Source organism: Chiloscyllium punctatum, chromosome 31 (genome assembly GCF_047496795.1).
Source record: "Chiloscyllium punctatum isolate Juve2018m chromosome 31, sChiPun1.3, whole genome shotgun sequence".
Classification (NCBI taxonomy): Eukaryota; Metazoa; Chordata; class Chondrichthyes; order Orectolobiformes; family Hemiscylliidae; genus Chiloscyllium; species Chiloscyllium punctatum.
This window is the reverse complement of record NC_092769.1, coordinates 50,078,475-50,145,603: the sequence shown is the minus strand read 5'-3', so window position 1 is coordinate 50,145,603 and position 67,129 is coordinate 50,078,475. Positions and strand designations below refer to the sequence as shown.

Sequence of the window (67,129 nt, the reverse complement as noted above, 5' to 3'; positions counted from 1 at the left end):
TTCTTTCTCTCTTTTCAGCATTGTCTGGGAAGTGTTGGTGCACTAAGGCTGCAGTATGTTTGAAAGAGTAGTTTGGAATTGCCCTGTTGTTAGTTGTGAGATTACTTTATGACTCATGCCCTCGGACTGTCTCACATTTAGCTTTCATGCATCTCTGTGTCTGAAAATGCATTAGGCATGCCAGTTTTGTTTGTGTTCCGTGTTAAATGCTTACTGTTTTGCGATTCGCTCAGTACATTACGAGTTAACAGGGTTTCTGAGGTAACTTCCAGCAGCAAAAATCCTCAACTGAGGGTCTGGGAAAATTTCACGGAGTATGCTCAGTCGGAGCAAAAGTAAGGAAGTCGCTCGTTTCTGCAGTGTTTCACAATACTACCTTTCCCGTGAGCAGTCGAACAGACGAAACGATTGTGCCACAGACTGCGACGGCAAGCTCTGCTAAAAAGTAATCCTTTAAAGCCGGTGTAAGCAACACGACGGTATTGGGGTACACCGCGTGGAATCAGATACTTCGGTGTATCTCGTCCATGCTCACCACCTAGCCAAAGTTAAACAAGTCCCGTTCCCCAGCATTTGGCCCCAATCCCGCTAAACCCATCCTATCCAGAAACTCATCCGATTACCTTTGCAATTTTCTGAGTGTAATCGCCTCCTCCACTTCCTCTGGTAGCTCATTCCAAACACGCACAACCTTCTGTGTGGGAAATGTGCCGCAGGTCCTTTGTCAATTTCAGCCCACTCACCTTAAACCGATGCTCTCGATTTTTCAACTCACCCCAACATGGGTAAAACACATAAATACTCAGTTTACAACCCTTCCATAAGATCATGTCGCAGCCGTTATGCTGCGGGGAAAGTCGTCCCAGCTTATTCCACCTCGCCCTACGGTCCAAACATTGACGACATCCTTGTCTATATTTTGTCATCAATTTCACGTGGTTTCTTTCACGTTTTCAAGATGTTAATTTCGCTGGACAATAACAAGCTATTGGAAACAGAAAGGTGAAACGTAGAATTGCTTCAACTTTCAGTGCTGGATGCCACTGAGCTGCAGTGCGGGAGCCTCGGCTGGTTTCTGTAGTGTAGTGGTCATCACGTTCGCCTAACACGCGGAAGGTCCCCAGTTCGAAACTGGGCAGAAACTGCTTTCTTTTTCAAGAGCAGCCTTTCACATGCACAAGAACGGAGCTTCCTTGCTTGCTTTCCCATCTGCAAACCTGCCTTCGAATTTGCTTGAACGAATCTGCTCTCGTAGTGAAATGCAAGGCAACTCCATTTCATTACTGTGCAAAGCGTTATAAAGTTTTTCTCCAACCTGGTTCTGATCATATGCCATTCTGTTTGAGAGTGTAGTTGCCGCGTTCTGATCCTTCCACGAATAGCAGTACCGCATTTGCATTCCTTGCGCAGGCGGCCCGGTTCAAAGGCAGGGAAGAAGCTGATGCGCTGGTGTCACAGCGCACCACGAATTCCTGAACTTGTCTGTCTGTCAAACGTACCCCAAAGTCGTCTCTGAAAGGCTTCATTTGGAAGCTGTCTGTCGTTATTCAACGCGCGAGAGTTGGCACCGGAGGTCCTGAATCATGTTTTGGAGCAGTTCGCACGTTAGTGGCTCATTCAATCAGCAACAGCAATGAAATAATTTACACTCTCAGAGCTGCAACTGCCTCACTTCTCCACTCGCCCTCCCCGTGAACATTTTCCTGCTCGTCAGTGATTTATAGAAAATTAAATGGATGCGATGTCATTCTGTAGCCTCTCTGTCGCTTCCTCCGTTTCAGTTCCAACATGGCTTAGATCTCGGGGCGCACCTTAATACTAGCGACGCTATGAAACACAGCGTGGTAACAGGCCATTTGTTTGAAAAAAATGACCCTCTAAAGAGTAACCCACCCAAACACTTTTCCCGATCATATTTCTTCACATTTATTTCTGACTAATACACATATCCCTGAACACAACGTGCGGTTTAGCATGGCCAGCTCACCTAACCTGCATATGTTCGGATTGTGGGAGGACACCACAGCAAAGTCACATGCACTTGGGGAGAACGTGCAAAGTCCCCACAGTCACCCGAGGAGGGAATCAAACCAATGTCCCTGGCGCTGTGAGGCAGCATTGTTAAACACTGAGGTACCATGTAATCTTATGCAATAAGTAAAATCAGTGAAAGATACGAAAAAATAAGTTTCAAATGAACACTCTCCGATAATGTCAAAGTTTGTCAATCTTACATTCAATACGAATAGGTGTATGGAAATAAAAAAAAAATCCCGGCAATTCATGTATAAACAATAATTAAAAGTTTAATTTGATCAAAGGTCATAACAATATTTAGATGAATTGCAATTTTTAATAACAAATGTCGGTAATTAGCTGACTAATGAACACTTGAAAGTGGCATATATTTACTTAACGCTGAAGAAAGCGACTTGTTTTCCCCCTTGTTACACAGCAGAATAACAATGTGTGTGTGTGTTCGAAATGTTTGAATCAAGCTCTTTCTAACAAAATGACTGATGACTTACGATCACTTAGACTTGTCACCTTTAAAACCACAACATTCTCAAATATTTTCCAGGAATTTACAATCAGAAGAACTAGCTAATTCCTTTTCATAGGAACCCAAAGAGAATAAGTAGCGGATATTGTGAATTAGTGAGTCAACGCAAGAATTCAACTGAAGACAATATCCCTTCTTTCCAAAAATGTTCAAAATTTAAAAAAATCAAAATTCATTGCCATTGTTGAATGAAAGAATAAAGAGATGCTAATTCTTTTTCATTTGATTTTGTTGCATGAAACATCCGTAAATCGTACTATAATTACAAACACAATAAATGTGAGCATTGAAGTCAAATATAATTAATTGAATTCAACTATGTTTCAACAGGTAAAATAAAAATTGATACTTACAATGATTGACAGATTGTGCACTGCAATCTCTTTACAGTGGTTCATGTACTGTGCCGTAAATCCACATTTGCGCAACCTACTAGATTGAATAATTATTATTTTTTATTATAAATCAGCAACGATTGAATTATCAAAGTCTGTCAATGCATTAATGAATAATGAAAAATCTCTTTTTGCAAGTGATTGAGCAATGTCTGGAAATGAACTGGAATTAATTCAGTGAAAAGTAATTACATTTTCCTGAATTTTAAGGCTGAGATTACCGTGATCATTCAAATGAGCAAACATCAGATATTTGCAATAACGTTGGATGGGAAGTCATTGGTTCCTTTGTGGGGTAGGTGACCTGAAAAATAAAGGTATTTTCATACTGTACTATTAGCACTAAGACATAATGAATTAAATCTAAATGTGAATCTCACTATACTTGTTCAAAAGACTTTTTTTTATAAATAATTGTGCCATTATTGTAATGGCAATGACTTGATAATGAATGCTGTCTTTTGAAGAATTAAAATGAATCAATATTTCAAAAGCACTTTGCTGTGATGTTGATTGGATATTTATTAAGATCAGTAAACTGAGGAATAAAACATTGTACCTAGCTTTATGGATTGAAGAAAAATGTGCCATTCAGTGATTATGGAGCAAAAATATTTTTTTAAGTAAAAAATGTACGTAATACAAGAATTGTGAATTCCCATACACTGGATTCCTTGTAGAGATATGTTACATCAATTTATATGATCAATATTATGATCAATGTTTAAAGACTTGTGTCAGAATTAGGAAGAGAATTAGTAAGTCATGAAAGTGAGCTTGAAACTGAACAATGTAGTCAATGATATGTGCGATTTTAATAATATTGTCATTTTTGTACAATGATGAATAATGTTGGAATAGAAATGACAAAAAATCAACATGGTCAAAGCAGTTCTTTTCTTACAATGAAATGAAAACAATAATCATTTTGTAGCACGCATGATTTGAACTAGCAGTTTTTTTAATGTGACATATACAGTGAAGACTAACCCTTTTGCAAAAATGTGGGAAGTTCACAAATTTAAAATGCAGTATTTGTTCAATTTGTAATAAAAATGGTTATAATTTGAATTGTCTCTTGTACACACACAACAAAAAAGGAGCTTAAAGATTGTTATATTGACAAAGATTTGCTTCCCAACATTATTGTAGTATAGTCAATATCCGGGATAAAGTAGAATTATTGGTTTAAACAATACAAATCAACATTAACGACTGAGCTGAAATATAGCACATCAATTGCATTAACTGCATAGAATAGTAAATAAATGCTTACTGTTGTCATTTGTCCTAGAAACAATAAGATACTCACTCAGGTTATTCCACTGAATAGTAATCAGCTGATGATGAATATCTTTATGTCGCTTTATGTGCACTGTTTTGTGTGAACATTGATTTCAATAAATTTAGATATTTACATGAATTAGGAACAGACTGATAACTGGGTGTGAAAGATCTTATTTAAGATGAGACAATTTTTATGTATTCATGAGGTTTGCTGAACAAAACACTGTTAAGTCATCATGCAATAAACTGGATTAGAGAGAAATATGCAAATTCAATTTTCAAATGAATGCACTCGGATATTTTCACAACATTTCAATCTTACATTCAATATAAATAGATGAATGGAAAACTAAAAGCAAATTTCAGACAACTCATAAACAGATCAATAACTAAAAATTGATATATAGTAGGAAGTGGCATTTGTTTATTTAACTGAAGGAGAACTTAATTTTTTTTCTCATACTTATCCCTTTGAAGCATCAAGTTCTATGTGCAGTCTGAACTCAGTTCTTCAGAACAAAAGAAAATCAAGGAATATCTTTACTTTGTATATTTCATCTTTGTGAGTGCAACATTATCAAATATTTTGCAAAGAATATTGATTGAGTGGAATTTGATACATTCTGTTATTAGCGGACTGAAGAAAATATATAGCAGATACAGTGATTATTGGAATGAACAACAAATGAAAATATATCTAATGTTGAATTGAAAGGCAATTCATTCGATTCTTAGATATTTTCTTCTCGCATTCAGAGCTGCTCTGGCACAGCTCTGTGCAAGATGGGAATTGAAATTGTATCCTCTGGTCTGGTAACAGAGACACGACCAGAGTTGCACAAGATTCCTTCATAACATTCCCAACCAGGCTGGGCAGGGCTGAAAACTAATCAGATGTTTATTGTGATAACTGGATTGGAATTAAATGGTTGGATACTGTGTGCAATCTTCTGAAAATTCAGTAGTAATTTACAATAATGATGGGTGTTAACAAATGTCTTAATTTAACATGATTTTTATGATCACTTGTGGAACGACAACTTGACAGAATTGTGTGATTACTGTGCATTATAAATAAAAATGAATATAATTATTCTATATGTTCATAAGCTCCACATTTTCTGAAATGTAAATTACAATGTTTTTGATCTACACGTAAATTGGAACAAAATGATGAATTGGTCAATCAATGTGCCGATTCAACTTTCATTCTTTCTGAAATATACGATTTCTAAGAAGTCACCATTTCCTGTGGTTGTTTAATGAAAGAAGAGAGATACCAACCCTTTTTTGTGTGCTTCAAAAAATTCATGTGGATTTCAATGATTTTGCACGTGAAAAATTAATCAATTGTTATTGTGATTAAAAACACAATAAATGTTAACATTGAAATGATTTCCAATCAAATCAATTCAAAAGTGTTTCCAAGTTTAAAATGAAAAGCAATATTCAGAATGATTGAGTGATTGTGCATTGCAATGTCCTTGCATTAGTTATTATATGAAAACATAGTTCCACATGTACACCCCTTACTGAATTGAACAATTATTAGGTTTTGGCAACAAATCAATTTGAAATATTTTATTAATGAATTTAAGAATAATGAGGTATCTCCTCTTACTATTCCACTGAGTAATGTTAAGAAATGAAGAGAAATATTGCAGTGTAAATTAACTGGTGTTCTCTGAATTTCAATGGCTGAGAAGACTGTGATCTTTCAAATGAGCAAAAGTCAGATATTTACAAATGATGTTGCAATGGCAATTATTGGTCTTTTGTGGGTGTATTGGCCTTATCAAACAAGTTTTAATGTTGTGGCACTCACACTAAGAAATATGTAAGATATTAAAAGCACATTGTACTTGTTATAAAGCCTAAGTTAAAGTATTGCGTAATTATTGTAATTGACAATTGTTTCTAAAATCCTGATAGATAAATTGCTTAATATTTTGAATGCACTTTGCTCTGATGTCGATTGTATATTCATTAAGATTAATAAACTGAAAATTAAAATATAAAACGTGGTTTTAATAATTAAAAAATCTCAGCAACAATTGAACATCGTTCGACTTTTGTTTGGTTGGTTCATGTCTATTTTATTAATGTAACTTTTATCATGATAAATGTTTAGATAAATGTCAGAACTAGGAAGAAAATAATGAGGATGGGAAAGTGAGCATTATTATGAACTAAACATCGAGTTAATGACATTTGGTACAGGAAGTCATTTTGTAGCAAAAAACTAATAATTGTGATTATTGTTCATTGACAACTAATGTTGGAAGAAAATAAAACTACCTCAAAATGAAATTAAAATAAATATCATTTTGGAGGTCACATGATTTGAAAAACGGAAATTGTCACTTAATGTGACATTTGAGCTGAAGAATCGTTCTTCCCCCCCGCCACCCCCATGTGTAGTCCTTTCAATAATTTAAAATTTAGTATAAGTTGAACTAAATAACAAATGGATGTTCCTCCATTGTTTTCTTGAAAACAAAAATTAAAAAAATTAACATGAAAATGATATCGCTCTGCAAGGAATAATTTCACAGATAATAAGTGTTTGTATTGAATTTAAACGTCACCATAGCTGTAGGAGTGATTTCCCCTGACAGGGAATGAAGACTGAGGAGATAGGCCGAACTCAGGCAAGTGGAACTCATGCTGCAATCAGTTAATGCAGGGATCATCCCCCGAGGCCAATCTAGGAAGGGAGGTCCATGACACACTGTAACGTGTACAGGAAAAAACAGTATTTTTACACACCTTCTGTATTACAATGTCCACATGCAATGTGGTTACAGTCCTTCTCTCATGATACAGACACCCGATCCTGTAGAACACCTAATCTTGGATGAACATCGCTATGGATAGCCTGAGCTTCCTATTGCTTCATGGTGTTTTACAGTTGCTATAATCTCCAGGCCTTGGGATCTCTGTGCATTTTATTTCCTCACATTACAAAATTAATTGCTGCAGTCCTTTGGGCCTCTCACTATGCCTTATTCACGATTCTCAAGAATATGTAATTAGAAACTTTTTAAATGTTCTGAGCAACTTTAAAATAGTAACTATTTCTGACAATCAAACCCTGCCTGTTTCCCTTACAGCCGCTGTGGAAGTTAGCTGGGCTCTATCCTGCAGTTGGTGTTTATTCATTCACTGGGACAATTATTCTTTCATTAATGAAAGTCAGGGTTGGTCATTTTTCGGTGTGCCTGCATTCTCTTATCACTATCTGGAATATGACTGTCTGGAATGGCATACTTATGGACTTGGAGTAGGATTGTACAAAATGTTCTTTTTTCAACTTAAGACTGAAACAGACTGTTCGTCTTATTTACCTCCCCTCCACCATTTTGTGTTTTAATTCTAAGGCAGGCTGCTCGGGGCTTCCCTACAGCAGCAAATCAATAAGGATTTCAGCATTAAAATAAAAATCAACATTCGCAACCATTAGGAAACAGTACCATGCAATATGCTTACGTCACTGAGACTTAATTCCACACTTAAAGCCGACTATACTGATTTGATCAATGATTACATATTAGATATAAGTAACAATTAGTGTTAAACCTAGTCATTGTAATCTTAAAATGATTAGAAATGTCATATTACAATCCGCAACATGTAGAATTGGAGTCTAAAACAATCAGACGTATCTTCATTTATAAGGCTGAATATGAATCCAATGCTTTCTGTGAACATTCAAATGAGAAGATATCAGATACTTCCTGTCAGTGTTAGATGAGGAATCATTGCTTGGTTTGTGGTTGTGTTGACCTGGAATAAAAGATAACGTTTTCTTTGTGAAATTGGCACTACGAAACAATGATTTAAATTAAAATGTGAATCTCACAATATTTGTTACAAAACCTAAATTAAATTACTGTGTGATTGTTGGACTAACAATGAATTAGTAATCTATTTTAGAACACTGACACATTAAGTGATTCAATATTTCCAAACGGGTTTGCTGTGATATGGTACTAAGCACATATGCCCTTACTTAAAAATTAAAATCATGGCAATTGAAAGAAAGATAAATACACATACCATGCGCTTATTGTAAATTCATGCAAAATACAACTGTGGAATATGTTTAAAGCAGTTTTTCCTGAAATGAAAAGATAACTAGAATGATTAGCAGCAGGATGTAATCGCAAAAAAAAAATATTCAATGTGACTATTCAGCTGTAGGCAGCTCCCCTTCCTTACACACATGTATAACTTCCAACAATTCAAAATTTACTGATAAAGAAAACATACGCATGTAAGTTCTTTTTTCTTGTTGACAAAAAAGTCACAAATTTGAATTTATTTTAGCTTTAAAATATTTAACTATTACTTTGATCAGAAATACAATAAATCTTCATGTTGAAGAAAAATCAAATCAAATCAAATCAAAATACACATCGATATTCACAATAATTGGGAGAGTGAACACAACAATATCTTTCCATCAGTTAATGTACTGAGCCATAATTCCACTTTATATCCCTTACTGGATTGATCAATTATTAGATATTAACCATAACTAAATTATTAATATGCTATCATTGAACTGAATATTAATGAGAAATCTCATTAATGTTTGAACGAGCAATGTGTCAACATAAACAGTAATTATTAGTGAAATGTCTAAGATATCTCTTCATCGATGAGGCTGAGATTACTTTGATTGTTGAAACGAGTAGCATTCAGATATTTATAATGAGCATTGGCTGCAAATCAATGCTTTTTGGTGTAGACCTGAAAGATTTTGTTATTGTAGTATAGGCAGTAAGAAATTATGATGTGCATCTCACCTTGCTGAATATTTTCAAGTTTTCTAACAGGTTTCTGGTCCAATCTTCAGTTTAACAAGGGTAATTTTGGGTCAGAACATCAATAACTGCAAACATTTTAAACACATCTCCATCAAAGTTGCTAATCTGATAATTCAGAACAAATATCAAAAAATTACCTCTGTAAATTTAATTGACTATATTTTTAGTTTGTAGTCAAGTTCGTTATCTACTTATTTCCTTCCTATTTCTGACACCAGTGGCTAAATATTGATTAGATTAAATGTCATATGAGATAGACATGAGCTTTCTCTCAAAGATCTGTGCAGCACAGGAATGAGCCATTTGGCCCATAAGGTTGTGCTGAACATAATGTAAAATAAACTCATCCCTTCTGCCTCCCCTTGGTCCATATCCTTACAAATTATCGAAATGAACATTAAAGAGCCTTAATGTATCTGCTTCCATCACCAACCCTGGAAGTTCATTCCAGACACCAATCACTCCCTGTGTACAAAACAAATTGCCCCTAACATGCCCATGGAACTTTCCCTCCTAACCTTAAACACATGTCACATAGTTTTTGACGCTTCAACTCTGGGAAAAACTTTCTGACCATCAACCCTATCTACTATCTAATGATTGTACAGACTTCCATCAAGTCTTCCCCCAGTCTCTGCCACTTCACAAAAAAGCAATCTGAATTTTTCTCGCCTCTCCAAATCCAGGCAGCATCCTGGTAAACGCCCTCTGTACCCTCTCCAAAGCCTCCATACCCTTCATTGAACATGGCGAACAAAAGTGAATACAATACTTTAAGTATGCCTTAACCAAAGTGTTAAAATGTTACAACATGACTTCCTGACTCTTGTAACCAGTTCCCTGACCAATAAAGGCAAGCATGCCATTTGCCTTCCTAACCACCTAATTAGTTGCATGGTCACTTTCAGGGAGCCATGGTCTTAAACGCCAAGATCCCTTTGAATAATAAAGCTGTCAGGGTCCTGCCATTAACTATCTACTTTTTTTAAAACATTTGAGCTTCCAAAGTGAAACACCTCACACTTGTATGGATTAAACTTCACCTTTAATTACTCTGCACATATCTGCAATTTATCTTTTTCCTGCTGCATTATTTGACAACACTCGACATTGTCCCCAACTGCACTGAACGTTATATCATCTGCAAACTTATTAACTCACCCAATTAGATTTTAATCCATGTCACTTCTATATAATTGCATCGCAAACAGAAGGGTTCCAGTACAGATCCCTGAGGAAAAAAGACAGAAAATGAGGGAAATGCAGAATTCTTGAAGAAATGAGGTTTTTTCAATGACAGAATAATTCTGATGAATAATCTTCTAAAGTGCGATTTTTAAAAAAAATAAACCCAATATTTTAATTCTGAGTTTATTGATCTTAACGAATATCCAGTACAAACTGCTTTGAAAATATTGTATCATTTTTTTTTGAGTGGGAGCAGCGGTCGAGGAAAAACGAACCCGGGAGACTAAAGCTAAGGTAAGACAGTTTGTTTGAAAATTACTTACCTGTAGCGGGCAGCGGTTTTTTTTTCTCTTCACAAAAAGAGCGGTAGCAGCAGAGGAAGTGACGGTAAACAGAGGGGCAGCCGGGAAGGAGAACGGTGAGTATAAATACTCCCCCTTTAATCACCAACGGTCATTTGAGTGGGAGCAGCGGCCGAGGAAAAACGAACCCGGGAGACTAAAGCTAAGGTAAGACAGTTTGTTTCAAAATTACTTACCTTTAGCGGGCAGCGGAAGTGAGGTTGGAGCGCATAGCTGGGCGGGAAGGCAAGTGATTAGTATTTGAGTGGGTGTGCAGGAAATGCAGTCAGATCCTGATCCTCACCGAACGAGTTAGGGAACTGGAACTGGAACTGGATGAGCTGAGGATTATTCGAGAGGCTGAGAGGGTGATCGATAGAAGCTACAGGGACATAGTTACGCCAGAGAACAGAGGTAGCTGGGTAACAGTTAGAGGTGGGAAGGGGAAGAAGCAGGCAGTGCAGGGTTCCCCTGTAGTTGTTCCCCTAAAAAATAAGTATGCAGCTTTGGAAACTGTTGGGGGGGACAGCCTTGCAGGTGTAAGCTGCAGTGAAGGGGTCTGTGGCTCTGAGATTCAGAAGGGAAAGGGGGAGAAGAAGAGAGCGCTAGTTATAGGGGACTCTCTAGTTAGAGGGACGGACAGGCGGTTCTGTGGACATGGGAGAGACTCTCGGATGGTTTGTTGCCTCCCGGGTGCTAGGGTCCGAGACGTCTCGGACCGTGTCTTCAGAATCCTTAAGGGGGAGGGTGTGCAGCCAGAAGTCGTGGTACACATTGGCACCAACGACATAGGTAGGAAGAGGGGCGGGGAGGTCATTCAAGAGCTCAAGGAGTTAGGCTGGAAGCTAAAAGCTAGGACAGACAGAGTCGTCATCTCTGGGTTGTTGCCGGTGCCACGTGACAGAGAGGCAAAGAATAGGGAGAGAGTGCAGTTGAACACGTGGCTGCAAGGATGGTGTAGGAGGGAGGGCTTCAGATATTTGGACAATTGGACTGCATTCTGGGGAAGGTGGGACCTGTATAAACAGGACGGGTTGCACCTGAACCAGAAGGGCACCAATATCCTGGGGGGTAGGTTTGCTAGCACTTTTCGGGGGGGTTTAAACTAATTTGGCAGGGGGATGGGATCCGGACTTGTAGTCCAGCAAGTAAGCTAGCTGTGTGTCAGGATGTCCAAGACTGTAGGGAGGCTGTGGAGAAGGTAGCACTGACAGGGACTACTTACAGACACAGAGATGGGCTCAAGTGCGTATACTTCAATGCAAGGAGTATCAGAAATAAGGTGGGTGAACTTAAGGCATGGATCGGTACCTGGGACTACGATGTTGTAGCCATCACGGAAACATGGGTAGATGAGGGACAGGAATGGCTGTTGGAGGTTCCTGGGTACAGATGTTTCAGTAAGATTAGGGAGGGTGGTAAAAAAGGAGGGGGGGTGGCATTGCTAATTAGAAATGGTATAACGGCTGCAGAAAGGAAGTTTGAGGGGGATCTGCCTCTGGAGGTAGTATGGGCTGAAGTCAGAAATAGGAAAGCTGCAGTCACCTTGTTGGGTGTTTATTATAGGCCCCCCAATAGCAGCAGAGATGTGGAGAAACAGATTGGGAAACAGATTTTGGAAAGGTGCAGAAGCCACAGGGTCGTAGTCATGGGCGACTTCAACTTCCCAAATATTGATTGGAAGCTCTTTAGATCAAGTAGATTGGATGGGGCGGTGTTTGTGCAGTGTGTCCAGGAAGCTTTTCTAACGCAGTATGTAGATTGTCCAACCAGAGGGGAGGCCATATTGGATTTGGTACTCTGTAACGAACCGGGACAAGTGGTGGGCTTGTTAGTGGGTGAACATTTTGGTGATGGCGACCACAATTCTGTGACTTTCACCTTGGTTATGGAGAGAGATAGGTGCGCACAACAAGGAAGTTTCTACAATTGGGGGAAGGGAAATTACGATGCTGTAAGACAGGATTTGAGGAGCATACGTTGGGAGCATAGGCTGTCAGGGAAGGATGTGGTGGAAATGTGGGACTTTTTCAAGGAGCAGATACGACGTGTCCTTGATATGTATGTACCGATCAGGCAGGAAAGAAATGGTCGTGTGAGGGAGCCTTGGTTGACGAGGGAGGTTGAATGTCTAGTAAAGAGGAAGAAGGAGGCTTACATAAGGTTGAGGAAACAAGGTTCAGACAGAGCAGTGGAGGGATACAGGATAGCCAGAAGGGACCTGAAGAAAGGGATTAGGAGAGCTAAGAGAGGGCATGAAAAATCCCTGGCGAATAGGATCAAGGATAACCCCAAGGCATTCTATGCGTATGTGAGAAACCTGAGAATGACGAGAACGAGGGTAGGTCCGATCAAGGACAGTGGTGGAAGACTGTGTATTGAGTCGGAAGAGATAGGAGAGGTCTTGAACAAGTACTTCTCTTCAGTATTTACGAACGAGAGGGACTGTATTGTTGAAGAGGAGAGTGTGAAACGGACTGATAAGCTAGAAGAGATATCTGTTAGGAAGGAAGATGTGTTGGACATTTTGAACAACTTGAGGATAGACAAGTCCCCCGGGCCTGACGGGATATATCCTAGGATTATGTGGGAAGCAAGAGAGGAAATTGCAGTACCGTTGGCAATGATCTTCTCGTCTTCACTGGCAACGGGGGTGGTACCAGGGGACTGGAGAGTAGCGAATGTTGTGCCCCTGTTCAAAAAAGGGAATAGGGATAACCCCGGGAATTACAGGCCAGTTAGTCTTACTTCTGTGGTAGGCAAAGTAATGGAAAGGGTACTGAGGGATAGGATTTAAGAGTATCTGGAACGGCACTGCTTGATTAGGGACAGCCAGCACGGATTTGTGAAGGGTAGGTCTTGCCTTACAAGTCTTATTGAATTCTTCGAGGAGGTGACCAAGCATGTGGATGAGGGTAGAGCAGTGGATGTAGTGTACATGGATTTTAGTAAGGCATTTGATAAGGTTCCCCATGGTAGGCTTATACAGAAAGTCAGGAGGCATGGGATAGAGGGAAATTTGGCCAATTGGATAGAAAACTGGCTAACCGGTCGAAGTCAGAGAGTGGTAGTAGATGGTAAATATACAGCATGGAGTCCAGTTACAAGTGGAGTCCCGCAGGGATCAGTTCTGGGTCCTCTGCTGTTTGTAATTTTTATTAATGACTTAGATGAGGGAGTCGAAGGGTGGGTCAGTAAATTTGCAGATGATACAAAGATAGGTGGAGTTGTGGACAGTGAGGAGGGCTGTTGTCGGCTGCAGAGGGACTTAGATATGATGCAGAGCTGGGCTGAGGAGTGGCAGATGGAGTTCAACCCTGCCAAGTGTGAAGTTGTCCATTTTGGAAGAACAAATAAGAATGCGGAATACAGGGTTAATGGTAGGGTTCTTGGTCAGGTGGAGGAACAGAGGGATCTTGGGGTCTATGTACATAGATCTTTGAAGGTTGCCACTCAGGTGGATAGAGTTTGTAAGAAGGCCTATGGAGTATTATCGTTCATTAGTAGAGGGATTGAATTCAAGAGTCGTGAGGTGATGTTGCAGCTGTACAGGACTTTGGTTAGGCCACATTTGGAGTACTGTGTGCAGTTCTGGTCGCCTCACTTTAGGAAAGATGTGGAAGCTTTGGAGAGGGTGCAGAGAAGATTTACCAGGATGTTGCCTGGAATGGAGAGTAGGTCGTACGAGGATAGGTTGAGAGTTCTCGGCCTTTTCTCGTTGGAACGGCGAAGGATGAGGGGTGACTTGATAGAGGTTTATAAGATGATCAGAGGAATAGATAGAGTAGACAGTCAGAAACTTTTTCCCCGGCTACAACAGAGTGTTACAAGGGGACATAAATTTAAGGTGCAGGGTGGAAGGTATAGGGGAGATGTCAGGGGTGGGTTCTTCACCCAGAGAGTGGTGGGGGCATGGAATGCGCTGCCCGTGGGAGTGGTAGAGTCAGATTCATTGGCGACCTTTAAGCGGCATTTGGATAGGTACATGGATGGGTGCTTAATCTAGGATAGAAGTTCGGCACAACATCGTGGGCCGAAGGGCCTGTTCTGTGCTGTATTGTTCTATGTTCTATGTTCTATGTTCTATTTTAAGTGTCGCGTTCTCACATTAAATATTATTTAATTTTCATTTCAATTATCACACCATCATGAGATTTACATTTTCGTTCAATCCATTATTATTAGAGCCAGTATCATAATGAAATATTGACATTCTTTTCAGGTCAACACACCTGCAATCAATCAAAGTTCTCTCACCCAACACTCATTTTAACTCTCTCATTCTCTTTCATTTGAATTCTCGTATTAATGGAAGGATCATTAATCAGTCTTATCAATTAAGAGATTGCTAACTATTTTTCACATAAATATTTCATTTTTTTTCCAACATATTGCACAATTACATCGCAATAAGAGTTTTCTCATCATTCTTAAATTTGTTATCAGCCATTTTAAAACTAATTATTACCAAAATCTAACCGGTAATCATTGTTGAAATCCAAAATCTCTAGCTGTATATGTGGAACTATGTCTCAGTACATCAACTGATACAAACAATATTGCACTCTACAATCTCTTAATCTTAGCAAAAATAATTTTAAGTGTGGAATCTTAGCTGGATTGAATTGGTTGTAAGAAAGAGTGCAGTCTGAAGAAAGGTCACTGGGCCCAACTCTCTCCACAGATGCTGCCAGACCTGCTGAGTTATTTTCCAGCAATTACTGAGTTTGTTTGTGATTTCCAGCATCCACAGTTTTGTTTACATTCTTGTATTGATTGTATTTCACTTCAATTCTAACATTGCTACATTTCTGATTATTACAATAAGAGCTAAGTATTTTTCATGTTAAGCATTATTTAAATTTCACGTGTTCCTTGTGTAAATAAACCAGAATTAACAAATGTTTGTTCTATGCTTTTACAATAAATCTTGAATTCTTAGAAATCACATTTTTTTGAAAATGAGGGAAGTTGTTTTTCGCTGAGTAGTCACATTGAATGACTAATGCTTTATTTCCAATTCATGTGCATTAAAAAGCAGGTTAATTTTAATTTATGCAGATGAATAACTGCTTCAAACAAATTGACTTACTTGATTATCATGAGATTTGTGCTTATTTAAGAACATTGTTGCTTCGTTCCATCATTATTAGAAATTACTAATTCTTTTTATCGGTCCATTACACACTGGAACTGTCTAATACAATCCTAGTCCAATTATAACAATAAATATCTGAGCAGTTTTACTTGTGAATAAACACAGTAAGTATGTGATTATAGTCCTGCCCTTCCTGCATGGTAATATTATGGAGGGCTCTGGTAATGTGTGTACTAGTAGACCAGGAGCCATGGGTTCAATTCCCACCTTCAACAGAGATGTGTCAAAACACCTCAGAGTTGATTAGAAAATATCTAAGTGTCGACTGAATTGCTTTTCAACCAACATTGTCTCAACTTGTAACTGTTGTTCATTATAGTGATCACAACATCTTGAATTTATTTGCTTCACATCACTGATTAAAGACTGAATGTTATTACGCTGCTTCTAAATACTTCTCAACGTTTAATAACTTTGCAGTCTTAAAGATTCTACGGTGTAAATAATATTTAAGGTAAGGGGGAAAGATTTAAAAGGGGTCTGAGGGGCAACTTTTCCACACAGTGTGTTTCACATATTGGGATGAGCTGTGAGAGGAAGGGCAGTGGCTGGTACAATTACAACATCTGAAAGACTTTTGGACAGTTTATTGGATAGAAAATGTCCAAAGGGCTATGGGACAAACACAGGGAAATGGGCCTAGTTTAGTTTAGGAAACCTGGCCGGAATGCCAAGTTAGGCTGAATGGCCTGTTTCCGTGCTGTATCAGTCTAGCATTCTACAATTCAAACTTCACTGATTGGTCAAGGAAAGAACAAACGGGTGTTAATTCTATTTTGTATCCATAAAAAAGTGACATGAATTTTAAATAATTTTGCTCTTATTGTGATTAGAAATACAATGAATGTGAGCATTGAAGTGAAATATAATTTAATCAATTCAACTGTGTTTCCATGGTTAAAATAAAAATTGAACATTCACAATCATTGTGAGTTTGTACATTGCAATATCTTCACATTACTTCATGTACTGAGCCATTATTACACATTTATACCCCCTACTGAACTGAACATTAATTAGATATTAGCAACACTTGGATTTTCGAAAATCTATCAGTACACTTGTAAGAAGGAGAAATTTAATTTTGCTACATGACTGTGCAATGTGCAGACATGAACAGGAATTATTTGCATAATCTCGTGACTATTTAATGTTAATAAATAATTTACTTCTCAGGTACTGAAGCAGTCCAAGTCCAAGTACAACAAGATCAGGACAATATCCAGGCTTGGGCTTACAGGTGGCAAGTAACACACATGCCACACAAATGCAGGCTATCACATATAAGACATAACCTAACCACCATCCCTTGACACTCGATGGTGTTACCATGACTGAACACCCACTATCAACATTATCCTGTGGATAATCATTGATCAGGAACTGAATTGGTCTCACCACATAAACACAGTGGCTACAAGAGTAATTTAACTCCTGGCTCCTGAAATCCTGTCCAAATGCTACCAGGCACAAGTCAGGAGTGTGATGGAATACTCCCCACTTGCCTGGATGAGTGCAGCCCTAACAACACTCAAGAAACTTGATACCATCCGGAATAAAACAGCCCGCTTGATTGGCACTGCTGCTACTGAGCATCAGTGATGGTGAGGGTGGATGATTGTGGATGTCCTAGTTACAATCTCTGCCTCTTCTTATTAACAAAGATAAAAGAATCTTACATTGCTCAACATTCTCATCAAAACCGAGTACAGTATTCACCCCAGCCCTCTTTTATACCAACCAGCAGCATTTCCACCACCAATAGCAGCTTCTCTTAAAATATTTTGTCAGTAACTTGTAATTAACTGGTTACTACAATTACAACTGAAAATGTGTTGCTGGAAAAGCACAGGTCAGGCAGCATCAAAGGAGCAGGTGAATCGACGTTTCGGGCATAAGCCCTTCTTCAGGTGAATCACATTTTGAAATGATCTTTCTGAACATAATATAGATCAGGTTAAAACTGAAGGAGGTGTCTTACACAACTTGCTGCAAGAACACAGACAGTAGAATCTGAGGTGATCATGAGGATGTGGAGGTGAATGTGGGAGACAAGCTGGGACTGTATTGGATTAGTCACTGTGAGAGGGAACAAATGCTGGATGCAGGGTTTCAGCAGCTGATGGACTGACACTCAGGTGAGCCATCGGAAACTGAGCAAGTGACCACCATCTAATAGGACAGAGAAACTGATCCATCAGCCTGAAACTGACTGACCACGTGGCTGTCAGTGACTCCAACACAAGGGAATGGAAACATTGCTCAGAGCCTGTTTCTGTAACATTCAACACAACCAGGAAATGGAAAGTGAATAATGAGCTGAAAACAAGGCCACTGCTCTGTTAGAGTCAAAACCATTCAATGTTCAGTTATTGAACATTATTGACTCTCAGACTATTCTAACCTGCAGAATCACAGTAAAAGGGGAAAGTAAACAACATTCTTGGCAAAGACAGAATGAACCAACTGCTTGTATAAAAAACAGCTCAGAACAAAGGGGCTGAATCCTCCACAAACTGACAAACACAGGTACCATCAGATTTATAGATAGAGATTGGAATTCATGAGAAAAACCCTTCCCTGCTGATGGTGTGTGGTAGACACCATTCTCAGTGAAAACTGCCACTTACTTCCTTTGAAAGGAATCTCTATTTTCCCTCAGAAAAGCAGGTGTGTCTCTCACTTACAGACTGATTTGCAGACAAAGGAAACCTGATCAGGGTCTCGCAGGTTAATTAAGCTATTAGTGATAGTCCATTGCACACAACAAGAGCTTAGACCACAACAGATTCTAGTGAAACCAACAATGCAATGAAAAAGGTGAATTCGTCTTTATAATCATACAGCCTCTCTCAATCAAATAATCCCAGTCAACTTCCAAACATTTTAAAACTATTAATACCAATGTATACATATTTATTTACTTTCCTAATTTCCTCCAAAAAATATATCTGACTATTCTCTTCAAAATATATTTTAAATGGTCAATTCATAATCACAATTCATTTCCAATTATTCTTAGTGCAAAACAACCTGCAAACTAAAATAGTTTTCACGTCAATAATGACACTGGAAAGTTTGTTATGTAGTTTTCCCATATTTCCAAATATTGTTTTGGTCCATTATTGCAGTGAAGCTAAAATTAAAGTCTATTTATTTTCTCTGATATCCTTCCATTACTTTATTCCCTAATAAGAATGCTTATGGTGTAATGGGTGACAAGCATTAAAATAAAATTGAATTTTCAATGCAAGTACTGGAACAAATAATCACATATTATTCAGTTCATTCATTGTCGTTGATTATCAGGTTTATTTTCACGGTATGATCACATTAAATTCACTTAAATAATCACAGTACAATTCTCACCTCTATAGATATGTCGAGTGAATGTCAAACTATTGTTATTTTAAGTTAAACCAAATTTACATTTTGCTCTGTTTTATTCCAGGAATGATGGAATATGTTACATTATTATGGGAAACAGGAACAAGTGAAGGTGTTGGCTCTCAGACGTGAGGCCTTAAAGCCAAAGGGCCAGGTGGTAGTTACAGTGGGGGGGAGGTACCCAGTGCCCCGCTGTCCTCAGAAGGCAGTGAGGATGGGGACACTAACTGGAACGGGTTAGATGGTGACGTCCCCATGTATGGACAGAGGGACGGCAATGGGTGCGATCACCCACCACCCTGTAATGCCCAGAAGGCCAGGTCCATGGCACCACTGGGCATCAAAGGTCAACTTGGACAGACAGTAGGGAGCAACAAAGGGAACTGACAGAAACCAAACATGAACATTTCACCTACTGAATGACAGATGTTGGTGTGTTAACACCCAGCCTGATAGAGAAATGGTAGTAATGGACCTTATTGGGAGAATATGGATGAATTAGTTGAGGTACAGTCTCACCGATGATGGTGTTAGGCCAAAATCTCTGAGGCCAAGATACCCTGACATGTACAACAGAACCTGTCTCTGCAAAGTGAGGGTGAGGGTGTGAGCCGGTCCCCCCCAGTGCACAGCTGATCAGTGCCTCCAGGCATTTACAGATATTACAGGGATAAACTGGGGAGGGGACAGACTGAATGGGCTAAAATAACCTTGGTGACTCAGGGACCCAAGGGTAATATCGAGGATCATACAGAGAGGAAGCCTGAGGTGTGTAAGGACCATGGGGGATTACCAAACCCCAACCTGTGATGATGAAATCGGTTTGATGTATTTAAAAGATGACATGGGACCCTATTTAATTGTAATTATAAACATGGGACTCCCAGTGGGAGATCATTCTAACCACATTCTGAATTGGGACATGAGAGCTGAGACAAACTCAGAAACACAGGGAGGGTAGTATTGTATAGGGAAGGTACTGCAGTACAGGGAGGGTAACCAGACTCACAATGTTACAAGGGAAGCAGGAAAGGGCACATAGACAAGGAACGTAGGCAAAGAGAGGGAGATAGATCTTCACATTGTGTGTGTACCTGTGCTCACGTAGGCACATGACGCTGTGTTTGGGAACCAGCAGAACAAATATTAATAAAAGGAGCATCTATATCAGTTACCGACACGGATTTGCCCCTCACCCCTCAATTACTAAAATGAGGACAGTTGGAGAGGGAATCAAAGAAGCTGGATGAAATAAACCTGTCCCAATGCAGATCATGGATATGGCAAAATATATTCAAATATGGGAGTGTGAAACTGAGGAAGGGACCATTCTGGGAGTTCCCATTTTAGAACAGTTCAGGGCAACTATTGATGTAGAGGCACAAACTCTAATATGGGAACAATCTGGCCAGGCCCAGGACAGGAAGCAAAGGAGAGGCGACATCTCCAGAGTAGTTAGCTTGCAGGGAGACTGGAACAGTCAGGGAATCTGTGGAGTTATAGCTAGGACCCAAACAGCAGGGCGGGTAACTCAAACAGGAATGCGGGTTAATATCTGTAGATCCTGTAAAGATCGAGGGCCCTCTCACTCCCCACACAAACCGGATCCCATTAAAGCTGGGGCTGAGGAGGCAATAATTGTGACAGTAACAGATTGAGAGAAGCAGGGAATAGTCAGACCAACAGTATCCCAGACTAACTCACAGAAGCCAAACGGCTCATCCCACCTCACTATTGATTACACCTCCCTCAGTAAATCTGCCACTAAAGAGTATCCTACAGTAGTGAACCACACCACTTTATTTAATGGATTAAAATTGCAACAATATACGGTCTCAGCCTTTGATATTGTGAATGGGTTCCTGTAGACCTAGAACGGTCAGGAAAAGCTAGTATTTACTGTCTGAGGAAAGCAGTAGACCTGGATCCAGTTACCTCAGGGACCTCATAATATTCCAGTATATCCCACCGATACATGGCTGATGGAGTGCTTCGATTTAATCTTACTAACACCTCATTACCTCAGTTGGAGAGAAAGAACATATCCGGATATTACACAGAGTATTGGGTCAGGTCAGGCAGGCCAGGCTTAAAATTAACCCACAGAGCATGGGAAGGTAGGGAGAGATGTACCTGGGACATCACATCAGGAAGGTCAAATCAGGAAGGGAGGGGGACAATCCCAGTGGAACGAAAGACCATGATTTCAAAACTATTCACCCCCACACCAAGAAGGAGATAAGGCAAACTTTAGGATTGTTTAATTATTGGAGGACTTTTGTGGAGAATTACCCAGAAATGGCAGAACCATCACGAGCCCTGACAGAAGCATGGACATTAGCCAGGGGTCAGGCAGTCAGCATATACACAGACAGATAGCATACCTTTGGTAAAGTTCATGACAAAATGATAGCCTGGGCTCGGTGAGGGTACATCACCCTGTCTGTGGGCACGTAGAGCATGAAGGACAGGTCAGAGAGTTAGTGGAAGCAGCTAACTTTCCCAGTGAAGCAGCAATAATGAAGATTAGAGCTCACAGGGAAGTAGAAACCTCACACCAACGGGGCAGTAAGTTTGTGGGTAAGGCAGGTGAATAGACAATAGACAATAGGTGCAGGAGTAGGCCCTTCTGCCCTTCGAGACAGCACCACCATTCATTATGATGATGGTTGATCATCCTCAATCAGTATCCTGCTCCTGCCTTATCCCCATAACCCTTGATTCCACTATCCTTAATCACTCTATCCAATTCTTTCTTGAAAGCATCCAGAGACTTCGCCTCCACAGCCTTCTGGGGCAGAGCATTCCATACACCCACCACTCTCTGGGTGAAGACGTTTCTCCCCAACTCTGTTCTAAGTGGCCTACACCTTATTTTTAAACTGTGTCCTCTGGTTCAGGACTCACCCATCAGCAGAAACATGCTTCCTGCCTCCAGAGTGTCCAATCCTTTAATAATCTTAGATGTGAAATACTGACTGAAACAGGGCAGACATTTGAGGAGATGGCAATGGCTGTAGCTACAGAAGTGAGAGAGGAAGGTTTAAAGATATTCCCAGAAACAGTCCCACAACAGGAGAAACAGGAATGGGAAAAGGGTGGGGCAGTAATAGGACACAACAGAGTCTGGATGATCCAGCAGTGCCACTACACTGTATAAGACAAACATTATTAAAAACATATCATGGGCTGGCCCATATTGGGGAGGATAAAATGCAATATCAGATGATCCACTACAATCCTTGCCTGGAACAGGGAGAAATACAGCAAGGTTTTGTCGAAAGTGTGTAGTCTGTTCACAGTGTGAGCCAGGGAAAGCAATAAAATGGAGGCAGCAGCAGGGACCCAGGGGCCCATAGGAACAATTACAAATGGATTTTACACACACACATCCCAATCCCAGGGAAGGAAATCCTGCTGGGTTTCAATAAATAAGTTTACTCAGTGGGTGGAAGCATTCTCCTGCAGATTCTGAACAAGGGACAAATGTTACAGGGAACATAGCTAAAGAGCAATGTGCCCTGTTTGGTACTGAACAGAAATCCCATCCCCCATACCACCCCCAGAGCTCTGGGACAGTAGAAGGAATGACGCAGACACTGAAAGCTAGTCTGACTAAGGTTCTCTCAGAGACAGGACAGCGATGGGTTAGAGTACTCCCCACCAGCCTAATGAAACCGAGGACAACCGCAGCAATGCGGACGGGACTGTCCCCCTTTGAATTAGTGACTGGATGGACTATGCAGATGCCACAGGGTATGGTAGTGGGAGGGCCGGAGATGTGTGGTAGTGGGAGGGCCGGAGATGTGTGGTAGTGGGAGGGCTGGAGATGTGCAATGACAAGGATAGGGTTAAGCCATTTGTGAAAGAACTGGCAAAGCAGCTGCATGAGCTGAGAGAATCAGAGACTGGGAAAGGACACATGGAAATATCCGAGCTGACATTCCAAATCCTGGAGTTCAGGTCAGGGGGAAAATATTACTGGAACATATGAAGTAAACACATCAAAATGCTGGACTAACCTGGGGGAGACAGAGAGGGTCCTCTCCCATCATGTATTCGTAAGGAGCTCTGAATAAACGTTGGTCGTGCTGCTCAACACAGAACTCAACGCTCCTCTTTGATATTTCTCCCGACAACAGTTGTGCAGGGGTATGTTGCTGGCTGGAGCTCTATGGCTAGTGCTGTTCCACAAGGATCAGAACTGGAACATCTGTTGCTTGTAATGGAAATAAATGAAAAGTTTGAAAATGTAAACGTTTTAATGAGCAAGTTTGTAGATGGCACAAACTGTTGAAGTTGTGAATCGTGAAGAATGATGTCAAAGGATACAGCAAGAAAGAGATGAGTCAGAAAGTTTTGTGGAGAAATTGCAGATATGTTTTAATTCAGACAAGTGTGAGGTGATGCGTTTTGGAAGACACAAAGCAAGAGGAATGTATACAATAAACGGAAGGGCCCTGAGCAGCCCTGATATACAGAGGGATCTTCAGTTGCAAGCTGAAAGATCCCTGAAAGTGGTGAAGGAGGTGAATGGCAGGCTTGCCTTCTTCTGTCAGGGGAGTGAATATAAAACTATAATCAGGCCATCTTTGGGGTACTGTGTGCCGTTTTGATCACCACATTATAGGAAGAATGTGAAGGCTTTTGGGAAGGTGGAAACAGGTTTACCAGGATGTTGCCTAGATTGGGAGAGGTTAGAAAATCTTGGATTGTTCTCTTTGGAAAGTCAATGGCTGTGGGGTGACCCAACTGGCACAGACAGAGTTTGTAAACCATGGTTTACCACAGAAATTGTATCTCTTGTTAAGAAGAAGAAAGAGGCTTAGGTGTTGATGAAGCAATAGAGAGTTACAGATCAGCTAGGAAGGATTTAAAGAGAGAGTTAAGAAAAGCAAAGGGAGGACACGAGCAGTCTTTAGCAAAGAGAATAAAGGATAACCCTGAAATTTTCTCTTGGTGTGTGAAGAATAAAAGGGTGATTAGGGTAGGAATAGGGCTAATCAAAGACAGAAGTGGGAAGTTGAATGTGGACCCTGCAGAGATCGGAGAAGTGCGAAATGAATATTTCTCATCGGTGTTTACACAGGAAAAGGAGAATATTGTAGAGGACAAAAATGAGGTGCGAGATATTAGACTAGAAAGGATTGAAGTTAGTTACGCACAGGTGTTATCAATTCGAGAAGGAGTGAAAGTTGACAAGTCCCCAGGACGGATGGGGTTTATCCGTGGATTCTCAGGGAAGCTAGGGAGTAGATAGCAGAGCCTTTGGCTTTGATATTTGAGTCATCATTGTCTATGGGTTTAGTACCCGAGGACTGGAGGATTGCAAATGTTGTGCCCTTGTTCAAGAAGGGCAGCAGAGATGACCCAGGTAATTATAGACCAGTGAGCCTTATTTCCATTGTCGGAAAGGTTTTGGAAAGGATTATAAGAGATAACAGTTAGAATCATCTAACAAGCAACAATTTGATTTCAGATAGTCAACATAGTTTCGTCAAGGGCAGGTTGTGTCTCACAAAACTCATTGAGTTTTTTGAGAAGGTGACCAGGCATTTAGATGAGACTAGGGCAGTTGCCGTGGTATACATGGACTTCAGTAAAGCCTTTGATAAGGTTCCACATGGTAGGCAGATGGAGAAAATGCAGAGGCATGGAGTTGATGGTGATTTAGCAGTTTGGATTAGAAACTGGCTTTCTGAAAGAAGGCAGCGAGTGGTGGGTGATGGAAAATATTCAGTCTGGAGCCCAGTTACTTGTGGTGTTCCACAAGGATCTGTTTTGGGACCACTGCTGTTTGTCATTTTTATAAATGACTTAGACGCAGGCAGCAGTGGATGGATTAGTAAATTTGCATTCAACACTAAAGTCTGTGGAGTAGTAAACAGTTTGGAAGAATGTTACAGGTTGCAGGGGGATTTAGATAAACTGCAGAATTGGGCTGAGAGGTGCAAGTGCAGTTCAATGCAGCTAAATGTGAGGTGATGCACTTTGAGAAGAATGACAGGAAGGCAGAGTACTGGGTCAATGGAAAGATTCTTGGTAGTGTGGGTGTGCAGAGGGATGTTGGAGTCCATGGACATAGATCCCTGAAGGTTGCCACCCAGGTGAATAGTGCTGTTAAGGCGGCATATGGCATGTTAGGTTTCATTGGTAGAGGGATTGAGTTCTGGAACCGCAATATCATGCTGCAACTATACAAAATGCTGGTGTGGCCACAGTTTTAATATTGTCTACAGTTCTGGTCGCCCCATTACAAAAAGGATGTGGAAGCATTGGAAAAGGTGCAGAGGAGATCATGCCTGGTGTGGAGAGAAGTTCTTATGAGGAACGGCTGAGAGACTTGGATCTGTTCTCATTGGAAAGAAGGCAGCTAAGGGGGGGGGGATTTGATAGAGACATACAAGATGATCAGAGGATTAGATATGGTAGACAGTGATAGTCTTTTTCTTAGGATGATGATGACAGCTTGCACAAGAGGGCACAACTACAAATTGAGGGGTGATAGATTTAAGACAGATGTCAGAGGCAAATTCTTTACACAGAGAGAGTGGTAAGTGTGTGGAATGCCCTACCAGCTAAGGTAGTCAATTCAGCCACATTAGGGAGTTTTAAACAATCCTTAGATAAGCTCATGGATGGTTTTGGGATAGTGCAGGGGGACGAGTTGAGAAAATTCCACAGGTCGGCGCAATATTGAGGGCCGAAAGGCCTGTTCTGCTCTGATATGGCTTTGTCTAATTCCTATTAAATATACTGTCTCTGTGGGTAAGGCAGAGATTTGTGAAGAAGAGTCTCTACAAGTAGACACTCAGCTACTTTAGAGACACTTTGAAACTCTCGCCGGCTGTCCAATAATAAATCTACTGCTGTTGTGCAGAAAACTTTCATCGTCTGGATTTGTGGAACAAAATAGGCATCAACAATGAAGGATCTGAGTAATTTTCAGACTGTGGCGTATAGACTTACTGGAGCGGTTCACTGATGAAGAAAATGCCGTCACTGGATTGATTTGAAGAAATTGTGATTTTCTTTGAAGTGAAGAAGTTGGATATATTTTTGATAGAGCTGTCTAAGATTATAACAGACCTAGATATAGCAGACAAAAATATCTGCATTCGATAGGTGATGGCACAAGAGTTAAGGTCAGATGTAAGGTTTTGAGACAGCGGGAGATGAGCAAGTGTTTCTGCTGGCTGTATTGGCTGGAAATATGCAGAACATGTTGCCTATTATGGTGGTGCAAGGAGAGAAGATCAATGATTGATAAAAACAATTAGATCAGCTCGGAGGGAAATAAACTTGCAGAGTTTGGGGTACGTATGGGAATGAGAATATTGGATTCTGCAACAGAGAGCCAGCTTGGATTTGATGGGTCTCTTTCTGTGCTACAATGCATTTTATTTGGACTTGCTTAACTTGCTCTGGTCACCGATGAAGTTATCATTTAGGTAAATCTGCTCAGTGTTCCTACTCAGACCAATACAGACTGTCCCTCCACAGAAGGAGATAATGTTTACTGTTTTATACTGGATTCTTTGGGGGGGGGGGGTGGTGGGGGGTAGGGGGGTGCAGGCTAACGGTGTGTGTCACAGGCTGCTAGCATTTATCTGAAATGGCAAAACCCCAGTGCAGCCACACCAGGGATCGACTCTGGAAATGTGGGGAATGCCAGAAGGGAATTCTTTACCCATCCCACCTGCAAATTGGCCAAACCAGTCAGACTGGGGAGTTGTTCACCTGCTGTGTGTATGGGGGGTGGGGGGGGGGGGGAGGGGAGATGGGATTCACTCAGGCATCCATCCTGCTGAGACACCAGTCAATTTACTGACAACCACAGTTGAAGGATTTTTTTCCTCTTTTTCACGCCAAGTAATGAACAATGGTTTTGGTAGCTCATAAAGTTGTGCACATAGAGATCTTAGCTTTGGAAAAGTTCACGACATTGTTGAACATGCACAGATTCACACTGGGTACAGATTTTTATTTTCCTTTATTCATTCACAGGATGAGGATGTCGCTGGCCCAGCAGCATTTACTGCCCATCCCTAATTGCCCAGAGGGCAGGTAAGAGTCAACCACATTGCTGTAGGTCTGGGGTCACAATGTGCGCCAGACCAGGTAAGGATGGCAGCTTCCTTTCTGAAAGGGCATTACTGAACCAGATGGGTTTTTCTGACAATCGATTAATGGTCATCATTAGATTCTGAATTCATACGTTTTTTTTTATTGAATTCAAATCCCCCCTATCTGCTGCAGCAGGCTTTGAACCCAGGTCTCCAGAACACGATCTTGGGTTTTAGATTAACTGTCTCGCGACAATACCACTCGGCCAAGACTTCCCCACATCGCTGTCCATCTGCACAGAGTGAACAGTGATTGTCTGGTTCATCAGAACTGGGTAATCACACATACGTTTGCTCAATGATTGCAGGAGTTGGATGTTGATTGGCTGTTGACATCCATCTCTGAACCATGTATTCTGGGGTTTGTTTCTGATGATGATTAGAAGCATCATCAGTCTTGTTATCTTTTGGGGATATAACCAGTTTCAATTAGCTTTCTGTTAAATGCATGGCAATCAATTCTATCTCACAACTCTCAGGCAGATTCGTTTTTGTAGAAGAACTCTCCTTCTCCCCAACCTCCTTCACCCTCACCTCCAACAGTACAATAATCTCATTGTCTCACTCATAATCATAAAGAATCAGCTGCTTCTTTCCCTACTCCTATGTCAAGTTGGATCTTAAACTCCCCTTACTGCAGTTGTGATCCTGCATTATTGTACAGTGTTGCTCCTATTTCATGTCTTGGCCTATCAGTGTTCATGAAACTGCATGTAGTATATGGGGCCAACAGTGTAAGAGTTTAGCTCTTTCCATCCAACATCCAACATCCGTGGGCGGCACGGTGGCACAGTGGCTAGCACTGCTGCCTCACAGCGCCTGAGACCCGGGTTCAATTCCCGCCTCAGGTGACTGACTGTGTGGAGTTTGCACGTTCTCCCCGTGTCTGTGTGGGTTTCCTCCGGGTGCTCCGGTTTCCTCCCACAGTCCAAAGATGTGCAGGCCAGGTGAATTGGCCATGCTAAATTGCCCATAGTGTTAGGTAAGGGGTAGATGTAGGGGTATGGGTGGGTTGCGCTTCGGCGGGGCGGTGTGGACCTGTTGGGCCGAAGGGCCTGTTTCCACACTGTAAGTAATCTAATCTAATCTAAACAGCAGTCGAATTGTACTCCAACAAAACTTACAGAATCACGGCCAAGCATATCCCCCAAATTACCTCTTACCATCAAACCAGAGTATCAATCCTCATTCAACTGAGAGAATTCAGGAGGGCATGTCAGTAACAGCAGCATGAATACCTAAATATGAGGTGTTAACCTGATGAAGTTACCAAAGAAGACTACTTGTGTGCCTAACAGCATAAGCAGCAAGTGATAGACAGAGTGAAGCAATCCAGGAAACAACAGAACAGATCTTAAATCTGCAGTCCAGCCACATCCAGTTGTGAATGAAGTCAGCGCACAACTGGAATTCTGAGGACAGTTCTCTTCAAGATATTAACCAACAAGAATGTCAGACTGGATTAATCATTATAAAATTCCAGTCCGTTTGATATTCATATATTTACAATCAGTGTTCAATTCACCAAATGTAGCTGAATGTAAAGATAATCTTCAAGTGACTGTAACAGTGGAGACATCTGAATACTTGATCAGCAACTTAAAGCCTGTTGTGTTTAGATAGTAATACTTTTTAAAATCACTTTAAAATTAAGGTGACTTCAGTATAATGGAAGAAGTTGATTGGTGGGTAGCTGATAATCTTGTTTTAATCTGAAGTTAATTGAGGATTAGTGAACAAATAAACACATGGTAGGGAATCCCAGCCCCATGGAGTGCACATCCAGTTCCATGTGGGAAAACCAGGACACTTCTTGTGTGAGTGACAACCACAAGAACACGGAGGTGACATGGGAAATGTCAGGAACACTCGTTTGACTGCGGTAAAAGTACTGCACACACTTCTGATCCCCTTATTCCAGGGTTGATGTGATCACACCAGAGAGGGTACAGAGGAGATTGATCAGAATGTTTCTACAATTGGAAAATTTCTGCTCTGAAGAAAGGTTGGATAAGCTGTGGATGATTTCCAAGGAGGATGAGCTGAGATTTAGTTGAAGTGATAAAATGCTGAGGAATCCAGATCGGGTGGATAGGAAGGAGCTATTCATTAACTGAGAGGTCAGAAACTGGAGGTTTTAGATTGAAACTAATTCCCAGAAAGAAGGGGAGGGGAGAATTCATTTCACTCGGAGATGGTGGGGAGCAGGAACTCATTGATGGGGTGGCAGAGGGAGTAACCAGCATCACATTAGAATAAAAGGACATGGATCTAACTGAGATGCTGGAACATGCAGGGCTGTGGACTAAAGTCTGCAGAATGGGATCAATGTGATTGATTTAACATTTCTGCAGAATATTAAATTCTCAAATTGGACTTGACTTTATGAACATCATCCGACCTGAATTCCAAATGTCAGAATAAATTTATCAGAAAATTACAGCACAGATCAAGGCCACTTGGCCTATCCTGCATGTGTTGGCTGTAATAGAATGACCCAGGCTTTACAGCGTTCTGTACTCACCAATGAGAGCAACAATTTCAGACTGTGTACTCTGCCCTCTATGTTGTTATAATCTGTTTTCTCAATGTATTTCTTTGACAGCTGCTCACCTGGTTTCCTGGTTTCTTTCCCAGCACTAACTCCATTCCCCATGGCCTTGAGGGACTACCATTTCTGCAATTTAATCTCTCCTGCCTTCCCCCGTGTGACAGACTGTCTTTTTGACCTTGTCTCACCCCCACCTTGCTCACAACTTGTTACATTTCTGATGGTTCCCAGATCTCTGTGACTTCACTGCGCATCCTGGGTCAGGGGCACAAGTTTTGAATTCTCTTCATGAGATAATTGGAAATCTGTCTGGCTGCAATTTCCCCCAGATTTTATTTTGAAAAAAAAGAGTATTTGCGTCAGAGTCAAGTATTTGTGAGCCTTCATGCACAATCCTGAGCACTTAGACATAATATGTGACCCTCCCACAGATGTGCCAGTTTGATGGATTGGCTGTGCTAACATGGCCTGTAGTGTGTAGGAAAGGTGGGTTGGGTTAGCCATGCTAAATGTCGGGTTATGGAGGTAGGGTGGGACAGCAGGTCATTGCAGACTCGATGGACCAAATAGTCTCTTTGTGCACCTGAGGGATTCTGTAATTCTAACTAGTTGTGATTGTTGTCACATTTTCCTAAGTCCAGGTTCATTCAACTCAGGTATATGCTGCCTTTTGTGATTGTGTGTGCGCCTGTAGTATTAGGTAAGGGGTAAATGTAGGGGTATGGGTAGGTTGCGCTTCGGCGGGTCGGTGTGGACTTGTCCACAGTCTCCATGATTGTGCAGACTCAGTGGATCAGCCATGGGAAATGCAGTGTTACAAGGATGGGGTGCTCCAGGTGGGATGTTCTTTGGATGGTTGGTGGGGTTTGATGGGCCAATGCTCTCCTGCCGCACTGTTGGGATTCTATTCTATGATTGAGGATAAAGGCTATTCTATGATTGAGGATAAAGCAGGGTGTCCTTGGAGAGGCGGTAATAACTGGAAAGCTGAATCCAAAAATCACCACCTTCACCAAAGGAGATTTTCGGAAAATGACAGATAGTCAGGTGGATTAGCATTCCAATCTTAGATAGTGAGGAAGCGTGTAGGAGATAATGATTTTGCAATTTTAAACTGAGGGGAGACAGTGATTTATGGTTTTAGATTACGTCGTACATTCGCAGTGTCCAGAGTACGTTGTTGTGAATATCCATCCTGTACTTTATTACAAAGCCAAGGTCACTGACAATGAAAACCAAAACACCCAGGAAATATCACCTCACCTCGTAATCTGATAAAAGAATTCTGATAAATCTGGTTGACCTCAGAACAAAGATGGAAAGTTGGAAGATTGAATCCAATCCCAAGATCCAGTGCTTAAACAAAAGGAGACTACAATAGGATGAGGCAGGAGTTGGCTAATGTAGACTGGAGACAAAGACTTTATGGTGGGAAAGTTGACGGACAGTGCGGGAATATCAAAGACATTTTTTGAAGTGCTCAGCAAAAGTATATATCAGGGAAAAGGAAGGACTGTAGGAAAAGGAATAATCTGCCATGGGTGGCTCAGGAAATAAGAGTCTATCAAACTGAAATAGAATGCATACAAATTGGCAAAGACCAAGGAGATGAGAAAAACTTTAAAGCTCAACAGAAAGCGAGATGGGATTGGGGAAGAAAAGTGATTAATAGCTATCCCCAGGGCTGGAAAAACAGTTTATACTGCTAGAGGGGAACATGTTGTTTGGGGAACATATGGCCTCTAATTGTTGAAGCACTTAACTGTTACCATAGAGATAATCCTGATCAAATTAAAAATCACAGCACACTCCAAAAGCTTGTACTTCCAAATAAACCTGTTGGACTATAACCTGGTGATGTGTGGTTTTTAAACTCTGTCCACCCCACCACCGGCTCCTCCACATCAGAATCCCGACAGACAGCCCCACTGAAACTGACCCGCCTGTCAGATACTTGAGGGAGCCACGGGGGCGTGGGAGAGGGGTGTGTGGTTTAACCACAAAGTGCTGAACTGAATTAGACTTTCTAACTAGCGTTGCCATGGAAATAATTCTGAGAGACAGTCTCTATTCAAAGTCCCAAACCATAAAGATATAAGAGTGGGAGCGGCACATCGGACAGGCGGGGAGTTACCTGATGCTTCCTGGAGGTGTTTTGCACGTACACCATCCAGGTAACTGCCATGTCTCATCAATAAAGACTCAAAGAAGACCTCTCAGAGTTCTGTGCCTAGTTATTCCTATCCAGTAGGGTTCAGGAATATGAGTACACAGCAGTCAGTCTTCACAGTGGAGTATACGAAGAACATGCCAGTAATTGATAAGGAGACTGAGGAAGGTGAGGACCTAGATAATAACCATTATCGTGAAAGAATTAGAGCTGGGAAAGTTAATGGAGCTAAAGGTAGACAAGTCTCATTGCCCTGATCGAATACATCCCAGGATACCAACAGAGTTAGTGGGAGAAATAGCAAATGCACTGAGAGTCATAGAATCTGACAGCAGAGACAGGCCTTTTGGCCCAAACTGGCCCATGCCGACCAGAATGTCCATCCACACTAACCCCATTTCACTGCACTTGGCTCATTTGCTTCTGACCCTTTCCTATCCATGTATTTGTCCAAATGCCTTTTACCTGTTGAAAGTGTTCCTGCCTGAACCACTTCCACTGGCAGCTCATTCCATATACATTCCACCCTCTGTGTAAAACAGTTGCCCCTCAGCTTCCCTTTTATTCTTTCAGCTCTAACCTTAAACTGATCCAATCAATCCGTCCAATCCTTGAGCTCCTGGGAAAAAGACTGAGTGCATTCACCTTATCCATGCCTCTCATTGTCTTATACACTTCTAGAAAAGAACCCCCTCAGTTTCCTCTGCTCTAAACACAAAATCCTCATTTGTCCAACCTCTCCCTATAACTCAGACCCCTCAGCCCTGGCAACATCCTTGTAAATTGTTCTGCACTTTTTACAGTTTAATACCTGAAACCTACATTACATTCCTCATATTTCCAGTGTTTCCCCGCGGTGCTGGAACCGACGGGACAATGCCAATGGATTACAATCCATGATCAAGAATGAACTCCTTTACAACAATCCCGTTTTCATAGTGTTCCCCCTGGTGCAGGTATCCGTGTGTCTTTCTGGTTGCATGGTTAATTAAAGACTTGTCCTTCTACAAAGCAAAGTTGTGGCTTAATTGTTCCTGGGAAATGTGCCAGGATTGTCCAGACTTTCAAAAACAAATGAAATCTCTCTCCACACTCACCACACTGACATGGACTTGGCTGTGTCTCAGTACTTTCCCAGTCACACCGAGATTTGAAATATTCACCCACAGACAGAATGCACACCTTTCCTTCCAGATGAAAAGGCCAATGATACTCAGATCGGCACGGATCAAGTAACTATCAGATCTGAACATGAAGTTCAATTTGAATTTCTCATCCGCAAATCCACCCTTTCAGTACCATACAACAGAGCACACAAGTTACCACTGTTAATACAGGATGGAAATTCAAAAGACAATTGTAGTATTAAACTGTAGTTTCCTTGTTCCCCCAAAGCTTTAAACCTCAGTCTCACAATTTCTCTCTTCTGTGAACTAAAATCCAAACCAATCCCCCCACTCCTTTCCTCCACACCCAGTTCTCTCACACTCTCTCTTCGAATTCAGTTTCCTAGCTCCTGATGAGAACCATCCTGCATACACTGCTTCCTGCACACTCTGGCCAAGACCCATCTGACTAAAATGAGCCAAATTAGAATTCTAATTGCAGGCCCATCCTTGTCCCTTTCCATAACAACCCTGAATCTTCACAAAACAGTTCTGATAACTTTCTGCAAAACGCTGCACCACTGTCAGGGTAGCAAGAGAAGGGCCATTCCTCTGGGTCCTGCTCCCAGAGGGATGAAGCTGCTAATGATAGATTAATCCCTCACACCCACAGCCTCCTTCCCAGGCACTGACCTATGCTGCACATAGTCCCACAATTGGCCAGCACTGCGCCCGTGCACTTGTCTCCCCTCCTACAGCACGTGCCCCCGATCATACAGGAGTCCGGGTGATTGACAGCAGCTGGTGATTGACAGAATCCCTACAGTATGGAAACAGGCCCTTCGGCCAAACAAGTCCATACTGACCCTGCAAACAGTAACTTACACAGACCCATTCCCCCGAACTAATTTAAATAAAACTCTGGGCAATTTAGAATGGTCAACTCACCTACCCTGCACATCTTTGGATTGTGGGAGGAAACCGGAGCACCCAGAGGAAACCCGCTCAGACACAGGGAGAATGAGCAAACTCCACACAGACAGTCGCCCGTGGCCGGAATCGAACCCGGGTACCTGGTGCTGTGAGGCAGCAGTGCTAACCACTGAGCCGTCTCTATCGATGGGAGGGGGCGGGGCTGGAGGACAGGGACAATGGAATTGTGAACAGTGAATGAATGTGGTGAACCCTGGGGGATGGACAGGTCAGTGAGGGACAGGATCAGTGCAGCAGCAGGAGGGGATCCTGGACAAACTGAGCAATGGGAGAGTCTGACAGGAGAGAAACTACAGGAAGGTTCTGTTTGGAGGCTCAGGCAGGGACAGCTGGGAGACAGTATGGCCTGGTGGCTTGGGCAGGTTTACTAATCAGCCTCTTCAAAGATGCTGTTTCTCAACTCTGAGCCTGATCCTCCTAGTCCAGAGGTAAGGACACTTCCACTATTTCCTGGTGGGCAAGGGATACAGGGACTACCTTTCAAAAGGAACTCACCTGTGTTGGTGACATTAACAAGACTCAATACAAACTCACTGACAAAATGCTGGCGTACTTGAACTTCATCCAGAATGTTAACACCTATAACTGGGCAACGCAGACCCCAATGTACAGAGTTAAATCCTGGATACTAATAAGAGCCTTGTGCATGGGAAATCATATCTCATGAATTTGACTCAGTTTTTTTGAAGTAGTAACAAAGAGGATTGCTGAGGTCAGAGCATGGACATGATCTACATGGACTTCAGTAACGTGTTTGACAAGGTTCCTCATGGGAGACTGGTCAGCAAGGTTAGATCGCATGGAGTACAGAACTGGCTCGAAGGTAGAAGGCAGAGGGAGCTTTTCAGGCTGGAGGCCTGTGACCAGTGGAGTCTCACAAGGATCGGTGCTGGATCCACTACTTTTCGCCATTTATATCCTTGATTTGCATGTGAACATAAGAGGTATTGTAAGTGAGTTTGCAGATGACCCCAAAATGGGAGGGGTAGTAGACAGTGAAAAAGATTACCTCAGAGTACAAGAGGATCTGGATCAGATGGGTGAATGGGCTGAGGGGTTCAGTTTAGAAAAATGTGAGCTGCTGCATTTTGGAAAAGCAAACTTTAGCAGGACTTATACAGTTAATAGTAAGTTCCTGGGGAGTGCTGCTAAACAAAGAGTCCTTGGACTGTAGGTTCATAGTTCCTTGACAGTCGAGTAGCAAGTAGATAGGATAGTGAAGGCGGCAGTTGGTCTGCTTGTCTTTACTGGTCAGAGCATTGAGTATAGGGGTTGGGAGGTCATATTGCGGCTGTACAGGACATTGCAAAAGTTGCTGAATCAATATTCCATATAATTCTGTTCTCCTTCCTATCAGATGGATGTTCTTAAACTTTAAAGAGATCAGAAAAGAATTATAGCATGTTGCCAGGGTTGGATAGGCTGTTTTCCCTGGAGCGTCAGAGGCTGAGTGGTGACCTGAAAGAGATTTTTAAAATCAGGCTGGGCATGGATAGGGTAAATAGACAAGATATTTGCCCTGCAGTGAGGGAGTACAGAACTAGGGGACTGGGAGGGAGGGTAGGCAGACAGGGGGTGGGTGGATCGAGAGGGGTGAGACTGAAGTGGGTGGGGAAAGAGAGGGGGGGGACAGAGAGGGGTGGCACAGAGACGGGTGGGGACAAAAAGTGGGATGAGAGGAGGGGAACAGGCAGGGGGAACGGGGCGGTGGCAGGGGGAACAGGTCGACAGGGTGGGGGGTAGGGACAGGCTAACGGGGGGGATGGACAGAGTGGGGGGGGGAAGAGACGGGGAAGATAAAGAGCTATTTTATAGATCTAAAACTCAACCCAGTTCCTGTTTTCTCCTCCTCACCTTAATTCCGTCTGAAGGGCTCAGAACAACTGTATTGTTCTTGGAAAGTAGAATTTCAGGGAGATCAGGTGCTTAACGTGGCATTTTGGGACACGAACATTGAATGGAATGTGCTGATCAATAAATGTACTCTGGTTCGATTCCACTGTCTGTGTGGTGTTTACACATTCTCCCTGTGTGTCTGCGGGGGCTTCCTCTGGGTGCTCTTAATTTCCTCCCACAAATCCAAAGCCATGCAGGTTAGCTGGATGAGCTTTGGGTAATGGTAGGTTACAGAGTTAGGGTGGAATGCTGTTCCAATGGTTGGTATGGTCTCATGGGCCGAAAGGCCTGTTTCCACACTGTAGGGATTCTGTCACTGAGTATAGGGATTAGGAGGGCACGTTGTGGCTGAGTAGGGCATTGGTGAGGCCAGTTTTAGAATACTGTATTCAATTGTGATCTCCCTGATTTCAGAAAGATTTTACCAGAATAGGACTCAACCTCTTAATGACAAGTTCTTGGGAAGTGTTGACAGACAAACAGACCATGCAGTGTGGGTTGATAGTTCCTTGAAAGTATGGTTGAAGGTAGACAGGTCGGTGAAGATGGTGAGCGGTATGCTAGCTGTTATTGGGCAGTGCATTGAGGATAGGAGTTGGGAGATCATGTTTCGGTTGTACAGTTTATTGGCTCGGCCACTTTTGGAATCCCCAGACTGCTTTCAATTCCAGAATCCCTGTTACAGGAAAGTTGTTGGGAAACTTGCAAGAGTTCAGAAAAGTTTTACTAGGGTGTTGCCAGTATTGGAACATTTGTACCATAGGGAGCGGCTGAATAGGCTGAGGCTATTTCCCTGCAGCACTGGACACTTTACGTGGCTTTAATCAAACTTTATAAAATTATGAGGAGCAATGATAGGGTTACTAGTCATGGTTTCTTTTTTCCTCAGGGTAGGGGAGTCCAAACAAATGTGAATCTTTTTTCCAAGGTGGAAATGACAAATTCTAGAAGAGAGACGGCAAGATTAAAGGATATGAAAACCGAACCAACTGAAGATGCTGTAAACCAGGAAGAGAAACAGAAGTTTCTGGAAAAGCTCAGCAGGTCTAGCAGCATCTGTGAAAAGGAATTAGAGTTAACGTATCTGAGGAAGGGTGACCAGACCCGAAACTTGAACAGAACTTTCTTCACAGATGCTGCATGACCTGATGAGCATTTCCAACAACATCTGTGCAAGTTTAAAGGGAGTTGTTTGGAGTATATACCTGAGAGGAACTTTATAAAGTGCGAGTCAGACCACATCTGGAGTAATGACAGAAGTTTTGGTCCCTTTATTTAAGGAAATACATCATTCCATCAGAGGCATTTCACAGAAGATTGACTGGGATGAACCCTGGTTTGCAGGGATTATCTTTTAAGAAAAGGCTGAAGAGGTTGGGACTCTTCTCACTGGATTTGGGAAGAATGAGAGGTGGTCTCATGGTAACATGTAGGATTCTTAAGGAGCTTGACAGGGTAAACAATGGGAGGATGTTTCCCAACATGAGGGAGTCTGGAAATAGATTCTGGGTCAGTCACGGAATCACGGGTTCAGTTTTGGATTCGACAAGTTTAAGGCAACACCGACACGGGTCAGGGGTTTCAGTAGCAATGAAGCTGGGGTGAGGTGGAGACAAGCAACATTTTAAGAGATTGGAATTCCTGGTGTTTGTGATTGTGTAGATGTCTGATCAGAAGGTCACCTTGGGGTCAGATATGAGAGCAATATTGTCAAGAGTGTGGTTCTGTCTCAGACAGTTCCCAGGGAGAGGGAGGGGCTCAGCAGTCAGGGAAAGTAATTTGTAATAGCAACTGAAGGCAATGGGTTTAACCATTGCAACGTTCCGTTGCAGGAAATTGCAGCCAATCCCGTAGTGGGAGTGTGATGAGCAGTTTGATAACTGAGTAATGGAGAGGGATGATGGGGAGGGAGAGCTGGGCATTGACAGTGTACATGTGAAACCTAACACGGTGCTTTTGGACGATGTCACTTCCTGGCAGTATGTAGGTGAGAAACAGGAGGGACCAAGGAGAGTTCCTTAAGGGATACCAAATACAAGGAATTCAGAAAGGAAAGGGAGAGTCAGGATGGAGTAGGTTTTTCAAACAATGGTGGGTTCAAATATTAGTTTGTAGCAGAATGGGAGAGAAGGACATAACCAGAAAAGACAGACAGATAGAACAAGGAACAATATCTGTGATTTGGGGAGGGGGGGTGATGAGGAGGAGGAGCAGCCCAACTCCAAAAGCACTGTTCCTACATCAGTGACATCACCCAACTCCACCCTAGTCTCAGCTCATTTACTGAAACACTCGTCCATCCCTGTGTTATCTCCAGACTTCATTATCCAAACACACTCCTGGCCAGCCTCCCACATTCAACTTACATGCAATCTCAAGAGTATCTAAAACCCTACTGCCGAAGTGCTCACTTGTACCAAAACTTGTTGATCTATCAAAAGGCTCCTATTAACAAACAACAATTTAAAATTCTCACCCTTGATGTAATTCCTGGCTGTGAACATCCCTGTCTCCCTGCACCACACAACCTGTGAAACCCCGACAACTCATTTTCTTTCAGACTCCCAACGATGTGTTTATTCATTGCTTCACTGCTCTGGCTGTTTCTACTGTTGCCAAGGCAACACGGTCTGGAATTCCCACCCTAACAGCCTCAGACCTGCTTCCCTCCTTCAAAAGGTATTCCTGAAAACCTGCTTATTTGGCAATTCTTTTGATCACCTGACCTAATATCCCCACCTTTGGCCTTATGTCAGAAGTTCTCAATAGTATTTCTGTGGAATTATAAACATGATTAAAAAAACAAACTGTTGATGATTTGCACACACATTGTCAACTCTTCACTGTCGCTGAGTGAATAATCTCGCACAGCTCTTACCCAAACACATTGTGGGAACACCTTCACCACACGAACTGCAGCTGTACAAGGAAGTCAAACATCACCTTCTCCACAGGCAATGGGGCTTTGGCATTGATCACTGGTATCTGTGGAGGGAGAAACACACAGTTGATATTTCAGGGAGTGCAAAATGCATTAGAGGGAGGGAAAATGGTGCAGAATTTGGGATTTTCAAATTTGTGTTTTACAATGTGCACTAAGTTCTGTAAAACCTCTCATCACATACTATGAAAATTTCCTTCTCTTCCTGGTCAATATGTCTTTCCTTTCCCCTTCCCCTTCACACATTTCCAATGCCTTGGTCACAACAACACTGTGCTGCCAGTGAAGTTTATGACATGGTTGACTATTGCCCCGCCCCTAATTTACTCCGATTGGTTGAAGGACCAACTAGCACCTCTAGCCCCGTTCCCCAACTCTTATTGGTCCTGCGCTGACATCAATAATCCGAGGCCCATTGTGGGCTGGAGCATGCTCAGTGCTTCCTGCTTTTGTTGTTCATCAGGTCTCAGAAAGAGAGAGAGAGAGAGAGGGCTCATCCCTGTTTCGCCTGATGTCAGACAATAACAACAACTACCTGCATTGTATGGAGCCTTTCACATTGGCAAATCTCCTAAAATGCTTCATGAATGATGGGAACGTTGATTAAAGAGAACGATTTTTAGATACATATTTAAGGCGGACAGAGGGGTTTAGGGAAGATATTCCAAAGTTTGTGTCCTCGGCAGCTCCAATCGTGGAGTGATATAGGTGGGCAACAGCTTACAATGGAGACAGTTAGTGGCTAACCATAAGTTAACAACCTCATGTCATAGCCCCCTACCCCACACACCAGGCCTCGTTCTCACAGCCTGCCATTACACACTACCTATGGTTAGCCATTAACAGTCTCCATTAACAGCTAATGACCCTCCCCCAGCCAGATCGTTATCCACTCCTTTATCCAACCACTCTTCTTACTCTATCCCCACCTATCCTTTACTCCTTTTATCCTCCCCCCACACTACCTTCTGCACATAAACTGACTTTTTTTCTCAGTAATATCTGTTCTGTGGAAGGGACACTGAGTCTGAAACTTTAACTCTGATTTCTCTTCACAGATACTGCCAGACCTGCCGAGCTTTTCCAGAACCTCCTGGTTGTTGTTTCTGATTTACATCTTCCGCAGTTCTTTTGGTTTTAATTTACCGGGAGTTTGTAATTCAGGTCCCACAGCCTCTGCCCCAGTCTCTGCTGTCTCTCCCAACCGCACCCAGTGACACTGCACCTGCAGAGCTCATGGACATGTGTTGTCTTGCTGGCCACACCCCTCATTCAATCCCATTGGCTGCAGGACCACACAGATTCTCCTCGCATTGGTCTGGAGCTGCCGTCAATCAGCCGGGCCCCATTGTGATGAGAGTGGAGGGCTCATCCCTCTCTCTGCCCTGGGATGAGCTTCATCATTCACAGTGAATGGGACAGTATCACAGAGCACAGGGCCTGGGGGCTATTCAGCCCATTGGGGCTCTACTCTCTCCCTCTGGAGATGCTGCAAATCTGTCCCAAGTCCCCTCCCATGTGCCCATAGCCCCCCAAATCTTTCCTTAAAAAGTAAAATTCTAAGTCTGCTTCAGAATACCTGCTGAATCTGTGTCGTTCAGACTGTTCCAGATGCTCAGAACTTACTGAATAAAATAGTGTTCACATTTTCACCTTGTATTATTTGCCAATTACTTGAAAGTAGTTACTAAAAATTGTGACAGTGTGAACAATTTCTCTCTCTGCAAAATCAAGACCTTGGAACCAAATCTGCACCAGATCGAAATCACTGCTTCACCTTCTCAGCTCCAAGGATAACTATCTGTGCTTCAGCGAGCTCTCTGCAAAAGAGAGGAATGAATCTTAATTTATTAAGATCAAAGAAACAGACCTTCAGTCCAATTCGTCCGTGCCAACAAGGAATCCTAAACTAATGGATTCCCATTTACCAGCTATTGGCCTGTATCCATCAAAACCCTTCCTATTCATGTACCCAATTGGAAGCCTTTTAGATGTTGTGATTTTATCAGCCTCCACTACTTCATCTGGTAGCCCCTCCCATACACACACCACACTCAGCTTAAAAACGTTGCCATTTAGATCCCTTTTAAATTGTTTTCCCTCTGAACTTAAACCCAGGTGCTCTAGTTTTGGACCCACCTAACCTGAGGAAATAGGACCCCGGCTGCTCACCTTATTCACACCCCTCGTGATTTTATAAATCTCCATGAAGTCACCTCTCCGTCTTTGACTGTCCAGAGAAAATAGCCCCAGCCTATTCAGCCTCTCCCTGTAGCCCAAATCCTCCAATCCTGGCAACGTTTTTGTAAATCTTGTCCAAACCTTTTCAAGTTTCATAACATCCTTCCCAGAACAGAGTAATTCAAACTGAAAACAGAATTCCAGAAGTGGCTTAATCAATGTCCTGTCCAGCCACAATATGGCATCCCAGCTTCTGTATTCAATGCATTGACCAATAACGGAGAGCATTAATGGAGTCCCATTTGCCAGCGGTTCACTCTTATCCCTCTAAATCCTTCCTCTTCATGTACCCAATCAGATGCCTTTTAAATGCTGCAATTATACTAGCCTCCACCCCTTCCTCTGGCAGTTCATTCCATACTTGCAATGCTCTCAACATGAATCAGATGCCCCTTAGATCCCTTTTAAACCTTTTCCCTCTCACCTTAAGCCTGTACCCTCTAGTTCTGGACCCACTGAACTTGGGAAAAAGTCCCTGACTGCTCACCTTATCCATGCCCTTCATGATTTTATAAGATCACTTCTCAGCCTCCAACTCTCCAGGGAAAATAGTCCCAACCTATTCAGCCTTGCCCAATAAGCTCAAACCGTCCAACCCTGGCAAAATCCTTGCAAATGTTTTCTGAACCCTTTCAAGTTTCTCATCGTTATTCCAAGAACAAGGAGATTTGAACTGAAAACAGAATTCCAGAAGAGCTGTAATCAGTGGCCTGTCCAGCCACAATATGACATCACAACAGCTGCGTTCAATGCATTGACCAATAACGGGGAGGATACCAAATGCTGCATTCAGTACCCCGCCTCCCTGTGACTCTACTTTCAAGGAACTAGGAACCTGCACTCCAAGGTCTCTTTGTTCAGCAATGTTCCCCAGGACTTTACCATTAAGTGTATAAGTCCTGCCCTGATTTGCCTTTCCAAAATACAACAGCTCACATTTATCTAAATTGAACTCCGTCTGCCATTCCTTGCTCCAATGGCTCATCTGATCAAGATCCTGTTGTATTCTGAACTAACTTTCTTCATTGTACACTACACCTCCAATTTTGGTGTCTTCTGTAAACCTCATATATTCACATCCAAGTCATTTATTTAAGGGCCCAATATCCATCCTTGCAGCACATTGCTGCTCACAGGCCTCCAGTCCACAAAGCAACTCTCCATCATCATCCTCTGTCTCCTACCTTCAAGGCAGTTTTGTAATGGCTTGTTCTCCCTTCATTCCATGTTATCTAACCCTGCGAACCAGGCTGCTTTGTGGAACCTTGTTGAATGTCCATATAAACGTTTACCGCCTGGCTTAATCAATTTTCTTTGTCACTTCAAAACACTCACTCAAGTTAGTGAGACACAATTGTGCATGTACAAAGCCACATAGACTCTCCCTGATCATTCCTTACCTTTCCAAATAGATGGATATCCTGTCTCTCAGAATCCCTTCCAACAACTTGCCTGCCACTGACTTCAGGCTCACTGTTTTCTTGTTCCATAGCCTCTCCTTACCACCTTTTAAAAATAATGGCACCTCACCTGTCACTATCAATGATACAAATACCTCAGGAGAGGCCCAACAATCAGTTCCCTAGATTTCCAGAAAGTTCCAGGATACACCTGATCAGGTTCCAGGGTTTTATCCACCTTGATGCGATTTAAGACATCCAGTCCCACCTCCTCTGTAACATGGACACTTTTCAAGTTATCACTGTTTATTTCTCCAAATTCTCGAGCTTCCTTATACTTCACCAGTAAAAATGACGTGAAATATTTGCATATCTTTCGCACCCCCTGTGGTTCCATAGACAGCCTTGCTGACCTTTAAGGAGTCCTATTCTCTGGTCCAGTTAATCTTTTGTCTGTGATATATTTGTTTAATCTCTTTGGATCCTATTCCAGGACATCCCAGAAAGGCCTACTTCAAGGACCATAATTTTCCTCTGACTTGATCAACAATGCCCTCCAACACATACCCTCCACTTCCTGCACCTCCGCCTTTACCCCACCCCTCCAGCCACAATAAAGAATATAACCCTGCGGTCTTCACCTTCTACCCCACTAATCTTCAGATACAGCGCATTCACCTCTGTTATTTCTGCTACCTAAAGTCAGACCACACCACTAGAGGCAGATTTCCCTCCCCACCTCTATCTGTGTTCCGCAGAGACCATTCCTGCTGCGCCTTCCTTGTTCGGTCCACACCCTCCCACCAACCCACGCTCCACACCCTTGACCCTCCCTTACCGCCATGGGAGATGTAAAACATGCGGCCATACCTCCCTCTGACATCTGTCCAAAACCCCAAAAGGATCTTTTCACATCAAGCAGAGATATGCCTGCACATCCCAAAACCTCATATACTGCATCGAGACACTATGGGAAATTTAACATGGTTCATCCAACTAAACTACACATCTTTAGACTGTGGGAGCAAACTGGAACACCCGAAGGAAACCCTTACAGATACTGGGGAGAATGTGCCAACTCCAACACAGACAGTCGCCCGAGGCTGGAATCAAACCCAGGTCCCTGGTGCTGAGGAAGCAGCGCGAACCACTGAGCCACAATACTGTGCGATCCTTGGTGCTGATGTGCTGCCCCACTGATACCTCAGTCACTCACCCTGCCTCATGTCCTGATGACGGAGTGAAATTATCGCTAGACACTTAATCCAGAGACCCAGATAACGTTCTGGGGACCCGGGTTTGAATCCCATCACGGCAGATTTTTGAACGTGTATTCAATAAATATCTGGGAAAAAAACCTAGTGACGACAAGGAATCCATTGTCAATTGTTGGAAAAACCAATGTGGTTCACTCACGACCTTTAGGGAAGGAAAAATGCCATCCTTACCTGGTCTGGTCTGCATGGAACTCCAGACCTATAGCAACGGGGTTGACTCTTATCCGCCCTCTGGGTAAACGCAGCAATAAATGCTGGCCGAGCCAGTGACTGCCTCATCCTGTGAATGAATAAAGAAAACAGGTCAGGTTTTGTTCCTTCTCTAGTAGGTACATCCTACAAACTGAATCTGAAATGTTCTCGTACACGCTGAACAAACACCTTTCCATCCAAGCCCTTAACACTACAGCACTCCGAGGCCATGTTGGTAAAGTTAAAACCACTTATCATTGTATCCATATTGTTCTTACAGATAACTGAGATCTCTCGGTAAAATTGTGTCTCAATTCCCCGCTGACTATTGGGAGAGAGTCTATAATACAATCCCAGTAAGATGGTCATCCCTTTCTTATTTCTCAGTACCAACCAAATAACTTGCCTCGAGGTACTCCCAGGAATATCCTCCCGAAGCCCAGCCATAATGTTATCCCTAATCAAAAACACCTCTCTCCCTGATCTGTTGGCCCCTTTCTATCCTCGCTATAGCATCTATACCCTGGAACATTAAGCTGTTAGTCCTGTCCATCTCTGAGTGATGCTTTTGTAATTGTGGTAATATCCCAGTGCCATGTTCAAAACCACACCCTGAGCCCACCTGCCTGACCTGTCAGGTTTCTTGCACTGAAATAAATGCAGTGCAACTGGTCCGTCGCACCTCATTCTGTGACTTGCTCTTGCCTGCCTTGACAGTCTGACTGGTGAACAGTACCAGTCTCAGACTCACCTCTTTTCTCACCATCTCTTTAGGATTACCCCGACTCCCTCACTGGTTTAATGCCTGCCGAGTGGCACTAGCAAATCTCCCTGCTCGTCAGGACCCCATGCTTTCCCCTTCCTATGCCATTGGTACCAATATACAATGTCCTCCCAATGGTTATTTTCCCTTTTGAGAATATTCTGCTCCCTCTGTGAGACATCCTTGACACTGGCACCAGGGCAGCACCACCCCATTCTGATGTCTCACTGTCAGCAGAAACGGTAGACTGTGTCCCTGACTATCACCATCGATCGTGTGGAACTGGATATACCTCACATTGTGTTAGAAGCCAGTCTCAGTACCAGTAACTTGACTGTCAGTGCGACTTTCCCGTGAAAGTCTATTACCACCTTCATTTTCCAAAACAGTATACTTGTCTGAGATGGGGATAGCCACAGGAGACTCCTGCAGTACCGACCTACACCTCCTAGCTTTCCTGGAGGTAACCCATCTACCTGACAGTATCTGCAGTATCCTGCATTCCTGAGACTGCCACCTATCACACCCCTCAGCTCCTGTCAATTCCTCACTGCCTTTAATCACTCATCCACCAATCCATGCGATCCAATAGGATTTGCAATCACACTTCCTGCAGGCATACTCATCAGGGTCATCGAAACTCTCCCTAATCTCCCACATCCGACAGGAACAGCACGCCACTCTACAACAGGCTATCTCTCCACCTTAACAATCTACAGACCAAGACAAAGGTACAGTCTTACTGCTCGAAAAATACTGCCCGAGAATAACTTAATGCTTACGTTTTATATCTTAAACATTTAATCAAGAGACCATAAGACATTAAAAAGAAATCCTCACCTGACTCACTATTGTAGATTTAATAAAATAAAACCGACTAAGATTGATATTTGAAGAGACTGAAACTCACTGAGCTGATCCCCGGCTCTGAGTACTTCCACGAGTGAGGTCTCTCTGAGGACAGCTGTGAAATGTCTCTGTTTTTCTTCTCTGCCCACTCCATTTCCAGAGAGGTTTTTAACTTCACAGCAAGTCAGCTCAGAGAGGTCACTGCTTGGTTTTATTCACTGGGGGTATGCCTTTGATGCCCAGACCAGTATTCATTGGCCACCTTTACTTGTCTTGGAGAAAGTGGTGGTTAACCGCCTCCCTGAAATGCTGCAGTCCATGTACACCACAGTGATGTTTGGACAACAGTCCCCCTCTGGCCCCACAACCCTCCCTGTCTCTGTAATCGCCCTTCGGCTTCAGAAATTACATGTCCGTGGCATAAGATTTTTATTTGGATTCATTTTTGTTTCATAAACACCCCCCCACCACCACCAAAAGTGAAATATTTCACTCCCAAACAAATTTCTGTTGATTGACCTTTTGGAGAGGCTGACACATGGACATTGCAATATTTTATCTCACATTGTACACGTAGAATGATGGAACTTTCTTTTAAACATTGCTAAAAAGGGAGGCAATGGCTTAATGGTATTCCTGCCAGATAAGTGACATGTGCAATGTTCCGAGGATTACGGACAGAATCCCAACATGGCTGATGGCAGCATCGGAATTCAATACAATCTAGAATGGAAAGGAGAATGATGACCATGAAACTATTGTTGATTGTAAGAAAACCCATCTGGTTTACTAATGTCCTGTAGGGAAGGAAACGGTCATCCTCACCTGGTCTGGCCTACATGTGACTCCAGACCCACAGCAATGTGGTTAACTCTCAACTGCCCTCAGGAAAAGTACTTTAAAAACTGTTAACAAGTACTCCGCAGGTAACACTTAAAAACTGGCTGTTCACATTGGGACCATGTGAATTTCTGAACGGCCTGAACTAAAACTGAGTTTCAGCTTCACCTTCTCCCTATCTCACATCAGTCTGTTTACACCCAACTCCAGAACACTCTCATTGAGCCAAGCAGCCCTCACAGTGCAGCCCTGTCATTTTCATTGTCTGCTCACACCTACACTGCCCTCAGCCTCCTGTACTGTCCCAATGCATCTCAATGGGAGCTCAGGGACAGCACCTCATCTTTCAATTCAGCCCTTTGTAACCCCAGAGTCAACATGGACCTCAGCAGTTTTTGAATGAACAGACAGTTGTCAGAAGCTGGAACATTCCACCTGAAAAGGTACTGGAATTTGAGTCCAAAAGAACTTTTAATGGGAAGTTGGCAGGTAATTGGAAATATGAAGTTTACAGGTTAACATCATGAAGTGGGTGATTGGGTCTAAATTTGAGAGTTCTTACAAAGAGAATTTGGATAAATCTGTGCTCCCTCTCAGGCTAATACCTCCTTCCTCAGCTGCAGGGCCCAGAACAGAGCACACACCCAAAGGATGATCCAACCATGAATTTGTACATCTTTCTGCTTAACAAAAATATTGGAGATATTTTTTCACAAACAGAACAGACAAACCTTTCTCCTTCCACAGTTAAATACCAATGATATTCAGATCCTGATGACTCCATTGACTGTAAAAACTTGATTTTGAGATCCCAGGCTCAATTATTCTGATTTAATATCCTATGAAATGAATTCACAAAACAAAACTCTCAGTCAGTGCAGGAAGAATATAAAGACATACTTTTTTCTTGGTATGTGCTTGATGTGTAAATGCCTCTCTTCAAGTTGCATGCCCCCCCCCCAAATCGTAGGAAGGGGACATGCACATACGCCTCACTGTACCTTACCCCCAATAAAAATGGCGGCCATATCCCAGGACCTTTCACCGCCTGAGGGCCACAGCCATTTTCCCATCTGCTGCAAACGCTGGATTAAGAGTTGCTAATTCAGACTTACGAACCACGCAGTGTGTAATTAAAACTTCCCAGTCTAAAGTGACTCATTATCTCCCTGTCTCTGAGGCCAATCTCCCCTTCCCTGTTTGCGTCTCCCACATTCACCGACGGCCGAGTCACGTGGCACTGCACAGGCAGAGTTACTGGTGACGTGTCATCCCACTGGCCACGCCCCTCATTCACTCCCATTGTTTGGATGACCAGCTGGTTCCACTTGGTCCACCAGTCCCACCATTTTTTCCTATTGGTCCGAAGCTTCCACCAATCAGCTGGACCCCATTGTGAGGTCAGTGGTGGGATCCTCCCCCTGTCTGAATCAAACCTGGACTGTGTATGGATGGTGTGAATCAGGAACAACAAGCAGAAGGTGCTGGAAAAGCTCAGCAGGTCTGGCAGCATGTGGGAACAGAAATCTGTCCAGTGGCCCTACCTCAGAACCGATGGGAGCTGGGAAAATTAGAATCCTGACAGTGTGGAAACAGACCATTCGGCCCAAAGGCTCCACAGCGTCTCTCCGAAGGGTATCCCATCCAGACCAATTCCCCTGACATATTACTGTATAGTTCTCCTGACTAATGAACTTAACCTACACATTCCTGAGCATTATGGGAAGTTTAGCTTGGCCAATTCAACCAACCTGCACATCTTCGTACTGCAGGAGATAGGGGTTAAAGAGTAAATAATAGGCAGGGACAGAACCAAAAGAGAGACCAGAACATTTGGAAAGACAAAGGAGTGGATTACGATCTGGCTGGGAGGGTGCATAGCTGTTAATGGAGGGGACAGGAACCTGTGTCTGGCAGCATCTCAGTGGAGGTGGCGGAAATGGCGACTAATGATCCACGTTCTGCAGCAAAAACAGATCCCGAGCTTCCAGCTGTCTACCACTTTAACATATGAGTCTGTTCCCAGGCCAACATCTCTGTCTCATGCTTAATGCAGTGTTCCAGTGAGGCCAGAACAGACCAAATGGCCCCGTATTTCAAGGACTGCAATTTCCCCTCCCATATGGTCAATACCATCCACTCTATCTCCTCCACTTCCCGCACCTCTGCCTTTGAAACCCACACCTCCAACTGCAACAAGGATAGAACACCCCCCGCCCCCACCCCCAGTCCTGACCTTCCACCCAGATACAACACATCATCCTCTGCCATTTCCACCACCTACAATCAGACCCACCACCAGATTCTTAAGGGGTTTGACAGAATAAATAATAATGTGTCTGAGGGCAAACACTGAGAGGGGGAGTCTGAAACCAGATTCTGAGTCAGTCACAGAATCAAGGGATCTGTTTCGGATTCGTCACGTTTAAGGCAACACAGACACGGTAAGGGGTTTCAGTAGCAATGGAGCAGGGGTGAAGAGGAGACAAGCAACGGTTTGGAATTCCTGGTGTTTGGGATTGTGTGGATGTCTAATCAGAAGGTCAGCTTGGGGTCAGATATAACTGCAATACTGTGAAGAGTGTATTTCTGCTGCATAGTTCCCAGTGAGAGGGAGAGGCTCAGCATTAAGGGGAAGGAATTTGTCCGGCAACGGGTTTAACCATTACAATGTTTTATTGGAGGAAACTGCACCTAATCGAGTAGTGGGAATGTGATAAGCAGTTTGATAACTGAATAACAGTGGAGTAGTTGGGAGGGATGATGGGGAGTGAGAGCTGGGCATCGTCAGTGTACATGTGAAACCCAACATGGCACTTTTGCACAAAGTCAACTCCTGGCAGTATGCACATGAGATACAGAAGGGACCAAGGACACCAAATGCAAGGAATTCAGAAAGGAAAGGGAGAGTGGAGATGTAGCAGGATTTAGGGAGAGAAGGACGGAACCAGAAAAGACAGAACAAGGAACAATATCTGTGAATCGATGAGGGGGACTGATGAGGAGGAGGAGGAAAGAGAGTTGGAAAGTCTGTAGTTTAGTGAGATTAGGGTAAAGGGTCAAGGTGAGCTCTGATAAGGCTTGACAAGAGACTGGAGGAAGATGTCAGTTTAGGACAAAAACCAGGAACACTACGTGACGCAGCTTGGCTTGGCGGGCTGGTGGGAGGGAGGGAAGCAGCAGATCGGATTATCTCAGTCTTAGTGACAGAGAAACTCCATGTGTTCCTCACTCGTTGTTGGAGAGAAGGACGGAGGAGACAGGATGGTTGACAGTGTTTCACAAAGAAACAAAACCTGGGTAAGTGATATTTAAAGTGAGTGAACAAACCTAATGTATTTAACCTTTATCCAAAATATTAAAACAAACGACTGAAGTCCTGGTTCGAATCCCATATTGGCAGATGGTGGAATCTGAATTCAAGAAAAAATAACTGGAATTAGGAATCTCCTGATCTCCATGGAACCATTGTCAATGGCGAAAAAGATCCTGCCAATCTGACAGTGGCCCAGCCAGCGACTCACTGTATTAATCACTGCAAAGTTTAACCAAAGGAATGAAACTGGATGGACCACTCGGCATCTAACAAGGCACCATTTAATACAACCACAGAATCAGCCCTCTCGATGGTGCAACGTCCTCCTCACTAACATCTGGATTTTGGGGCCAAAATGTGCAGAGCTGTCTCACAGACCAATCAAGGAACAGCCTGACATACTCATTCACATGAAATCAACCCTTCCAGACAATGACCAGACACCACCATCACCATCCCAAGATATTGAGATTGTGGTGCTGAAAAAGCAAAACAGGTCAGACAGCATCCGAGGAGGAGAAGGAGAATCGACGTTTCGAGCCTAAGCCCTTCATCAGCCTGACCTGCTGTGCTTTTCCAGAACCAGACTCTTGACTCTAATCTCAGAGCATCTGCAGTCTTCACTTTCTCCTGAAATCTCTGGATATGTCCTGTCCCACCGGCAGGACAGACCAGGCAGAGGTGGTGGCACAGTGGTCTACAGACAGGGAGGATTTGCCCTGGGAGTACACAGCATTCGCTCCAGACACCAGGAAGTCTCATGGCTCCTGCTGATTACCACGTCCCGTCCTCCCTTGGAGGATGAATCACTTCTCCTTCATGTTGAACAACATTTGGAGGAAGCACTGAGGCAATAAAATGGTGTCAAACGTACTCTGGGTACAGGATTTCAATGTTCACAATTGAGACTAGCTCTGCAACAGAATTACTGACTGAGCTGGTCAGGTCCTAAAGGATACAGCTGCTCAACTGAATCTGCAGCTGGTGGTGAGGGAACCAACAAGAGGGAAAAACATACTTGATCTCATTTTTATGAATTGACCAGCTGCAGATACATCTGGCCATGACAGTATCGGTACGAGTGACCATCACACATTCCTTTTGGAGACAAAGTCTTGCCTTAAAGTTGAGAAAAATCTCCATTGTGTTAAGTGACACTATAATCGTTCTAATTGGGACAGACTTTGAAGAGATGTAGGATCTCAAACTGGGTATCTCTGAGGCACTGTGGGACATCAACAGCAGCAGAACTGTACTCCAGCACAATCTGTAATCTCATGGGTTTGTAAATCCTGCTCTCACCCATCACAATGGACAGGAAAGGAGGGCATGCCATGAGCAGCACCAGGCCGACCTAAAAATGAAGTGCCAACCTGGTGAAGCTACCAAACAGAACTACCTGCATATCAAACAGCATCAGCAGCAAGCAACAGAGCTAAGTGATCCTACATCCAATGGAACAGATCGGAACTCTGCAGTTCTGCCACACCCAGTTGTGAACAGTGATGGACAATTAAACAACTCACTGAAGGAAGCATCACGGACATCCCCACCCTTACTGATGGAGGGGCCTCACACACCCATGCACCAGATAAGATGACAGCATTTGCTGCAATCTTCAGCCAGAAGTGCAAAGTGGGATGATCCATCTTAGCCTCCTCCAGTGGTTTCCAACATCATAGATGTGAGTTTTATACCAGTTCGGTTGAGTTTGAATAACATCAGGAAATGGTTAAGTCGTGCAAAGGCTATGGGTCCTGCTAACATTCTGGCAATAGCACTGATAGATTGTGCTCCAGAACTTGCCACCCACCAAGTCACGTACCACTCCAGCACTGGCATCTACCGACAATGTGAAACATTGCCCAGGGATGTTAAACACAAAAACACAGCGCAATCCAACCCAGCCAATTTCCCTCTATCAGTCCACACTCGATCAGCAGTAAAGTGATGGAAGATGTCATCAATAGGGCTATCAAGCAGCAGCTGCTCAGCAACAGCCAGCTGAGTGACACTCATTTTAGGCTCCACCAGGGCCACTCAGCTCCCGATTGTGTTACTGCCCTGATTCACAACCTGATAACCAGCTGAATCCCAGAGGCGAGGTGAGGGTGACAGCCCAGTCCCACTCCAAGACCACTATTTCTAGCTGATTCTACCCTTGTCTCAGCTCATATACTCTCATCCATCTTGTGTTATCTCCAGACTTCATTATCCAAACATACTCCTGGCGAGCTTCCCACATTCAACCTCCCTGTAATCTCAAGAAAAACTAAATCTCTGCTGCCCAAGTACTCCCTCGTACCAAAACTTGTTGATCCATCAAAAGGCTCCTATTCATAATCAACAACATAGAGCCACAGAGATGTACAGCATGGAAACAGACCCTTCAATCCAACCTGTTCATGCCGACCAGATATCCCAACTCAATCTAGTCTCACCTGCCAGCATCCAGCCCACATCCCTCAATTTAAAATTCTCACTCTTGATTTAATTCCTGGTTGTGATCATCCCTAGCTCGCTGCATCACACACCCTTTGAGACCTCGACAACCCATTCTGTTCGAGACTCCCAATGATCTGTTAATTCATTACTTCACCTGTGTGGCTGCTTTTACAGTTGCCAAAGCAACAAGGTCTGAAATTCGCAGCTAAAACCTCACAGGTCTGCTCTCCCCCTTTAAGACATTCCTCAAAACCTGCTTATTTGGCAATACTTTTGGTCACCTGACCTAATATCATCCTTCTCTGGCCTTATGTCTAAAGTTCCCAATAATATTTTTATGAAATTATAAGCAGGATAATAAAACTACAAACTGTTCTTGATTTGAACATTATCTTCAAATCATCACTGTTGCTGTAATGAATACTCTGTAATGTCTCTTACCCAACCACATTGTGGAAGCACCTACACCACACAAACTGCAGCTGTACAAGAAAGTCAAACATCACCCTCTCCACAGGCAACAGGGCTTTGGCATTAATCACTGGGATCTGTGGAAGGAGAAACACAGTTGATGTTTCAGGGAGTGTAAAATGGATTACAGGGAATGAAAACGGTGCAGAATTTGATAGTTCGAAATAGAAGGAAAATGCACTTGCTTATTGGAAAAAAGAATTCTTGACTGTCAAAGATTTTCCAGAAAAAAATTAATAAGCAGCACATGGTCAGGCGCTGGGTGGCAGTGAAAAATTAACTTACAAAAATGTCTGTAAAAGTAATAGTAAAATACTAAACAGACCAAAAATACACCCATTGTTCGATACTGAGAAAGCTAGATATTGACAAAGTGGTCATGAGGGAGCCCAGAGATGAAGCAGAACAGTGTAAGCTGTTATGATCCCACAGTCATCGAGATGTACAGCAACGACACAGATCCTTCGGTCTAACTCATCCTTGCCAACCAGGTATCCAAACCTAATCTATTCCCATTTGCCAGCACTTGGCCCATATCCCTGTGAACGCTTCCTAATCATATTAGCTGTCTATTTAGATGCCTTTAACATATTTTAATTGTACTAGCCTCCACCACTTCCTGTGGCAGCTCATTCCACCCACTGCATGAAAGAGTTGTCCTTTAGGCCCCTTTGAAATTTTATCTGTTCACCATAAAGCAATGCCCTCAACTTCTGGACACCACCTCTCCAGGGAAAATACCTTGTTCATTTACTCTATTCAGGCCCCTCATGATTGTATAAACCTCCATAACATCACCGCTCAGCCTATGGCACTCCAGGGAAAACAGCCCCAGCCTTTTACGCCTCACCCTGTAGCTCAAATCCTCCAACCCTAACAACATCCTTTTAAGTCTTTTTTGAAACCTTTCAAATTTCACAGCACCCTTCTGATAGGAGGCAGGCCAGAATTACACACAATAATCCAAAAGTGGCCTAAAGAATGTCCAGTACAGCAACATGACCTCCCACATCCTACACTCAATGCTCGAACCAAGAAAGGAAAATATACTGAACACCTTCTTAACCATCCTATCTGCCTGCAACTTGACTTGCAAGGACTATGAACCTGCAGTCCAAGGTCTCTTTGTTCCACAAACGTCTCCAGGGCCTTGCCATTCAGTGTACAAGTCCTGCCCTGATTTGCTTTTCCAAAATGCAGCACCTAACATTTATCTAAATTAAACCCCATCTGATCAATATCTCATTGTAATCTGAGGTAACCTTCTTCATTATCCACAATACCTCCAATTTTGAATGACCTGCAAACTCATTTACTATACCAAATAATTTAAATGAATGACGAAACAAATCCCGAAATAAACATCCATTTCTCGGAGTTTGAATGTGCTCTGTGTAAATCCTGCCCAATGACTCTGTCCCAGAGAAAGGCTGCACATGCGCCTGGCTGCACCTTGCCCCCTACAAAGCTGGTGGCTCCACACGTGTCCAGTGAATTTTTGCCCCAAATAAAGATGGCGGCGCGCACTCATGCCTGCAGCCACACTGAGGCAATTCCTTGTTGACTGAAAACACGAGACTGGGACGTTCAAATTTGTGTTTTCCGATGTGCATATTTTGTTCTTAAAACCTCTCCACTCATACAGAATCTCTCTCACCTCCTGCTGTTCCACAGACAGCCTTGATTTTTGCGGGTACCTATTCTCTGCCTGGTTACTCGTTTGTCCTCAGTGTATTTGTACAATCACTTTGGATTCTCCTTAAACCTATTTCCTAAAGCTATGTCCCCTTTTGTGCCCTCCTGGTTTACCCAGAGTATACTCCTCCTGCCCCTATACTCCTCTAGGGATTCACACAAACACAGCTCTCTGTACATGCCATATGCCTCCTTCATTTTCTTGACCAGGCCCTCAATTTCTTTCGACAGACAGCATTCTCCTCACCGACCATCCTTGGCCTTAACAGGAACATACTGTCTGTGTACTCTTGTTGTTGCAGGCCTATGGAGGCAATGGCAGATGAGGACAGAGAAGCAATCATTCCCAGTAAAGAGGTAATGTTGGGAAAGATAACAGCCTAAAGGTAGATGGGTCTCCTGGCCCTGGTGGATTGCATCCCAGGGACTAAAGGAGATGGCGGGTGGGGGGGGGGGGGGGGGGGGTGTTGAATAAAAAATAGACTCGTGATAATTCACTAAAATTTGTTGGATTCTGGGATGGTTTTGACAGACTGGAAGCTGCAAATGCAGTGCCACTGTTTTTCAAAAAGGACCCGTTAGCTTAACTTCTGTGGTGGAGAAAATGCTTGAATCTCTCAAGGAAGTAGTGGTGAGATATCCGGGTAGAAATTGTCTCATTTAGCAGACACATCATGGATTCAGGAATGACAGGTCATGTTTAAGGATTTACTGGAATTATTTGAGGATATGACAAACGCGTTGGACAAGGCGGACTCGGTGGATGTGGTGTACCTGGATTTCAAGAAGGTATTCGACAAGTTGCCACACAAAAGGCTGCTGTATAAGGTAAAGATGCACAGCATTATGGGTAATGTATTATCATTGATACAGGATCGGTTAACCAACAAAAAATAAAGAATGGGGATAAACGGGTGTTTGGATTAGTGTTGGCACTACAACTATTTGCAATTTACACGGATGTTTTGGAGTTGAGGACCAAGTGTATGGCGACAGAGTTCACATTTGATACGAAGATGAGGTAAAGCAATGTCTGCAGAGGCCACTGTCAGTCTGCACAGGGACACAGATAGGTTAAGTGAGTGGGTAAGGGTCTGGCAGATGGAGTTCAATGTTGGGATATGTGAGGTCATCCATTTTGGTTGGACTAACAGCAAACTGGATGATGAAATGGTGAAAACATGCAGTGGCTGCTGGACAGAGGGAGCTGGGTGTCCTTGTGCATGAATCACAGGAAGTTGGTTTGCAGGTGCAGCAGGTAATTATGGCAGTGAAGGGAATATTGTCCTTCATTGCTAGAGGGATGGTTATGCAGTAGCTGTACAGGGTGCTGGGGAGGCCACACCTGGAGTACTGTGTACAGGTTTGATGTCCTTACATTAGCAAGGATGTACAGACACTGGAGGGAGTACAGAGGAGGTTCACTATTTTGAGTTGGGAGTTGAGAGGATTGGTGTATGTGGAGAGATTGAGAAAATTGGTTCTATAGTCATTGTAATTTAGAAGAATGGGAGGTTGGAGACGAAAAAATAAAATTATGAAGGGGGTAAGAAAGATGGAAGCTGGAAGGTTATTTCCACTGGGGACGGTTGAAACAAGAGCATAACCTCAAAATAAGGGGGAGCAGATTTGGACTGATTTCAGGAGGAGCTTCTTCAGCTAAAGGGTTGTGAATCTGTGGAATTCCCTGCCGAGTGCAGCATTTGACGTTATCAACTTGAATGCCTTTAAGGCAAAATGTAAATTTGTGACAAGGAAAAGAATTAAGGGTTATGGTGAGAGAGCAGGAATGTGGAGCTGAGGCCATGAAAAGATCAGCCCTGACCTTGTGGATGGCAGAGCAGGCTCGAGGGGCCAGATGGCTAACTCCTGCTCTTATTCCTTATGTTCTTATGTTCCCACTTTCCAGCCATCCCTCTCCCTGGGAATAACCTCCCGCAAACAAATTTCGAAAGTGCTTCCCTTGTGCTGTCAAAATTGGCCTTTGTCTAATTTAGACCCTTAACTTTTAGATCTGGTATATTATTTTCTGTAACTATTTTAAAACTAGTAGAATTATCAGAGAATCCTGACAGTGGGGAATAAGACCATTCATCTCATCACATCGACGCTGACCCTCAGAGCCGCCTAACCTCCCCCTGAAACGTTCCATTTCCCAGGGCCACCCAACCTACACATCTCTGAACACTGTGGGCAATTCAGCCTGGACAATCCACCCAACCTACACATCCCTCAACACTGTGGGCAATTCAGCCTGGGTAATCCACCCAACCTCCACATCCCTCAACACTGTGGGCAATTCAGCCTGGATAATCCACCCAACCTCCACATCCCTCAACACTGTGGGCAATTCGGCCTGGATATTCCAGGAGGTAAAAACAATGACTGCAGATGCTGGAAACCAGAATCTGGATTAGTGGTGCTGGAAGAGCACAGCAGTTCAGGCATCATCCAAGTAGCTTCGAAATCGACGTTTCAAGAAGGGCCTTTGCGCGAAACATCGATTTCGAAGCTACTTGGATGCTGCCTGAACTGCTGTGCTCTTCCAGCACCACTAATACAGAGCCTGGATAATCCACCCAACCTGCACATCCCTGAACACTGTGGGCAATTCAGCCTGGATAATCCACCCAACCTGCACATCCCTGAACACTGTGGGCAATTCAGCCAGGATAATCCACCCAACCTGCACATCCCTGAAGACTGTGGAAATTCAGCCTGGATAATCCACCCAACCGACACATCCCTGAACACTGTGGAAATTCAGCCAGGATAATCGAACCTACCCCGCATATCTTTGCACTGTGGGAGGAAACCAGAGCACCCAGATGAAACCCACGCGACAACCCCAATAAGGAGATCATCCCTTCCTTATTTCCCTGTTCCACCCAAATAACTTCACTGTACGTACTCCCAGGAATGTCTTCCTTAAGCACAACCATAATGCTGTCCCTAATCAAAAATGCCACCCCCCCTCCTCTTGTCCTCCTTTCTATCCTTCCTATAGCATCTATACCCGGAAACATTAAGCTGCCAGTCCTTTCCATCCCTGAGCCACGTTTCTATAATACCCATGATATCCCAGTGCCATGTTCAAAACCATACCCTGAGCTCATTTGCCTTCCCTGTGAGGCCTCTTGCATTGAAATAAATGCAGTGTAACTGCGAAATCCCACCTTGTTCTGTGCCTTGCCTTTGCCTGCAATGACTATTTGCCTTCTGAATTGTACCCCTCAGAGATACCTCTTTTCTCACTATCTATTTGCGATCACACCCACTCCTTGCTGGTTTACTGCCTCCCGAGTAGCATTAACAAGTCTCCCTGCCTCGATATTAGACACCTTCCAAATCAGGTACAATCCATCAATTCTACTCCAGAGTTGATCACAATGATCCAAAAATGTGAATCCTTTTCCCCTGCACCAGCTCCTTAGCCACTCATTGAGCACCTCCTCCTCCTCCTCTGTAATATGGACTTTTTTTTCAAGATGTCACCATTTATTTCCCCACATTCTATATCTCCCATGTACTTCTTCACAGTAAACACTGATGCAAAATACTTGTTTCCCATCTCGCCCATCACCTGCAGCTCCACACAATGGCTGCCTTGCTGATCTTTGAGGGTCTCTATTTTCTCTCTAGTTATCCTTTTGTTCCTCATGTATTTATAAAAGCCCTTTGGATTTTCCTTAACCCTATTTTCCAAAGCTATCTCATGTCTCCTTTTTGCCTCCCGATTTCCCTCTTAAATATACTCCTACTGCCTTTATACTCAAAGGATTTTTGGATTGGAATAAATGCAAAATATTACATCTTGATAAAACAAACGAAGGCGGGACGTACACGCATTAAACGTAAGGCGTTGAGTATTGATATGGAACAAAGAGACCGAGGGCTTCACGTCTTTGAAGTTTGTGTTACATGTAGACAGGGTGGTTAAGAAGGTGTTCAAGCACACTTACCTTCATTGTTCAGACCTTTGAGTATAGGAGTTGGGACGTTATATTGAGGTTGTACAGGATGTTGGGGAGGCCTCTTCTGGAATTCTAAACCCAGCTCTGGTCATGCTGTTATAGGAAGGATATCATTAAATCGGAGCAGGTTCAAAAGAGATTTACTGGAATGTTAATGGGAATGGAGGGATTGTGTTATCAGGAGAGGCTGGGACTTTTTTCACTGGAGTGTAGGAGGTTCACTGGAGTGTATGAGGTTTAATAAACCTTATTAAAAGGTTTATGAAATCGTGAAGAGTGTAGATAAAGGTGAATAGCCGGGAGAGAGGGGAATTCAAAATTCGGGTGCATTCATTTTGAGAAGAGATGAAAAAGATTTGAGAAAAGACATTCGGGGTTTTTTTTTAAATTTACACGTGTGGAATGAACTTCCAGAGGAAGTGGTAGTTGTGAATACAATTACAATATTTAAAATTCATTCAGATAAGTACATAAATAGGAAATATTTGGATGGATGTGGACCAAACGGAGGCAGGTACAATTAGTTCAGTTTGGAATTATGGTCGGCATGGACTGGTTGGACCACAGGGCCTGTTTCCTTGCTGTATAACATTAGGACTCTAATTCTCACTACCTCCAAATTCCTCCATCCTCACAACTCTCCCGATCACTGTCACCTCATCCAGCCTCACAACTCTTCCTTATTTATATGATTCCTCTCCAGCCACAGAAAGCTCCCTATCTCTAATCTCCTCCAGTTTCTCAAATCTCTGCTACATGTGCCTTTCTTTAATTCCAGCCTTAAGGATACCCTCATTCACTCCGATTGGTTGGAAGACAAACTGGTCCTGCCTGGTCCTCCAGTCCCACCCTCTGCCTCCTATTGGCCTGCGCTGACATCAATCACCGGAGGCCCATTGTGAGGTAGTGGTGGTATCCTCCCTCTCTGCCCTGGGATGAGCTTCATCATTCACAGTGAATGGGGCAGTATCACAGAGCACAGGGGCTGGGGGCTATTCAGCCCATTGGGGCTATACTCCCTCTCTCTGGAGATGCTGCATATCTGTCCCAACTCCCCTCCCATTTGCCCATAGCCCCCCAAATCTTTGCTTAAAAAGTAAAATTCCAAATCTGTTTATGAATAACTGCTGAATCTGTGTCCAGCTGCCATTCAGACTGTTCCAGATGCTCAGAATTTACTGAATAAAATAATATTCACATATTCATCCTGCATTAGTTGCCAATTACTTGAAAATAGTTATTAAAATTGTGACGTTGTTAACAATTCTTCTCTCTCTCTGTAAATTAAATACCTTGGAAACAAATCTGCACCTGGTTGAAATCATTGCTTAACCTTCTCAGCTCCAATGATAATTATCTGTGCTTCTGCTAGCTCTCCACAAAAGAGGAACACATCTTATTTTCATTTATTAGTGTCAGAGATGTACAGCACAGAAACAGACCTTTGGTCCAACTGGTCCATGCCAACTAGGAATCCTAAACTAATGGGGTCCGGTTTGTCAGCTATTGGTCCGTATCATTCGAAGCCCTTCCTATTCATGTACCCGATCGGATGCCTTTTAAATGTTGTAAGTCTATCAGCCTCCACTCCTTCATCTGGCAGCTCATTCCACACAGCTCAGCTTGAACACGTGGCCCCTTAGATCCCTTTTAAATTTTTGCCCTCTCAACTTAAGCCCATGTGCTCTTGTTTTGGACCCATCTAACCTGGGGGCAAAAGACTCTGGCTGTTCACCATATCCACGTCCCTCGTGATTTTATAAATCTCCGTAAAATCACCTCTCAGTCTTTGACTCTCCAGGGAAATTAACCCCAGCCTATTCAGCCTCTCCCTTTAACTCAAATCCTCCAACCTGGCAAAATCATTGTAAATCGTGTCTGAACTCTTTCAAGATTCACAACCCCTTCCCACAACAGGGAATTTTGAACTTAAAACAAAATTCCTGAATGGCTTAATCAATGTCCTGTCCAGCCACAATATGACGTCCCAGCTTCTGTATTCAATGCATTGACCAATAAATATAAGTGTACCAAACGCCACCTTCACTCGCCTTCCTACCTGCAACACCACTTTCAAGGAACAATGAAACTGCACACCATGGTTTCTTTGGTCAACAACACTCCCAAGGACTTTACCATTAAGTGCATACGTCCTGTCCTGATTTGCCTTTCCAAAATACAACAGCTCACATTTATCCAAGTTGAACTCCATCTGCCATTCCTTGCTCCAATGGCTCATCTGATCAACATCCTCTTTTATTCTGAACTAACCTTCTTCACAGTCCACTACACCTCCAATTTTGGTGTCTTCTGTAAACCTACCGACCATACTTCATATTCACATCCAAGTCATTTCTTTCAGGACCCCATATCCATTCCTGCAGCACACTGCTGCTCACAGGCCTCCAGCCCATAAAGCAACCCTACATCACCACCCTCTGCCGCCTACCTTCAAGCCAGTTTTGTATCCAAATGTCTGGTTCTCCCAACATTCAATGTTATCTAACCTTGCTAACCAGTCTGCTTTGTGGAACATTGTTCAGTGTCCATATAGACAACGTCCACAGTCTGCCTTCAAAAAAACTCAATCAAGTTAGAGAAAGAGACTTTCCCACACACAAAGCCACGTTGACTATCACTAATCATTCCTCGTCTTTGCAAATACATGTAAATCCTATCCCTCAGAATCCCTTCCAACAACTTGCCTGCCACTGATGTCAGGGTGACTGTCCTCTTGCTCCCTGGCCTTTCCTTACCACTTTTTAAAATAATGGCACACATCTTCCAGCACCTCATCTGTCACAAACGATGATATAAATATCTCAGGGAGGGGCACTGCTATCACTTTCCTAGCTTTCCACAAATTTCTGGGATACATCTTGCAACGATCCAGTACATCCTCCTCTGTAATATGGACACTTTTCTAATTTAAGGTGCCCTATTCTCTGCCTGGTTATTCTACAAATACATCAAGGATAAAAGAATCTCTTTCGATTCTCCTTAAACCATTTCCTAGAGATATGTCATGTCCCCTTTTTACTCTCCTGATTACCCTCGAGTATATTCCTGTAAAAACGTGATCCTGTAATCTCAATTCCTCTGCTTCTGGCATATCTGCTCCCAGGAGAAGCAATTCCACTCCAGGACATCCCAGAAAGGTTTCCTATTTCAAGGACCACATCTCCCTTCCACGTGATCAACAATACCCTTCAATGCATATCCTCCACTTCCTGCACCTTCGCCTTTACACCACCCCTCCAACCACAAGAAGAATATAATCCACCCGTCCTCACTTGCCACCTCACTTATCACCAGATACAGCGCATTAACCTCTGCCATTTCTGCTACCTACAGTCAGACCCCACCTCCAGGAATATATTTCCCTCCCAGCCCTTTCTAAGTTCTGCAGAGACCATGGGATCTTTGGTGCTGATGTGCTGTCCTACGGATACCTCAGTCACTCACCCTGCCAAATGGCCTAGTGAGATTATCACTCGATGGATAATCCAGATACCCAGATAACGTTCTGGAGTCCTGGGTGGGAATCCTGCCACGGCAGATGGTGGAATGTGAATTCAATACAAATTTGGAATTAGGAATCTATGAAAGACCATGAATCCATTGTCGATTGTTGCGAAAAAAAACCCCATCAGATTCACTAATATCCTTCAGGGAATGAATCTGCCATTCTAAACAGGTCTGGCCTACATGTGACTCCAGACCCACAGCAATGTGACTGCCCTTTGGGCCCAGCCAGTGACACCCTCAATCTGTGAATGAATAAAAAAGTTCAAGTCTTGTATACAACCATACTATTCTTACAGATAAGTGATGTCTTCGTAAATTTGCTTCTCAATTCCCTGCTGACGATTGGGGAAGGGGTGAGGAGAGATCAATAATACAATCCCAGTAAGGAGATCATCCCTTTCTTATTTCTCAGTTCCACCTGTATAACCTGCCTGGATGTACTCCCAGGAATACCCTCTTGAAACCCAGCTGTAATGTTATACCTAATGAAAAATACCACTTCCCCTGCTCTGTTGCCCCCTTTCTATCTTTGCTATAGCATCCATACACTGGAACATTAAGGTGCTAGCCCTATCTATCCCAGAGTCATGCCTCTGTAATTGCGATAATATCCTAGTGCCATGTTCAAAACTATGCCTTGAGCTCATCTGCCTGACCTATCGGGCCTCCTGCATTGAAATAAATGCAGGGTAACTGCTCAGTCCTACCTCGTTCTCTGCCATGCCTTTGCCTGCCTTGACTATTTGACGTCTGAACTGTACCAGCCTCAGACTTAGCTCTTCCCTCACTCTCTCTCTGGGTTACCCACATTCCTTCACTGGTTTAACGCCTCCTGAATAGCACTAGCAACTGTTCCCTTCCAGTGCCAGTACAATCCATCCTTCTGATGGAGGTCAATTCTACCCCACAAGAGATTCCAATGATCCAACAATGTGAACTCTTCTATTCCTATGTCATTGATACCAATAAACAACAGCCTCCCTTCAAAATGGTTATTCTCCCCTTTAAGAATATTCTGCTCCCTCTCTGAGACATCCTTATACAAAAATTACACATTCGAGTAATAAACCTTACACTCATCAGGTCATCATAAAAGGATTACATGACACATTGAAGGTTTGGGGAGACCTTTTGAGAGAATGCGATGATTCCAAGGAGAATTTTTAAGCAGCAAATGGGATTGATCTGGAATACAATACTCACACACAATGCGAATATCCAGATCCTGATATACTGAGTAATTCAATCAGAGTTTGGCAAAACATTAACTGAGATTACCATCTGAATGTCCACCTGTAATATCCTGTAATACAAGTTTATAAAATCTGTCACTATCAGTTCAAGTTAGAAACCCACACCATCCCCTCCTCGTGGCCCAGGATTACTGTACATATTACCCTTGAGGACATCAGCAGTCAACTCAGAGGGAAATCTGTGGGTTTCTAGGAAATTCCAACTTGAGATCTCATGTGACTGAACACAGCAGTTCTTTGACACATTGGAGAAAATGATCCAAGCGTCAGTGAGATATGGGGAACAAGAATTACTTTCTTTTCTTTCATTCCGTGCTGCCGCTCTGCCTCATCAATAAGACATGGGTGTGAAAGGCTAATGCCTAACGATGGGCAAGTTGTCTCCATCCTGACCAATGGGTTGGAAGATCCTCTCAATCACTCCAAAGCATATCGCTAAAAAGATGGCAACTCTGTCTGCTTCCCATTGCCCACTGCTCCCAGTAAATGTTTGGAAGAATGGGAAGGGGGGATATCTCCTAGAAAAGGCATAACCGGAGAGGTTTATGAAAAGAGAGAGATGCACAGGAGAAGGGGGCAACAAGTTACCAGATGGGGAGTAACTTGGGAAAAATGGGAAGTTGATCATTTTGGAGGAGATAATAAAGAACAAAGTACTATTTAAATGGTGGAAACTGCAGAAAGCTGCACCACAAAGGGACCAGGGGTAATTGTTCAGGAAACACAGAAAGCTACCACACAGTTACAACAGGGAATCACGAAGGGGAATCGAATGTTTTGTTTCAAAAGTTTGCAGTATTAGAGTTTGGAGTCTCTACCTGAGAGTAACGTATGGAAGTGCTGGTGAGACCACCATATCTGCAGTAATGAGAGCAGTTTTGGTCCCTTTAGAGAAGGAAATGTGTGACTTTACTGGAGGCATTTCAGGGAAGATTCAATGATTTGGAGGGATTATCTTTCAAATAAAGACTGAAAAGGTTGGGACTCTACTCACTGGATTTTGGAGAAAGAGAGGTGATCTCATTGAGACAGATGGGATTCGTAAGGGGTTTGGCAGGATAAGTACAGAGGGGATGTGTCTGAGGGTAAATACTGAGAGGGGAGTCTGAAACCAGATTTTTAGTCACGGAATCAAGGGTTCTGTTTTGGATTCAAGTTTAAGGCGACACAGACGCGGGTACGGGGTTTCAGTAGCAATGGAGCTGGGGTGAGGTGGAGAAAAGCAACGTTTAAGAGATTGGAATTCCTGATGTTGCGATTGTGTGGATATCTGATCAAAAGGTCATTTTGAGGTCAGATATAACAGCAATATTGTGAAGAGTGTCATTCTGCCTCAGAGAGTTCCCAGTGGGAGGGAGGGGCTCAGCAGAAAGGTAAAGGTAAGGCAATAAGTTTAACCGTGACAATGGTTCATTGGAGGAAACTGCAGCTAATCGAGTAGTGGGAGCGTGGTAAGCAGTTTGATAACTGAGTAACAGTGGAGTAATGGAGAGGGATGATGGGGAGGGAGAGCTGGGCATCGTCAGTGTACATGTCAAACCTAACACAGTGTTTCTGGATGATATCACCTCCTGGCACTATGTACGAGAGATACAGGAGAGACCAAGGATAGATCGTTAAGGGACAGCAAATGCAAGGAATTCAGAAAGGAAAGGGAGAGTGGAAATGGAGCAGGATTATCCAACAACGGTGAGGTCAAATATCAGTTTTTCACAGAATGGGAGAGAAGGACACAATCAGAAAAGTCCAACAGACAGAACAAGGTACAATATCTATAAATTGGCGAAGGGGAGTGATGAGGCAGCAGCGGAGTAAAGAGAGTTGGAAAGTGAGTTTAACGAGATTAGGGTAAAGGGTCAAGGTGAACTCTGATAAGGCTTGACAAGAGACTGGAGAAAGATGTAGGTTTAGGACAAAAACCAGGAACACCACGTGAGGCAGTTGGGCTCAGTGGGCTAGTGGGAGGGAGAGAAACAGCAGATCGGATTATCTCAGTCTTAGTGACAGAGAAACTCCATGTGATCCTCACTCGTTGTTGGAGGGGAGGATGGAGGAGACAGGATGATGGGCAGTGTTTTACAAAGAAACAAAACCAGGGTTAGTGATATTTAAAATGAGTGAACAAACCTGATGTATTTAGGTTTTATCCAGAATATTAAAACAAACGACTGAAATCCTGGTTCGAATCCCATCTTGGCAGATGGTGGAATCTGAATTCAAGAAAAAAAACATATTAGGAATCTCCTGATCTCCATGAAACCATTGTCAATGGCGAAACAAATCCTGCCAACCTGAGAGCGGCCCAGCCAGCTACTCACTGTATTAATCACTGCAAAGTCTCAATACAGGAATGAAACTGGATGGACCAGTTGGCAACTAACAAGGCACCAGAAATTACAACCACAGAATCAGCCCTCTTGATGGTGCAACATCCTCCTCACTAACATATGGTTTTTGGTGCCAAAACGTGGCGAGCTGTCTCACAGACTAGTCAAGGAACAGCCTGACATAGTCATACTCACGGAATCATCCCTTACAGACAATGACCAGACACCACCATCACCATCCCTAGATACCGAGAGTGTGGTGCTGGAAAAGCACAACAGGTCAGGCGCATTCCGAGGAGAAGGAGAATCGACGTTTCGAGCCTAGGCCCTTCATCAGCCTGACCTGCTGTGCTTTTCCAGCACCAGACTCTTGACTCTGATCTCCAGCATCTGCAGTCTTCACTTTCTCCTGAAATCTCTGGATATGTCCTGTCCCACCGGCAGGACAGACCAGGCAGAGGTGCTGGCACAGTGGTGTACAGACAGGGAGGATTTGCCCTCGGAGCACTCAGCATTGGCTCCGGAGACCAGGAAGTCTCATGGCTTCTGTTGATTATCACGTTCCGTCCTCCCTTGGCTGATGAATCACTTCTGCTTCATGTTGAACAACACTTGAAAGAAGCACTGAGGCAATAAAATGGAGTCAAACTTACTCTGGGTACAGGATTTCAATGTCCACAATCGAGACTAACTCTGCAACAGAATTACTGACTGAGCTGGCCAGGTCCGAAAGGATATAGCTGCTCAACTGAGTCTACAGTGGGTGGTGAGGGAACCAACAAGAGTGTAAAACATACTTGATCTCATTGTTATAAATTGACCAGCGGCAGATGCATCTGGTCATGACAGTATCAGTACGAGCGACCATCACACATTCCTTTTGGAGTCACAAGTCTTGCCTTAAAGTTGAGAAAAACCTCCATTGCGTTGAGTGGCACTATCACCGTTCTAAATGGGACAGACTTTGAAGAGATGTAGGATCTCAAACTGGGTATCTATGAGGCACTGTGGGACATCAACAGCAGCATAACTGTTCTCCAGCACAATCTGTAATCTCATGGGTTTGTAAATCCTGCTCTCACCCATCACAATGGACAGGAAAGGAGGGCATGCCATGAGCAGCACCAGGCAGACCTAAAAATGAAGTGCCAACCTGTTGAAGCTATCAAACAGGTCTATTTGCACATCAAACAGCATCAGCAGCAAATGATAGAGCTAAGTGATCCTACATCCAATGGAACAGATCGGAGCTCTGCAGTTCTTCCACACCCAGTTGTGAACGGTGATGGATAATTAAACAACTCACTGAAGGAAGCATCACAGAAATCCAACTTCATTATCCAAACACACTCAGGGCCAGCTTCCCACATTCAACCTCCCTGTAATATCAAGAAAGTCCAAATCTCTGCTTGTTGATTCATCAAAAGGCTCCTAATTATAATCAACAGCATACAGCCATAGAGAGGTACTGCAAGGAAACAGACCCTTCGGTCCAACCCATTCATGCCGACCAGATACCCCAACCCAATCTAGTCTCACCTGGCCAATATCCCTCAATTTAAAATTCTCACACTTGATTTAATTCCTGACTATAATAATCCCTGCACCACACACACTTTGAGAC

The 67,129-nt window shown here is 43.2% G+C and overlaps 1 long non-coding RNA gene across 1 annotated transcript; it reads right to left on the bottom strand.

The window, feature by feature from the left end:
• Positions 1–7,891: 7,891 nt before the first annotated feature.
• On the bottom strand, positions 7,892–47,265 carry LOC140456826 (uncharacterized). Its single transcript, XR_011953163.1, has 6 exons — positions 47,228–47,265; positions 44,024–44,132; positions 38,872–38,978; positions 10,239–10,308; positions 8,305–8,365; positions 7,892–8,031 (listed from the first exon to the last, which is right to left on the bottom strand). It is a non-coding gene; the product is annotated as an uncharacterized lncRNA (long non-coding RNA).
• Positions 47,266–67,129: the final 19,864 nt, after the last annotated feature.